This window comes from Lycium ferocissimum, chromosome 1 (assembly GCF_029784015.1).
Source record: "Lycium ferocissimum isolate CSIRO_LF1 chromosome 1, AGI_CSIRO_Lferr_CH_V1, whole genome shotgun sequence".
Taxonomy (NCBI): Eukaryota; Viridiplantae; Streptophyta; class Magnoliopsida; order Solanales; family Solanaceae; genus Lycium; species Lycium ferocissimum.
The window spans coordinates 4,858,857-4,930,945 of record NC_081342.1 but is presented as its reverse complement, the minus strand read 5'-3'; the positions used below and the strand labels follow the sequence as shown (position 1 = coordinate 4,930,945).

The window sequence follows — 72,089 nt, the reverse complement described above, 5'->3', positions numbered from 1 at the left end:
AACTGAACGGAAAGAGTTGCTACAATTTCTTATCCAAGGAAATGCATATTTCTCATCAACATCATTCCCATCATGTGTTCGCTGTAATTCAATTTCCATTTTATCAACATAATCTTCCTTATCTAACTCACTAATATGTGTTTCCTTTTCAGATAACATGGACATCTTTCAGTAAATCTATACCAACAAAATTGAATAATCTTAAAAAAAAAAAAAAAAAAAAAAAAAAAAAAAAAAAATTAACATGAACCAGAAATCTTTTAGATTATGCTGCTCACAAATGCAGGTACCAGATATTAGTCAGACCTTACATTTGTGAGGAGCATAATCTAAAAGATTTCTGGTTCATGTTAACTTTTTTTTTGAAGATTATTCAATCTTGCTGGCATCGATTTATTGAAAGGTGTCCATGTTATCTGAAGAGGAAACGCGTATTGGTAAGTCAAATATGGAAGATTATGCTAATAAAATGGAAATTGAATTACAGCCAACATATGATGGGAATGATGTTGATGAGAAATATGCATTTCCTTGGATGGAAATTGTAGCGACTCTTTCCATTCAGTTGAACGGTCGGTACGTGGGAAAGAGTGGCTCAACCCTCAGGGATGATTTGAAAAAGAAAGGGTAGGATACACCCATTGTGGCACTATAAGGGTCATTCAGGGAAAGCCATAGTCGAATTTGGAAATGATTGAAATGGTTTTACTAATACAGTTAAGTTTCAGAAGAGCTTTGAATCACAACATCAAGGGAAGAAGGACTATTTAGTTTCACAAGATAAGGGAGATAAGTTATATGGTTGGGTTGCAAAGGCTGATGATTTCAACTCAGAAGGTATAATTGGTGACTATCTGCGAAGAAATGGAGATCTGAAATCCATCTCTGAGATTGAGGCAGAAGAGAAGTGCAAACATGATTCGCTTGTCTCTAATCTGGCTAACACAATCTAGGCCAAACACAGGAGCCTCAAGGAGATAGATGACAAATGCAACGAAACTTCCATGTGCCTAAGCAATGTGATGATGCAAAGACATTCAATGATCCACTAATATGATGAAGGTACATATTTTTTCCTACAGATATTAGAATTTCTATGTCTCCTGCTATTACAATTATAACAAACACTTTGCTATATACTACAGACCTATAAAGGATGGGTTAACGGCGGTGGCGGCGGTTGTCATTGTATGGCGGAGATGGGTGGTAGCGCCTGCGGAGATGGTGAAGATAGTTTGGGCGGTATCATGACAGTGGTAGTGAAGATGTGAAGGGGTTGTGAAAATGTCAATACTACATGATGATATAACCCCAAAGAGCTCAAGGCCTCAAATACCACAAGTCATGTTCATAAAGAGAGGAGCGTCGGAAAAGGTTGAAGAGAAGATCTCAAGAACGATCTCCTTCGCTTTTAAAGTGGATTGGAGGATACTCAGGTCGCAGCATCAGTTTCCTGCTCTCTTTGACTCTCCGCTTTGATATGGGGGCACTTGATATAGCTTTGTCCATGCCCATTCTATAATGACAATTAAAACGAGTAATAGTTACTTGGATATACTTTCAAAGCAATAGTTTATCCAAATACACGAGATTCTCAATTCACTAATCAAGAAAACTCCGAAGAGTAACTTGTCATGACATGTTAATGCAACCACAACTAGGGAATCAGTGAAAAACTAAAAAAGAAAAGTAGAATGCTGGAGTTGGAGATACTTATGATAATATAATGTAAATCCAACCTCGTATTATAAAACTTTTGCAAGAGCTTGAAGTAGGAAGCAAGGAAGATTGGAGATAATTATGACAATATAATGTAAATCCAACCTCGTATTATAAAACTTTTGCAAAAGCTTGAAGTAGGAAGCAAGGAAGATTATGAGAATTAGGACTTGTAATTTAGTATTCTGGTAAAGAAAAGCACGCCAGTGTACATGCTCATTAACATAAACATCAACATCTATTGACTAACAATGCTAAAAAAGAAGTATTAAAGAACATGTTGTAAAGAGCAAAACTTTATTGATTCCAATGGTATTTACGGAAAAAGAAGGGACTAGCTAGCGGAAGTTGTTCAAACACTAAAAGGTACCTAAAAGATAGATCCAACAAACTATGATGTAGCGTTTCTGCTCATTTATTCTAGATCAATGAACCAGCCCTCAAGAACCAAAAACATGAACAAAAGAACTAATACTACTACATTAAACAAGTTATCTGTGATTGCATATTTATCAACTTTTTCTAGATCAATGAACCAGCTCCAAGAACCAAAAACATGAACAAAAGAACTAATACTACTAGATTAAACAAGTTCTCTATGATTACATAGTTATCTACTTTTCTTTAGCCTCGGTTGGAAGGAACATTAAGAGGATCTTTCCAACTCCCAAGTTCTACCAAGGGAAAGAGTAGAGACAACTTTGACAAATAGAATGTTTTTTATGTCAACTTCTGATACTACCAAATATGCCAGGTTTTCAAAAGAGTGATAAGAATTTACAACTGCTATAGTCTTGAGATGGAACTTGGAAGTATCTTATGTAACTTCTCATAACAATATTTTGTACACGTATATAGCAACTACAAGATATGGCATTAGATGGTAGTCTCTGCATATAATCTTCATGCATTGACATTTGGAATTCAGATATCAAGAATGCAACTTATTCTGTAAATTAAACAGCAAAAATGCACCCATGAATTTAAGCATGGAAATTGCAAGGCATAAGGCCTTCGGTTAATTAGCAGGAACATATCAGAGAACAAACTTTCATCTGGATAGTCAAGGTATTCCAAGAGAGAATCCCAATGTCCTCTTCTCCAGCTTATCTCCTTTATCTGATATCATATATATATATATACAAGAAAAGTGTAACTATGTCATACTCTACTTCTTTATCAATAAAAAATCTTTTATCTAGCAAAAAGTAATTATTTAAATACAAGAAATGGAAAAGAGCTAGCACCTCTAAAAAGATATAATAAACTATATTACTGCTTATCCCATCAGCCCAACATGTAACCGCAGGCTGATGACACATCAATTACAAAGGGTAAGTTCCAATTTATTAATGAGGAGAAGTGGAGAACTCCCAAAGGTTCAACATAGTACTTATAGCAAAAGTTTTACCAACTGAAAACTTAAAGCAGTTAGGAGTGAAACTGTAACAATGCTCTATGATTTAATACAACAATGATAAAAATTGAGAAGTAGGATTTTGTGAACCTCGTACAAAAACATTTTCTAGAATCAAAGGAAAATCCTAAGGAACCAAGTGCAAGAATGGTCCCTGAACAGATTTTCTGATAGACTGGACGGAGTCGTCACCGGCAAAGTCAATAACCAAAACACAATAGAGAGAGAAGAGGAAAAGCTATTTCAATATTCTATTCACAATCTCCCAATTACAAGCCCTAATTCCCCTGTTTATATAAGATGTAGCTAATTACAAAATAGTCCCTTGCCCATGTTGCAGGTCACGTGCTACTTCATTTTGGCTCATAACAGTTTTCTAATTTTTTCATGTTTGGTGGGTTATATTTTGGGAAATATTTTCTCTAGAAAAACAAGTTCTTTAAAAAATTAGAAAAATAACTTCGTTAATGGAAGCAGTGAAAACAAGTTTCATAAGTGACATTTCAAATTCTGTCTCTACTCCATCTACCCATCGCCCTCAAACCCCACCATCTCACCCTCATAATGTTTTGATAGATTACATATAGATGCTTTTGAAATAATTTTTTTTTTTTTTTTTTGCTTACTAAGCAAACACTAGAAAATAAGTAAGAAATTCACGTGTTTCCAAGAAAATACTTTCAGAAAAACATTCTCCATCATACCAAACACACCCTAACAGAAAGAGCAAATCATCCTTGGCCATTCCAAAAGGTTGGTAGTCAAAATCAAAATACAAAAAGATGAAGGAGAAGGGAAAAAAAAAATCAAACTAAATACCTTGGACTATGCAACCAATTCAGGATCCCAATGAAAGAAGATTGGATCTTAAATAGGCAGCTAAAAGGTTGACAATGAGAAGAAGCCCTAAAACAAAAAGATGAGAAGAAAAGAAAATTCAAACTACATACCTTGGAATATGCAACCAATGCAGGATCCCAATGAAAGAAGATTGAATCTTATATAGGTAGCCAAAAGGTTGACATTGAGAAGATGCCCTAAAACGAAAGTTTCTTTCCCATATTGCCCAATAGAACCTAAAACCCAAGCCCAACCTAATTAGAATTCAAAGAAAAAGGTTGACATTGAGAAGAAACCCTAAAGCAAAAGTTATCTTTCTCATATTGCCCAATAAAACCTAAAGCCTAAGCCCAACCTAACTTGAGGTTTTGTTATGAAAGTGGAGTCAATTAGGGTTTGTTTAGGTCATTCGAATTGAGATTGATTTAGGTGGAATTGGGGATTTAGTCAATTAGCCATGAATAAAGAAGTGCACGCGTATCGCACGTGCTACAGTGGGGCCAGCTCATTAATCCATGTGAATAAGTGATCAACGGCCACAATTAGAAGCAAATCAACGGTTGAGATCTATGCTGAGTTTGTTATGCTGAGTTGTTAAATAACAAAAATTGATAGCTAAGGAGGCAGTTATTGATCTGGTATTCTTCTTCCTCAATCTTTCTCTCTTCTTCGTCTTTCCCAATTTCTCTTCTCTCTGTAACCTAAATTCTCCATTACGGGAATCCATTGAAGCTCAAGAATCATCTTGGAGTTCTATTCTCACATTACCAATCATTTGTAACTGCAACCTGATTGGATATTAATAAATTTCTCAATTTTGCCTCAATTGTCAATTTCACCTTACAATTACATTTCACATTCTCGAGTCCATTACAGGTTTATTACAAGCATCTGTCATACGTCAGATCCTATTTGAATTGACTTATTTTAGGTATTTGTAAGCCAAAATAGTTTTTAAGCACTAATATAAGTGTTTGGATTGGCTTATTTTAAGTGCTTATTGGCTTTTAAGCTCTTTTTCTTTTTGTGATGCTTGAAAAAGATAAAAGGTGATTTTAAGCACTTACTTTTAGGCGAAAAAAATACAGAAATAAGTCAAAATCTGGATATTCCCAACTTACGGCTTTTAGCTTTTATCTTATAAGCTACTTTTAAAAAGTCAATACAAACACCCTCTTAAGAATGAATCAAGGCGAACCTCAAAAGTTAGTTCACGAGGAGGGTATTATCCAAATCCATATAAAGACTCCAAGGACTACTTATTCCACAAATATGGGAGTACTCAACAACTAATCCTAATTCATGACTTTTGACTTATTTTTGTCATGTTGACTTAAAAACCCTTTATTTTTTTAATTTTTTTTAATCTTTCCCAACACAAAGCTATTTTGACTTAAAAGACCTAAAATAAGCCAATACAAACAGCCTTTTATTATTAGGGGATTTGAGAATAATTTGCTAATGACATAAGAGTTGAGGTTGCCACGTGTTGTTGAAAGCGACATATGTACACTTATACATTTTTTATATCCAACTGATAGAAAGTGAGCGATGAAATATGGTTGCTCTTCAATAAGTACACATATGTCTACAATTGTACACATGTAGATTCATCGTACCACAACAAGAAAAATTAGAAAGAATGTTATACAGGATGCCTTAGATTTCTTGCATTTAATTATAGAATACTTACCTACCTTATTAGCTATGGATTAATTACCTACCATAATACATTGCTAATGAGAAGCCTTTTCTACTAAAAACACCTCCTTGCTTGGACCATTAAATAAAAAAGAGTTTAAAAAACATAAGCAAAACTTTGGCATCATAACTAAATGGATGCATAATATACTTGGAATCACCATAGCTTTTAGTCTACTAATATCAATATATATATTCCACAAATAAGTGGTATAGAAGATTATTTCCTCAATTTCACTATCCCTCTATATTTCCCTTCCTCATATTAAAAGAAAAAGAGACTAAGGTGTGTTTGATACGGAGAAAAACATTTTCTAGAAAAATTAATGTTTTCTAATTTTTCCATGTCTGGTTGGTCAAAATATTTTGAAAAATATTTTCTCTGAAAAAAATAAGTTCCTTAAAAAATGAGAAAAATAACTTCTTTAATAGAAATAGTGAAAACAAGTTTCATATAGATTACATTTCAAGTTCGTTGTCTTTTCTCCACCTACCCATTGCCCCTAAGTCCCACTCCCCACTCATCTCACCCTTATAGTGTTTTGCTAGATTACATATAGACGCTTTTGAGATAATAATTTTTCTACTTACTTAGCAAACACTAGAAAATAAGTAAGAAAATAACTTATTTTTCATGAATATATTTTTTAGAAACACATTTTCCTTCATACCAAACACCCTAAAAGAAAGAATAAAATATGTTGGCCAATCCAAAAGGTTGGTAATCAAAGTACACAAAGATGAAGGGGATGAAAAAGATGAATAAACCAAACTTCATACCTTGGAATATGCAACCAATTCAGGGATCCCAAAGAAAGAAGATTGAATCTGATATAGGCCTAATACTGGGCTATGATACCAAACACACCCTAAAAGAAAGAGCAAAACAACCTTGGTCAATCCAAAAATTTGGTAATTAAAATCAAAGTACAAAAAGATAAAGGTGATGAAAAAGGATGAATAAATCAAACTACATACCTTGAAATATGCAACCAATTCAAAGATGCCAATGAAAGAAGATTGAATCTAATATAGGCAGCCAAAAGGTTGACATTGAGAAGGAGAAACCCTAAAACAAAATTTTATTTCCTATATTGCCTTTTATATCTATAGATAAAACCTAAAGCCCAAGCCCAACTCATCTATTAGGGGAGTTGGGGCCATTGGCACTTATGTGGTGCTAACGATTTGATAACTATCTTTAAAGCCCAAAATGTTTCAATTTATGCTCCTATTTATTATCTGGATATACCAATAAAGATGTACGGTCTAATGAGGCTACAATATAATATTTACTCATAGGAGGGGTAAGCTTTTCTATTCTGGTTCTGCCCCCTACTTTATGTTGGTCTTTAATTGTTGCCCCTCATAATAAATAATCCTTTTGCGGAGAATAAGTTTATATTTTCATATCATAATATTTCACAAGTTATGCTCTGCACTCTTAAAAAACTTCTGTTCCACTAGACATAAGTTCAATTTTAAAGGACAAAAATAAAGACCAGCCCATTTGAGAAGGGCAGGCTGTGCAATTGTTCGGGGGAGTTGAGAATAATCCATTAATGACCAATAAAAACCCGTTTGGCCATGAGAATTATTCACTTTTTACCGGAAGTTTTTTTCACAGTATTTGAAAATCAAAGATTTACGTTTTTGAGAATAAGTTTATATTTTCTAGAAACATGAATGTTTTTGTTAAGACTCAAACAGAAACAGAGGAAAATCCTAAGGAACCAAGTGCAAGAATGGTCTCTGAACATATTATCAGATAGACTGGCCGGATGTGTCACCGGCGAAGTCAATAACCAAAACGTATATAGAAAGAGAAGCGGAGAAATCTATTTCAATATTCAATTCACAATCTCCCAATTACAAGCCCTAATTCCCCTATTTATATAAGATGATGTAGTTAATTACAAAAGAGACCCTTGCCGATGTGCAAGTTACCTGCTAGTTAATTTTGGCTCATAACATATCACCCCTCCTAAAATCATCCTTGTCCTTAAGGATGAATAAAAAATGAACGGAAAAGGGCCAAAAATACCCTTAACGTATGAGAAATGGCTCACAAATACCCTCTATCCACCTATTGGTTCAAAAATACCCTCAACCTATTTTTTTGGCTCAAAAATACCCCTCAAACTAACCCTCAACTAACTCCCCAAATCTGATGATTTTTTTCCTATTTAAAAAAGCCACGTGTCTTATTATGATTGGTCACATATATTATTTAATTTTAAAAAATAAACTAACCCACTTTTAAACCATAAACCGCTGACCCGCCCAGTGACCTGTTTAATCACCGATGGGTCTGTTGGAGATGAAAGAGAAATTAGCGAAGCCTTGAAGGGAGGTTGACGGAGAGAGGATTGAATGCTCCCCGAATTTCGACCTTTGGCATTGGGAATCCGAAACTAAAATAACCTCAGAAAAAAGTTTTTGAACCAAACTACCCCAACAAAAAAAAAAAGTTACAAAACTGCCTTTAGCGCAAAAATTATCGCTAAAGCGATTAACGGATGGCACCGTTACTTATATAGCGCGAATTTATCGCGCTAAGCGGTCCCCATTTTTTTTTCGGCCCTTTTAGTTAACCCCTCTTTCATTACACTTTTTAACGTACTTTGACCATAGATTAATCATGCTTCGGGACCTCGAAACTTTAATATTTTATATAGAACCCTACTTATTTTTGTGCGATTAATAAGGTAAGCTCAATACATCAAGGATAAGAAAATCTTCGGATGGCCGTTTTAGTGGTTGAAAAGTGTTCGAATGCCATTTTTGTTTGAAGGCTTGGTGTCATTAGCTTTAAGTTCTTTACGAATACTTAAATTTAGATTTAAGTTTACTATTTTTTAGTCAAAATTGCAGCATTCATACAAATCTCAAAATAATTAAATTGCATCATTCATAACAATATGAAAATACTTAAACTTGTTCATTAATAAGAAACCCAAACTTTTTAAAATACAATCATCAAAGAAAGAAAAAAACTTAAAAAACATTCATCAATTAATGCCCTTGAGTTGATCTTCCGCCACCACCGCGAGATGTGCCACCACCACTAGATGTGCCACCACTGCTAGATCTACCACCACGAAAGTTTCCTCCACCACGAGAGGTACTTCCACCGCGAGATGTAGTTTGACCACCATGCTGTAAGGGACACTTGCGCTTATCATGACCAACATAATTGCAAAATGAGCATTTTTGAGTGTATCTCCCTGGTGGAACATTCATTTCATTATGAATACGGCAGTATGCTTTCTTTTTGAATTTACGGATAAATGCTTTATTTGCAACCATTGAAAATGGATCCGGTGGCCAATAACTCTCACTACCAAGTGGGTAGAACCTTCCAACATACGTTCTTGCATAATTTTCAACTGTATATTCCTCAGCCATGTACGCGGAGGCATTCTTTCCCATTGCGATAAAACACTTGAAGGCATGAGAACATGGCATGTGATATGATTGCCACTTGCCGCATGTGCATGTTCTTGGAATCTCACAAATTATGTGGACATTACCTCCTTTACCTTGGTGCACACTTGTGTGAGTTCAAATATGCGCTGCGGAGTTGTACTCGATCCATCGGTCATGTTTCTGAGCCCTATATTTGTGGTACTCGAACAGTTGTGACGGTTTTGGCATCCATCTTAGACCTGCTACTGCATGTGCTTTGGCCTTTTTTGATCTATTGACGAACCGCTCCACAACCTGCTTAAAAGTCATTCTCACCATTGCGGTGACGGGTAATCCCCGTGCATATTTTAACAAGTCATTGAATGACTCAAAGTTGTTTGTTGTCAGCACACCCCATCACCTACCTTCATCCTGGTGTAATGTCCATTTGTCTTTATCAATTGCATTCAACCAGTGGAAGGCTTCCTCATTCGCCCGCCTAATAATGTCCATCTGCAGGTTAAACTTCTTCTCCTGATGCTCTTCGCCTACCACATCCAATTGCAAAATGCTGGGATTCGATATGCCTTTTGGAAGTTTGCCTTCAAATGCCTTAAACAATAACGATGGTAGGCAAAGGGTGGTTGCCACCCATGCAAATTGAACATATTATGCAATATGCCAGCATTTCTGTCTGAGATCACACATACTCCCATGCGATCCTTAATAACGTGTTGCCTTAAGTAGTCCAAAAACATACCCCACGTACTAATGCTCTCATTAGCTGCAATTGCAAAAGCTAGAGGGAATATAGCTCCATTTGCATCCATTCCAACTGCAATTAGCAGCTTTATGTCATATGCCCCGTACACATGTGTTCCATCTATTGATATTATAGGACGACAATGAGAAAAACCATCAATGCATGGTTTGAATGCCCAAAACACAAACTCTAAAATATTACCGGGCACACCAGGCTTCGATTTGAGCTTCCATTCAACAACAGTACCATGATTGAAGTGTTGTAGAGCCACCATGTATCTCGGCAACTTCTTGAAAGAGCCCTCCCAATTGCCGTAGACTATCTCATGTGCACGCCTACGCCCAAGATACGCCTTCCTCCTACTAACAGTTTTGCTATATACTTTCAGGACGGCTGTAATACAATCTTTAATAGGGAACCTGAAAAAGTTGAAATATCAGCATATAGCAACGAGGAACATTATATTAACACCAAAAATAAAATAAACTTAGGCGAAGGGGATACCTTGGGTTTTTTCCAATGTCGCCAACTAATACATAAGCAATCATATTGGTATCTAGCTTGCAATGATCATCTGGGAGGTCACCCATATCACAAGTGTGCTTTTTGTAGAACTTTGAAATAGTCCACATCTTTTCAGCAGTTTTCTTACCACGGAGCATCCATTCGCAGCCTTGATATTTTCGCTTGCATACCAATAGCCAAAGTTTTTGCGTGGAATCGTCAACTTTAAACTCCCTCATCCCTTAGATGCGATAAATCTTAACAGCCCCTTGCAATGATTTTTTCAAGCTGAAAATCATGCATTTTTTAATATGAGCCTTTTGTTGTAAAAGATCCACTGGCTCTTTCCACAAACTTCGCCGAATATGATCATCATCCCTAGTAAAGACAAAGGCATCTGGGCGATCTTGAAGATGATCAAGATAGGGGATCTCATCGGAATGCCACTGAATCGGGGTCGACTCTTGCTGTTGAAATTGGCTTTGCGGCTGAACCGGAGTCGACTCTTGCTGTTCAAATGGTTGCTGTGAATTCAGTTCCTCCTGGTGTGCCGGACTGTTCATCATGTCTTGCAACAGTTCTACTTGATATTGAGGATTAGTTCCAACCTCAACCTCATCGTCACTTTGCTCATCGTCACTTTCCTCCGCATTAGGTATTTCCTCACTATCGTTGGATGATGTCACTATATAATTCGGATCATCCATGACAGGTCTTTGCCTATAATTTGGTGCAACCACCACATTCTCCCTACATAAGAAATTAGAGTATTTTAACTACTACACATCAAATAATACTATTGATGTTAAAAAAAAATAGATGTACCGATAGTAATCAACTACACCGAAACTTGAGGAAGGACCATCGTTTTGAGTAGTTAGATAGACTGAGGATGTTCCAACCTGATTCATCCATCCCGATTGAGGAGACCATCCGATATGATCCATATCAGGTGTATAACCCCTAAATTAGGAGGAATACAAAATGTAAAAACTGGATGAAACTTAGAATTTGTGTTAAAAATTGGATGAAACTTAGAATTTTTTCCCTTATTCGAACTCTGTATTAATAAGATTTGAAGTTTGAATATTGAACCAACGCATGCATGCAATTAGTGTGTCTTGCAGTGTTACGTCAAATCAAATTAAGTACGGAGTGTTGCATAACGCATGAATTAACCGCGCTATGTCAGCTCGTGGCAGAATAGCGCAGTAAAATACTGCGTTATTCTGACATAACGCATTAAATGACTGCGTTATACAAGTATAACGCATGAGATTCTTGCGTTATACTATCATAATGCGAAGATTTTCTTCGCGCTTATACCGCTGCAATATATTGTCACCTCAACTGTCATACAGAAAAATGTCATAATTCGAATCAAACTTTAAGTGTTATATAACGTAATTTGACGAATAGTTACCAACCACACAAAATTGAGTTACTATGTCATTTTTTGACCAATTTAGAGATATTAGTCGTGTTATATCGTTCACTCCAGAAAACATATTCGACGCAATGGGTAGGACATGGGAATTGGGTGAAGATTTTGAATACTCAAACAACCCTAACAACAGATTCAATCGAGAATACAATAATAAAATGAGAGAGGAGTGGGATTGGCGTGTTAGGGAGGCTGCAGCACTGGAGCAAAAGTTAGCGTCAGTAGGGCTTAAACGCCCAAAAAAACGTGTTATGTCAATGCCTCGTGGAACTCCACAAGAGTATAATTTTGCTCTTAACCGTTTTCGCGAAGAGAACAATCGGTTGCAAATACGTTACCTTAGGATAGAATATAGTGTACATGGTAGCACAAGATTTAGATCCAAGTGGGATTCAGACTGTGAGATGTCCGATGAAGATTAATATTTTTTTATATGAAGTAAGTAGGTAAGGTCATAAAGACCACCCCCCCCCCTCCCCAAGTAGGAGTACATGGGGGTTTGCAACTATATAAGTAGCACTTTCTTTTGTTATTAGACTATAACGTATTCAATGTCGAGTAGTAGAAACTCAGCTTGGTCTTTACTCCTTCCAAAAGAACCAAATAGCCGTTGATGATGATAGTTCAAATCATAGCGCTTTTCGAGCGATACCGGATTTCAAACTAGATGAGCTAAATGCCCACCTTCTTAGAGCGTAATGATGATTTCTGCAGTGTGAAATATTCAAATCAGTGAGAATATTATTGCGGTTTACGCCGATAATGGTCACATCGGCTTGCCGAATCAGAACGTCTTGTTCGTGACTTAGAAAATCTCAATGCTCCAATCTCAACAAGGTACTCCATAACCATGCCTTAAGTAGGTCCAGAAACTTGCGAGCTTGCCGTGCAAAGGATTAGAAAAGAAAACAACAGAATGTTGGCAAGACGATGTAGATTTTACATGCTAAAGTTGGCCGAAGAACAAGCATCATCAATCGGTAGAGAACTAGCTAACAGCTTCTGAAAAAAGATGTGTCTTAAGAAACCGTTAATATTTTTCTGAGGACGATATTGAGGACTTGTATTCTGATGATGATTAAGAATGTTGTGATTTTAGTTTTAAGTTTAATTTATGATGATGTTGTTATTTTGAAGAATATTAGTATGTTTAGTTTTTCATCAACTCAAGGGCATGAAATGATGAATGTATTTTAAGTTTTTTTTTTTTTTTGATGATTGTATTTTTACTACTTTTGATTTATTATTAATGAACAAGTTTAAGTATTCGTAAAGAACTTAAAGCTAATGACACCAAGCCTTCAAACAAAAATGGCGTTCGAGCACTTTTCAACCACTAAAACGGTCATCCGAAGATTTCTTATCCTTGATGTATTGAGCCTACCTTATTAATCGCACAAAAATAAGTAGGGTTCTATATAAAATATTGAAGTTTCGGGATCCCGAAGCATGATTAATCTATGGTCAAAGTACGTTAAAAAGTGTAATGAAAGAAGGGTTAACCAAAAGGCCCAAAAAAAAAAACCGGAGACCGCTTTAGCACGATGAAATTCTTGTGCTATAGCGAGTTAACGATGTTGAGTGCCCCGTTAAGCCGCTTAAGCGCTTGTAATTTCTTGCGTTAAAGCGCTTTTGTAACTTTTTTTTTTTTTTTTGGGTAGTTTGGTTCAAAAACTTTTTTCTGAGGCTATTTTGGTTCCAGATTCCCAAATTGGTGGGCTTGTCTTTCTTTTACATTTCTAAATGACACTCTCCCATGCTTCAACAGCAATTCTCAACACTATATTCATGTGCTTAATTATACATCACTTGAGTCTTTTATTGCCAAACAATAGTGTTGCTGTACTTGATTGTTCCATCGCAGATGTAATTACTTTTGCACTTGTGTATTCTTTATGCCTTTCTTGTACTCGCCTCATGTGTTTATGTCCTCTGAAGTTTATACTATAATCATTACTTCTTGCAAAATCAAATCGGGAGAGGTCACTACAATATTGTATATGATTTAAGAGGCGTTGAATTCTACAATTAAGCATGTTTGTTTTCCTGTTTGATGCAAGTGATGTAGCAGGAAAGATTTTCTTTCACTGCTTGAGTTTCAACAGCCTACTTTTAGAAACTCTCAAGCGGCTACTGAGTTGTTGTAGAAAAGCCATCCACGGACTTTAAAAGAAACGGGTCAGATAAATGGGTCAGCGGTTTAGTTTATTTTTTAAAATTAAATAATATATGTGACTAATCATAATAAGACACGTGGCTTTTTTAAATAAGAAAAAATCATCAAATTTGGGGGGTTAGGTGAGGGTTAGTTTGAGGGGTATTTTTGAGCCAAAAAAAATAGGCTGAAGGTATTTTCGAACTAATAGATGCATAGAGAGTATTTGTGAGCCATTTCTCACACGTTAGGGGTATTTTTGGCCCTTTTCCAAAAAATGAATAACTGGGGACACAATCCACCTGGATCAAATGGAAAAGGCGAATGAACAATAATTATAACAATTTCCTTGGCTTTATTGATTGGAATACACGTGCTGACACTTGAACCTTCAATTTTGTTGTAATCTTGCTGGACACCCACTTCATCAAAGAGGAAGATGAAGATATGTAAACTCTCTGAATGGTGAGATTCAAGAACCCTCCATTTCTCATGAATATAAAACTTTGACTTCGGTCTCAAGAGATCTGAAAATTGATGAACATAGAAGATGAAAAAACTATTAGTCACTGGATCAAAACTGGCCTCCGTGAAAGGTGCAAAAATCCCAGGAGCTTGAAGGTAATCAACATATGCAAGAGGAAACATTATGAATGTTTTCCAATATGTCTTCGACATGGAATATGGCTCTGAAATATCTTCACTATCAAGAAGAATGGGTTTTCTAATTTCAATGATCGAAAAAGAATTATTATTTCCCACAGGATCATTCTTAACTCGGTTTCTAAGAAACCCATCGAACCCTGCTTTTACCATTAACGATCTCTCTGAAACATTCTTTTCTAACTCGCAAGAATTGTATTTTTCAAATTTAACATCATCTTTTTCCTGTGAAATCGAGAGCCTTATTTGGGAATTGTTCACATTTATATATATAAGTTTAGTCTTTGTACTCACCTGTTTTGTAATTTAAAATATTACATGTTCTATTCACTTATACACGTAACAAATTTCTTGTTTGTTAGTATTTTCTTTACCACTAATAGAGAGAATTTATTGTAGAGGGATTACTAGTTTAATAAAGGGGGGGATTAATTTATTGGAATAAATTCTGACACACATTTACGAGTATCAAATTAATTGCATCTTCCAGTACTTGGAGTGATCTTGAAGCCAAAAATGAGAGTATTTGGAAGTTTATCAACATGAATTTTGCTTTGCAAAAAATTAACATTGTGTGATTGAAAACTATTATATTCTAAATACTCCTGATAACAGTTTTCCAACTTCATAATTTCTATTTCAAATTAAACTTTAAATAATGGAAAATAATAAAACAAATAGATTTACTTATAATAATTCATTATTTGCCAAAAAAAAAAAATTGGTATGATTTTAAATTTTTACTATATAAGATGGTCACCCATCTTTTTAATAGGAAAGGACAACATTGTCTTCCTCTTTTTAAATCTAGCGTTCACTTTATCTAGAATATTTATCACTGAGTTTTTAATTATTCGAGGTGTGAAAAAACAATTAAAAACTTTTTAGGCTGAATAAGATTTCCTCTAAACGTGTCAAGTGTAGAAATAAAATCAAGACCTACTTACCATACTCATAAACCGATTTTTCCATACTGGTTTTGTTGTTATTGTACTCTAAATGTAAAAGTTCGTTAAGGGATAGTTAAAAAGTTTGTTACTTTTACTCTATATGTAAAGATTTAATTATTAGACAGATGACTTGTTATTTTGATTTCAACTTTTCTTTCCAAAGTTATCAAAATCCGACGCAGTGTACAAGCCTTTATACATCTTGTGGGTCAGGATTATATATACTATTTTCTTATGATTTTAAATGTACATGTCTCAAGCATTACTAAGTTAATTTCTTTTAGGAACACTAACTTATCAATAATGATACGATACGTGTATATATCACACATGCATTACACATGGCACACGCAAAAGGTGTGCACGTCCACAAACCATTGTATATAACTTTATAAGTAATTCGTAATCATCTAATTTATGGTATTTCTGATTCCAGAATAAAACTAGTGCAAATCATGTCTTGAGAGACATGAACCTTTTTTTTTTTTTTTTTTTTTTTTTTTTGTGATTGACAAACTATTACTCCTATTATACTTCAAATATTCCTCAAACTAGTTTTTTAACTTCAACATTTCTATTTCAAAGTGAAGTTTAAATAACGGACAAAATTGTTAAACACATGTATTACATAAAATGTTTTGATTTTTTTGTTAAACAGAGAACTTTATTCATTACTAGATAGCAACATTATACAAAATAGATGTCCCATTAGGATCATCGTTCCTACTTCCTAGTAGAGACAGTAGCAACAAACTTCGACGTGGTAGTGCCACTTTGATCACACACAGGTTACCCAAACTAGCTAAATTATTACAAACGTCTTCCGTTAAGTCTTTAATACAAAAGTATCAATTTTGTCATCCTCTATAGGTGCGTGCCTTAGTGAAGTAAGGAGGGCTTGCAAAATGGTGTTTGATATCCGCCATATCCATCTTGGATCCTTCCTTAGTCAAAAGATGTGCAACTCTGTTCCCTTCTCTAAAATTGTGTCGAACCACTGGGTTTCCCATCATTTGCATTAACAACCTGCAGTCATATAAAATAGAGTTGTGAATGGGGATATTTTTTTCAAGGAGCTGAAGAACCTCTATCGAGTCAGTTTCAAGTGGATCTGATAACAAGTTTTGATCCGGTACAACTGTAGGCCAAATATGAGAGCAAGGAGTTCTGCATGGGTGTGATCATTCAATACTTGTATGATGTGAGAGAATCCCATGATTCAGTCTCCATTATGATTAACTTATTTAACTTAAAATAATTAAGCAGAGGACTGGACCACTTCACATGCACTGTTTTGGGAGTCTTCGGATTAGTATGGCATTTTGCTAATAATTTAAACTCCTTAATGCGCATGCAGATATAACATCTTAGAGAGGTCGTTAGATATGTTATTTATATTATTGTTGTTTCTATTAATCCAGAGATTTCAAAGACTGAAAGGATAAATATCATCCCAGTTAAAGATGGAATCAATTAGAATGTGCTTATTCTTTTTAACCATATCCAGCCGATGAATGTCATCGTGGTGAGAGCTGTTAAAGTAAATACCAAATTGACTCCAATAGGCAATAGTGCAATTTATGAAAATGTGTTTGATATTTTCAGGATTACTTCTACAGGCCATGCAAGTAGGATCAATGTTTATGCTTATATATATGGTTGACGTAAGATTAACCATATTCATGCATGAAGTCATCGTTCCGTCACCCAACATGCTTCTATCTAAGTGATTTCATACCTTACTACTGCCCTCCGTCACCCTTCTAAACCTCCTTTACCCTATGCCTTTAGTCTACTTTGAATATTAATCCTTTCATTCTTCGAAGGTCAGTGAAGTACTTCGAGAGATTACATGGAAAGCCTTGATTTCGGGCACTTCTTCGATCTCCTTATTTAGCTTTCAAGTCCATGGGAGAGGAATTTCATAGAGTCATTTATGTTAACACCTGCTCTGTGGTTCTATCTCATTCTGAGGTTTTGGGAGCCTGCATTTGTGGGAGATGAGACCACATTCATTACCATCGCATTCTGGTCCAACTAGGAGGTCTTGCCATTGAATTCTGTTACATACATGACTACATTGAATAGGCTAGGAAAGGAAAGGAAAAGAATCTTTGGGTGGACAAAGAGAGAAGAAATATGGATAGCGTAGCGTAAGGACAGGACACGAAAGAGAAATGCTCAATGAAGCGCAAGAAGAGTCGAAGACGGCTTACCAGTAAGAGAGAACCACCTCATCTCGTGTATAAACTTTCATTCATCTTCTTCAATCTTCCTCGATCGGAATATCCATCATCCTGATCTCGACCTTGTTGAGCTCTCCCTGATCAAAAGTTCTCCGCCTCTTCGACCGTCTCCAACTCATTAAAAAAGATGATCGGTGACCTAGATGGTCAAGATCTTTCCTTACCTTAGCTGAGCCTTATGTCCCTTCAACATTCCTACTCATTTTGCCTTGTCTTGGGCACCACAGTAGACTGATTATCCTATATATAATATCTACTTTAAAGATTAAGAGGATAGAGGGTCTCCCTTCCATAGATTCGATTGGGATTGATTCTTAAGATCGAGCCCTTATCAGAGGTGTGTCTACTGACACCTGTCAAAGTCTTCAGACATGCACGACGTCTCCTTTCATTTGCTAAAACTATAAAAGAAAAGAATAGGCGCAACACTCTATTCTCTTCTACCCCTTTTTGTTTGCTTCTAGCCTTCCCCAAAGGCTAACTCCAAAACAGGGGAGTCAAATCTTGGAAACATAATGGATAGGAAGTCTATTATGGTAGCACTACCAAAGAATTTTTATTTTATTTTGTTTAGCATAGATAATTTTTCAGATCCATTGAAAATCAACATGATAAATTGTACCCTTTTAGGTTAAATAAAGTATTCCATCACAGGCGTCAAGGGTAAAGTCAAGACCTACTTACCTCATCCAAATAAATGAGTCTCCCTAATTAGTGATGTTATCATTGCTTCTCTCTACATTTAAAAGCTCAAAAGTTTGTTATTTTTGTTTTATGTAGAGATTTAATTGTTAGACAGATGACGTGTGATTTTGGTTTGAGCTTTTCTTTTTAAAGTTAGTAGTATATATTGTTTTCTTTGTCATTTTAAATACACACATTTCACGAATTACTATTTCTTTTAATACTTTCCATACATAAACGCACGACGTATGCACGATATGTACGTCCTGCAGATTTTCATGCAGAGCTTTGTACGTAATTTGTAATTTAGTTTTTGGTCTTTTTAATACCAAATTGTGTACGGTGTAAGCCCGTGAATTTACCTCGGTTCGATGAAGGGTCATACGGGGTGATTGGTGGGGATCAATCCGAGCAGACGGAGGAACAAACCGAGCCTGCTCAAAAGGGGTCCGAGAATATAAGTCCAAATCTGAGGTAGTTTATCTTTCACGGATTTGTCTCCAAGAATCACGCCCTCAACAAACGTGTCCGATATACTCGGAATCATTTGCCCACGTTGGAGCTTGTGTCATTCAATTAGTGTAGGACACTGGCACTATAAATACATATGTAACAGCCCCATCAGAGGGCATCTCCATCTTCTGAAAAAGCAATGAACACTTCTGAGAATATCAGAGCAAAGGCTCGATATCAATAAAGCTTTGTCACTTCTATTTTATTTTTAGTCCAAGCAAGGAGATAAATCCTTCTTCTACTCGGACCTGTTGCTTGCACTCGTTATACAGGCTATCCTTTTAATTTACCACGTTATTCTTTACTTTTCGATTATCCGTTTATCTTGCCAACAAGCCTAATCCCATATCCTTTAAACCGCATACAAATTCAATTGCTGCTCTCTTTTGAGGGGTAAACACAAATAAATCTAATTTTCAATAGTTTTTCAACTTAAAATTTCTATTTCAAGTTGACGTTTAAATAACGAACAAAATTGTCAAAATAGATTTACATCTAATAATAATTGTTTGCAAAACAAAGAGGGTATTTTGTCTAACAGTTAAATTTTAGATGAGATGAAGAAATGTCTCATTTGGTTAAACAGGAAAAAGAAAATTGTTGTTAGACCAAGAGAAATAATTCTGTAGTTTGTTTCTTTCCTCATTCTTCATATCAAGAAAAAGCGAAAAGAGTAAAAACGTTAATTCATTTTGTCCATTTCTACTGTGACAAGCAATTCTAATAATTTACATCCTAACAAGACAATATTAGAGGAAGAATAAATCAAACTATTTAATTAGTAGCTCAGTTGATTGGCTACCTAAACTTTAACCTTGTTGGTGAGGGTTCGAATTCCTACATTGTAATCCCCTTCCCATTTCCCCTACCCCTATGTAAAAAAAAAAAAAAAAACTCTTCGTCAGACCAAAATTTGTGCACATTTGTTAAATATTCATAAATTCTGATTTAAAACAGCATCCACTTATTTAATACCAAGAAAGTAAGAAAAAAGTTGCCAGTAACTTTATATGAGATAAAAAGATTAAGATTGATGATAACATTAAATATATCAATGATGCCTTATTTCTATGTTATAATGGATTTAATAGCCCAAATATTTCAGCAAAGGAATTCCGATTGAATATAGTTAAATCCCGGCCGGTGTTACCAAAAAAAAAAAAATTGGTAACATTAATTTAGCTTCTAAAACTTTTAGTAGACGTAAACTCGTACTATGAGAGTATAACGGAATCTAGAAGGTTAGCATGTTTTCGAGTAAGCTGCCGAGGGGCTTACTTCAAGTAACCATAACCCCTTGATTAGATGTGAATTTAGAAATGCCTCCTTAATGAAAGTTTTAGCACGTTGAAAGACCTTTCCCTCCATATAAGGATCAGGCCAAATGGATCTCTGTACAAGAAGTTATGTGCATTACGAATATGTTACACCCGCCGCACGCAAGCGATGGCTATGCGTCGCGCGTGCAGCGCCCGCCAGAGGCCCTCTAAATCTCAGAGGGCCTGCGCGACGCTTGCCTAGCGCGCTTCAGACGGCTCTGTGACATTCAAAGCCCCTGCGCGACGCGCGTGCAGCGCACAGGTCGGGTTTTTCCTGATTTCGTATTTTAACATATATTTAAGGTCGGGTTTATTTCTCCAGCTCCCCCAAACTCAAAAAACACCGCAGAAAGAGAGAGAACTCGCCCTAAGCCTCAAGAACACTTCAAGGTAAGTTTTAACAATGATTCTAAGTGGATTTCAATTCCCCAATACCTTTCTAACATGATTAAACCCTTCAAATCCTTATATAATCGATTGAGACATCATTTTGCTCGACAAAACCCTAGAATCTGAATTCAAGAAAATTGAACGTCAAAAAGGTAATATCTTCATCCTTTAATTGATCATAGTTTTATATTGATGATTATAGACTTTAAGTTCATCAGATATGAGTTAATGGGTTTGATAGAAAAGCATGAACGATTATAGGTTTGAGTTGTTAGTTGTTGATTGTTGATTAAGGGTGTTGTTTACCTATTGGGTGATGAAGAATGATGTTAATAGTACCTCTATCATATGGTAGAATCATCTAGAAGCAAGAGGATGGGTTGTGAGATGAAGAAACACCATTAATGAAAGCTGTGGAGTTTTATGCCCAGAAGATGTTTGATAAAATGTATAGATGACCAAAACATCTATCTACTTAGAACTGCCAATTGACAAAAAAAATCCCGAAATTAGTGAAAAGATTGCCGCAACATACGGTCGCTTTCTCTTTTCCATTTTGTTCCATTTAACAAAGTCAAATTAGAATTTATTTCATTACATATAATACGAAATTTGCTGATCAGTATGGCGATTGACTAATCATTGAATTTGATATATTAATTTTACTTATTTTGCTACATATATAGATGATCAAAATATCAATGCAGTTGTTGGTGTTTTAGTCTTATAGAACAACATTAAATCAAAATTTAATTTTAAGTAGTTTAATTAATTTAAAAATTAAAATTATGAAGTTACATAAAAAAAATCAAAAATCTGCAAGGAGAAAAACAAAACTGCCAATTGACAAAAGATGCTGAAATTTTTTGAGAATTAATTTAAAATTTAAAATTATGAAGTTACATAAAAAAGAAAAATTGCAAGGATAAAAACAAAACTGCCAGTTGACAAAAAGATGCTATAAGTAGTGAAAAGATTGCCGCAACATACGCTCTCTTTCTTTCTTCCATTGTCTTCAATTTAATTAAGTTAATTAGAATTTATTACTTTATTAATTTAAGCAATAACACATAATACGAAATTTGCTAATCACTACGGCGTTTAACTATCATAGAGTTTGATATGTTAATTTTACTTATTTATTACATAGATGATTAAAATATTAATGCAGTTGTTGGAATTTTAGTCTTATAGAAAAACATTAAATCAATTATTTTAAGTATTTTAATTAATTCAAAATTTAAAATCTGAAGTTAAAAAAATTGTAAATTTTAAATTAAAAAGGCTTCCAATTAACTACCCCAATTTAATTTTTGAATCTTGAATTGAGTGTGGTTAAATGAAGGCATTTGCCCATATTCCCCCATTTTGCTGCACATTAACTACCCCATTTCTCCCATATTTGAAGAAATTGATACAACCAATTTCTTCTTCATCAGAGGTTTTCTTCTTGGGTTCTCTCAGGTTGTCACTATTAGCACTACATACACATGCACATAATAATAAAACTTTCTTTTGCTACATAGATATTATTTTTTATTTAACAGTGGCCTATTAATTTGTTTCTCATGGATGAATAATAGTAGCAAATATCAAAAGCTACAACAAGGAATAAACTAAAACAATCGGACTCAGTGCGGAGGGTCATGGCAAGGTGAGATTTCTTTAGTGGTATAGTTTACATTTTTTTTTTTTTTTGGTTGTGTGTTCCTATATTTAAAATGTTTTCTTTTTTATGATCCAACTTTTTTCATTTCTATAAAGGATAATTCATCTTGGGAAGAATATTTGTTGGCTTCTTACATCTATAAGAGGTCAAGCTAATAAAAACTCACATGAAGATTTTGAACAATATAATTAAAACATAAAAGTAAATTAATTTCAATACTAAGTGAAATTTATTTTTTATAATAAAGAGGAGTAATAAGCAAAGACATAAACAACAAGATAATAAAAAAGTTACATAATAATATAACAAATAATAGGCAAAGACATAAACAACAAGATAATAAAAAAGTTACACAATAATGTAACAAATTTAAGTATTTCATATTGCAATATCAATAGACAAGGAATGAAAAAGAAGAAAAAAAGAGTAAATTTTAGTGTAGATATAATAAATTTTATTGATTTATAATGACAAAAGTCATACTTTAGATAAGATCAAGAAACTGGAATTAAGATCAAGAAACTGGAATTAAGATCAAGAAATTGAAATATCAATAGATAAAGTCAAAAATAAAAACTTTAAACAATGAAACAATTCCAAGCAACACGATGAAAATATAATCAGATATCTCATGTAAGCAATTTAAGTAATTCTAAATTAGAAATCAAAGTTTTATATTAAAAAAAATAAAAGAGAATGAAATTTTAATTGCTCCATGCAAATGAAATACTAAAATATTATTAAAAGTATTGGCCAAATTACGAGAAAAAAGTTCCGTTAATATTTTGGACACATTCAAAATCACAATGATACGATATAACATTATTAGTATCATTGCTAATGTAATGTCAACTTTGACTTTTAAAGTTCTAAATTTGAACTTCTAAAAAAGATGTCATATCACGTTGATTAACTCATCAAATTCACTACAGGGAATTCCAGAATATACTTTGTCGTAGGTTCTGTTGCTTAATCCTTTTTCTTTTTTGCCCTTTTTTTCTGCTATACTCCAACTTAAAAGCAGGAAAAGGAACTTCTACGTGATCTTCAATCAGTTAGTTTTTAATTTTTTTGTTTTAATTTAATTGGATTTCATCTCTTGGATAAATGGTAATCCCCAATTTGTATAATTATGAATTTATGAAGTTCACAATTGAATGTTGTAACTTTTTGTTGATTAATTCTTCTCTCTTCAACTGGTTGCTGGTGAGCGTTTGTTATGCTAAAGAATCGGATCAACATGGGTTGAGTTCATATATGAGTTGGTCAGGTTAACTAAGATTTATGCTTGTCCAATCTGTCTTCTGTTTACGAATTTATAAAGTTCGCAATTGAATGTTGTAACTTTTTGTTGATTAAATGTTTGATTTGTTGATTAATTCTTCTCTAACATGCTTCAATTGGTTGCTGGTGACCATTAGTTGTGCTAAAGAATAGTTTTTCATGTAACTTTGATGTGCATATATGAAGAGATTATGTGGCAATTTTTGAAAGTGTTGAGTGATTTATTGAGATATTGGATTAATGATGAAATATGAAGTATTAGAAGGGATGCTGCCATTTAATTTATGAAAATTCATTTCTTAAACATAAAATAAGTTCTCAACTAATTTGGGTGGGAATTTTCTTTAATTTGAGAGCATCTAATGTGTACAGTATCTTGATTTGCAACTGTAACTATAGAGCGTGTAAAGTTGGACAGAGCGTAAATATCATATCTATGTTGTGCATTTTCCGGAGAGATATCCAGTTCTATGCATTTTATATCCTATGTATTATTTCGCTTTATTGAGAAATAGAAAAATGATGAGCTCAAGTAACATATGTAGGAAGTATAGTTGCAAAATTTTAATCAAAGCGTATCAATACTTTCTTGATTGAATACATAAAAGAGGTAAGACCATTCTGAAAAAACAGAAGCATTTTAGGTATTGACACTTCTTTGAATGAATATTGCAAGGATAATATTTGAATTTTCTTCTAAATTCAAATTTAAATAACATGTTATGTAAAGAAACTCATGATAAATCCTCCTTTGTACATGGAGTTTATGTATAAATATCAGAAATAGAAGACTATTTAACAAAAGATATCAGTTGCCAATAATGTTTTAATTTTATTGAAGCAATTTTAGAACTAATTATAGTTATGTGTACTTATTAATTTTACAATAAATGTTGACTTATAAATTAAAGTGAAAATGTATATAATGTTAACTTATAAATTAAAGTGAAAATGGATATTAATTGTTATAATTTATTGATAAGAGTGCACATTGAGATATGTGTTATGTATTTATTACGTTGGTGTACATATCAGTGCTGGTAAGCTATTATAGTTTTTGATTTCATAGACATTTCGTTTTGGGCTACATTGCATAAAAAACAAAATTACGATTACAATTTTATTAAATCATTTAGATATTGCTCAAATAAATAAGATAACAATTTTGCATAATTAATTTATTTTAATAGTGACCGCGCATCGCGCGGGTACGAATACTAGTGAGTATTATTACTAATATTGATTCCCTGTGACATATATTGCTATAGATTAAAGTCGAAAGGGATGACGAATGTCATAGTACGCTTAAAGGCCGGAATTGAGATATGCAAGGCCAACTTTCTACGTGTGGGATGTTTATGATTCTCCCCGCGCCACGTTCTTTTATGGCTATTACGAATTGCCTCAGAAATAGAGTTAAGCCTTAGTTTCATGAGAGTTTTAGAACTCCTATTTTTTATGCGATATAGAATCGTAACTCGTTTATGATTGCCATTCAGAATGTTGTGAACTCAGTACGTAATCAATATAGACTCGTGTTTGATATCCCATGAGTCTAAGTCATGAAAACTCAATATGCTTATGAACAGTTAATGCTTTAAACTCCATAATCAATTTATGAATACATGTCTCAGCATAGTAATGTTCAATATTCCAGTGATATACATTTCAGTATGATTCTCAGTGTCTTAATATAAATTGTTGAATATTGAACATGTGTATCTTTGCCCGAGGGCACAGTCTTATGTATATGTATACTTAATTGGCCGAGGCCACAGACTAACACACTTACTTGGCCGAGATCACATATTTATGCATTTATATTGGGCCCGAGGTCACAAGTTATTAATTCAGTTAAAATAGGTGATTTCATATTCGAAGCAGAAGTACTTATTACTATACTTCTAACATTCGGTTGACTATGATATGTTTTCAATTTTAGTTTAAGTATATTTCATGTTTATTGTTTTGGATGCCGCTTTCCAAACACCTACAACTATTTATTCTTTCGAGTTGGTTTTGCGTATACAATTCAAATGTATTGGCGTCTCTTTTATCAGGAACTGCTTCTACTTGCCATCAGTCTTGATTCTGAGGTGTGGATCTACTACTTCGCTATTCATTACCATGCTCCAGCTTGGTGAGCCCGGTTTCCCTTCGGGGCTTTATCTTATTCACGATCTTCAGTTTAGACGATCAAATATGCACCGGGGTCTTGTCCCGTAATCAATCGATACTTCATTATTCTTTAGAGGCTTTATAGACTAGAGCAACCATCGATCGGTCAGGTGTTGAGACTTTGTGTTAGCCATGTTGGCGACGTTCTTACAACGAGACTTTTTAGCATTATGGTTATTCGATTAGATATCTCGCGTACTCAACATGTTTCTGTTATATTTCCCCGGTGATGTATACCTCGTATGAATTCGACCGGCCCGGTTGGTTCGCTCGATCACGTAGCAGTGGCCTTGAGAAGTCTTAGTATTCATGAATGCGTAGTTCGGGCGTGACGGTGGGCTCTTGAAGTTGTTGAACATAGACAAGATAAACAGGCAAGAGAAAAAAAATGAATTAACAAAGAAAATATGTGGATGAAGTGAGAGTATTTGGAACTGCATTCATTCGAGGTATTTGTGTTAGTTTATTTGAGTTGAATTACATTAAAACATACAAAAGATGATACTATCTAAATAGAATATCTATCCCAAACTATTCTACCATCTATATAATATATATGCACATCAGTTCTATCATCACAGTTGAAATCGACTATCTGGAGCAAATAGCATCCAAAAAATGAAGAATGGATAAGTTCAAACTAACCTCGTGAAGAAGTTCAACCTCACAACCAATCTTTTATTTTTTACTAGATTTGTCAACCTTCTTCATTTCAAAGGAATAAAAACCTAAAATATATACAGGTATTAACTATTAAAGTAGGATACCTAGGTTATTAAGGGATCTAAGGGGTAAGAATGTGGGTAAAGAGTGTTGGGATCCAAATAACAGGGCGTCATGCGGAAGCTAATAATTACAAACCTTAAACACGATAAATCAAATGACAAAGAAAAACTATAAAAAAGACTTTAATAATATGATATGAGTTTGGTCAATTGACCTACATATTGAAATACTAATATAAATAAGCATAAAATTTATTGAGAGAATTATCTCCTCTAAACAAGACTCTTTAATGACTACATTGTGGATACTATTGTGTTTTCTAGTTGTGGGACATAAGTCTTCAATTTATAGATGTTCAAAACTTTTCCTTTTAATAGAAAAGGGGTTACTCGGAAATATGGAAGATTTATATTTTCCTTTTGGAAAAAGTAAAATCAATTATAGTAAACTCTTTGCCATACCCATTCGAAAAGGTAAAATCCGAATATGGTAAGAAAATCGGGGCAAAACCCTAACAAATCTCCCTTTTGCTGGATTTTCTTGACAAAAGTTGATTCGTCTTCTTCACATAATCTTCATCATTGCTGCTTGGTATGTTAAAAGTAGTCACGGGTTAAAAATTTGAGCCTTGTGCGTTAAAAGTGAGTACAGGTTAAAAGTGGAGGCCATGCGTTAAAATTGGCCCAAGAGTTTAAAGTAAGCAAGGGTTGAAAATTTGAGCTCAAACGTTAAAAATAAGCATGAGTTGAAAATTTTTTTTTTGGCCAAACTTGTCAGTTAAAATAAGCATGAGTTAAAAGTTGTTTTTGTTGTTTTAAAAATATCTGTGTGAGTTATTTCGTTTAAATATGATTGAAAAATTTCTCTACATGTAGTACTCCTTTTGGATATCTTTTTTTTTTTGGAATAGCAAAAATCTTAATTATCGTCAAATTGGAACAAGGTCTTGATATGAATGTGAACGCATTGATAAACGCATCTTGACCTCGTTGTCGTCAAATTAACCTTGATATGAATGCAGCAAAAGCATCTTGACCTGGTTATGCGATCGACTTTGATCTGGCTTGTTGGGATCGAAATATGACGTCGTCGCGAGAAGCTAATAATTACAAACCTTAAACACGATAAATCAAATGACAAAGAAATACTATAAAAAAGACTTTAATAATAGGATATGAGTTTGGTCAATTGACCTACATATTGAAAAACTAATATAAATAAGCATAAAATCTATTGAGAGAATTATCTCCCCCTAAACAAGACTCTTTAATGGCTACATTGTGGATGCTATTGTGTTTTCTAGTTGTAGGAATGAAGTCTTCAATTTGTAGATGTTCAAAACTTTTCCTCGAGGGTTACTCAAATATGAAATATTTATATTTTCCTTTTGGAAAAAGTAAAATCAATTATGGTAAACTCTTTGCCCTTCCTTCAAGAAAAGGTAAAATTCAAATATGATAAGAAAATCAGGGCAAAACCCTAACAAAGAGGGTGTTGTTGCTACATACAGAACTATTTAAACTTTAACAAACAAATAATTGCATAAGATGGAAGATACTAACATATTTTTTTATTGATAGAAAGGTTTTCTAATTTGGACCATTTTGGAGGATAGAGAGGAAAACCTTAATTCCCATCTCCCTATTATTATTAAGGAAAATAAATTATTTTAAAACAATAATAAACTCAGTGTAATTCTATAAGTGGAGTACAAGAGGTAGTGTGTACGCAAACTTACCCCTACCTTGATAAGCTAGAGAGATCCTCGACTAAAAAAAAAAAAGAAAAAAAAAGAGGCAATAGGAACAAGCGAAAACAACACCAAGATAATAAGATAACCGAGCCAAAGAAAGGAAAATAAATTATTTAGAGAAAAAATTCCAAAAATTATCATTGACAAAAAAGGAAAAAACCCTAGAAAACCTTGAACCTAACCAAAGAGGAAATGAAATAAGTATTAAAAAAGAGATATTTATTTAAGTTGTTACTACTATTTACTACTACTATATTATCGTAAGAAAAAGATATACAGATAGAGATACACAAAGACCCCAACCCATATTTCTGTAATTATATCTGACGTTATGTGAAGTATATAAATATAAAAGAATAAAAAAAAAGTATATATATAAAATTATATTTTTTTAATTTCCGCCTCTTCTTCCACCTCTCAAATCTCTCTCTCTCTCTAATTTTCTGTTTTTCTCTACACAGCTTCCATTGACAAAGCTTTCAGGTCTGCTTCTTTTTATCGATCTAATTATTTTCTTTTTATTAAATTGGTTAATTCTAATTTCCCAAATTTGTTTTTTTTTCTTATATAATTAATTCTAGCTCCCCCCTTTCTATTTTTTTTGTGTTTTAGGGTTTATTTTTTTTTTTCAATTTGTGTTTTTTTTTTACCGTTCTTGATATATGGGGTGTTGATTTTTGTACTTTGTGTTTATGGGTTTATGTCCAATTGGGTTTTTGGTAAATTAGTAATTTTTTTTTTTTTTGTGGTTTCTTTTTGATTTTGTGGAAGTTGGGTTTGAATTAGGGTTTATTGGGAGTTATTCTAATGTGGGTTTTTCAGGTATTGTAATTGTGAATTGTAATCTGTCCTTTTTTATTATCTAGTATTAGCATTGTGTTTTTATTTTATTTTTTTAACTATCTGTTACTTCATTTGCTTTGTTTATCTTGCTTTTTGCTGTCGTTGTTTGCCCTGCTTTGATTACACTTCTTTTGAGTCGAGGGGTTAGGTCTGCGTATATCCTATCCTCTGGGATTACAATGGGTATGTTGTGTTATTGTTATAATCTATCCTTATTTAAAATATGTACAAACATGTTGCATTGCTTTCTATAAAAGAAAACTTTGGATTATTATATTTTTATATGGATACCCTAGAATATACAATCCAAGGATATTGTTAGAACTTTTAGATGTTCAGGTTCATCCTTTTGCATTGCTTTTACGTTTTGAATTTAAGTTGGTAAACGTGTGAAAACAAAGGTTTTTGTTTCTATATTTAATGTGGTTTAATCTTTTTTGGATGAAAAAGGCGAAGCTTTTAGTAGTTTGGTGGGAGTTGTGGGGTGAGAATGGCTTCAAGTGCATCCGAGGAAGCAGGTAGCGCGAGGTCGTTGGAGGGAGCATCTAATGGCCAGCAGAGATGCCAATCTAGTGAAGCGTTGGCTGAATGGAGGTCTTCCGATCAGGTGGAGAATGGGATAACGTCAACATCGCCTCCTTACTGGGATAGTGATGATGATGAAGATTCTGGTATGCTGCTTGCCAATCTCTATGTTTTTTTCTCTTCATACTTTTGAAGTTTTCTTTTGAATCTTGAAAGATGTTGCTTGCCAGTTTCAATGTTTTTTCCCTACTTTTTTGGGGAAAAGGCATAAGTACCCCCAACTTATGACCGAAGTTCTAGGGACACACCTTTCCTTTCGACGTAGAAGTCGAAAAGAAATACTTTCAGTAACACTTATTCCAACAACATTTCGGGGGGGTCCTATTACCCCCCGAACTATTTTGAAGTGTATTAATATACCCTTTGGTGCTGAGGAGCACAGGGAGTGTGCTCATTCTCTTGGAGGCATGTGAGAGGCGAAAAATAAGCTAATTTTTGTATTAATATAGACACATGTCCATTTTCAATTGGACGTTTCTACAATTAATTAGTACACATAATTAACATTAAAACTTAAGCTGATATCTTTTAATTAATTGCTTTCCTTTTTAATTAATTAACACGTTTTCTATTTTTCTCCAAAAAGTTCAACGGATAGAGGGTACGAAATAGGCAAAAACAGAGAGAGCACGGGGAGTAGAGGCATCGGGGAGGGAAAACAATTTGGAGAGATTTATTCGCCGGAAAAACAACGTTCCATCGTGAAACCCATCACTGTCAGCCACCTCTGTTCCGTCAATTCCACCGCCGGTGCCGTTGTCGAACCACCAGTGACGCCACCTCTGTTCCACCATGCCTTGAATCGTCTCAATCTTCACCCTCTCCGGCAGATCCGTAAATCACCGTCCCTAGCATCCCTGTTCCACTCATCGAACCACACCTGTTTCACCCAAAACACCACAAGACCTCTAATCACCAAAGATCAGCCACCGCTCAACACCGGATAACTCCATAGCCGCTACCCATTTCACAAATTCACCTCCATTTTTGCTACTAGTCAAAGGAGAGCAAAAAGAACGAAGAAGAAACAAGAGAAAAATGGAAACAATGATAAAATGATGTGTCAGGCGCGTGTATACCGTATACACCGCATCCATTGTAACTGGGGTTCGGGTCCACATCAGCACATAAGGTGCAAAGAAATAAGAAAAAATACGTCTAGGGGGGTAAATAGGACACCCCCCCACCCCCTGGGAAAAGGAAAGGTGTGTCCGTGGAACTTCGGGTATAGCCCAGGGGGGTACTTATGCCTTTTCCCTACTGTTTTTAAAGATCATTTGAAGTTCTGTTGGCTTGTTGAAGTTGCATAGTTGGGGAATGAGTTTCAGGAGACTAATACTTAGTTGAGGGAAGTTGCACCATTCATGTGATAGATTGGGAGTTGCTTGCAGTTCTTTCAATGCAGAATTATCTGCATCCACCATTATTCTGTTCTGCAAAAAATTGTGTGGGATCATTGCATACTTCTTTTTGGATTGACATCCCTTTCTTCTTTGGTGTTAGAGCTCTGAATATTACTGAGTTTGAGTTTGAGTCTTGTTAATAGTGGTCTAGTTAGTTTAATGTCTAGTTCAGATTTACTAAACTACTTACTCTGAAGATGAACCCTTAGAATGTCAATTAAAATTGATTGCTTATGAACTATACCTGTCATTGGTGCATGGTCTTTCTCTTGTTCTGCGTGCTACTACATCGGGATCCAAGATTATGTAATCTAGAACTATCTCAGCACTGTCTCTGTTTCAAAAAGTATATTTGTCATTGGTGGTCCTTATGGGGATTTCTTGATGATGTGAATTAATTATTCGGTTCTAAGTTTGACAGGGTGTTCAGTAATCTGTTGTTTGACGGAAACTTGCCTTTTTTTTTTTTGGTGTAAGGAATCCTTTATTTATGGGAGTTTTTTTAAATCTTATTACAGGATTGAGGTGATGCTCCTTTTGTTTTTAGATCAACAGAAATTTTGTTGTTGAAGAAAGTAACTTGTTGATTGATGTCTATATTGTTTCAACATATGCTACAGGCAGGCTTTTATAATTTATACCCAGTCCTCATCTCAAATTGTGTTCTCTGGATTCATGTTGTATCAACAAGAATAGCTATTTGGGACTGACTTGACTATCTCATTCAAAACCTTGTCTAAGACTGCCTGCTATTTGCTGTGGTTGCCTTTGGATATAACCATCTCTTTGCCAATATTTCCTGGCTAATCGATAGTAGACGAAACCTACTTATATATTTCTTTACCTAAATCAGTTCCGTCATTCTCTATCCTTACCTCCTCTACATCCGTAAGCTCTTATTGTCACCAAAGGCGCTGATAATCAACTCCAACCTCCTCTTGATGTCCTTTTTCTAGTCTAGAAATGTAAAGTGAACAACTCTAGTTTTTCAATGTATAAATTCTAGGAGGTTTCATGACCTTTGGTACTGCTAGTGCTCTTAGACCTAAGCAATAATGTGAAGTAGATTCTACCAGAAGTAACTTCTTCTCCGCGGTGGAATCTGGTGTTTCACAATTGTGATCTCATGAGATCCAAATACACTATAATCGAAGAGTAGTTTTCTAATACAGCTCCTTTACTCCATTTTATATTTGCTTTTCTCATTTTGTGGTGGGGGCTGATGCTGTACTGTTGATTAAAAAGAAGCAGCCGTAACTATCTTTAACTGTTTTTTTAAAATTAATATTGTTTTTTTTTTTTTTTTTTTAAACTAACTTTCTGTTACTGTTAATCAACCTGATTCCGATAATGCATGTGTTTCTTAATTGCCATAAGTGGACTCTGAGTTGTGTGTGCCTCTAGGCTGTGAGACTACTATTGTTTATCCTTTTGTATCTTTTTACATGCTTATTGGAAGCCCCTTTGATTTATTTATTCAGTTATCCTCGTTTATTGTTCTTAGGACCCAAACCTTCCGAGCTTTATGGGAAATATACCTGGAAGATTGATAAGTTTTCACAAATTAACAAGAGAGAACTTCGGAGTAATGCATTTGAGGTTGGAGGCTACAAATGGTATGATATTTTTGGGAAGAATTATCTTGTGACACATACTTGTTTGGTGGTCCTTTTTTGTTTTGGCCGGAAAGAATTTATGCATTTTCATCTTTCTAACTACTTGCAGAACGAGATATGTCTTGTTGAATGAGCAAAATTATGTATGCCCAGTGTGCATCAATTTCAAAAACTACCTGCTGATGCTTTCCATTTGTCTATGGATTCCTACCTGGATAAAGTAAATTGTAGCAATTTCAAAAAAATAAAGTAAATTGTAGTAGGAAGAGTTGGAATTTTCTAGTTTCTACTGATAGAGTTTAGGAAGTTAGAAGTTTGTGGAGTAAGTTATTTATGCGCGTACTTTTCATTAGTTTGGATCATGTTTCTTTTTTGAAAAAGATAAGTTTGGATCATATTTCTTTTTTGAAAGTTTGGATCATGTTATGTTGGTTTAGAATTTAGAAGTGGAACCAGGATATAAGAAAGAGAAGAGGAAGGGTTATTCCCGGTGCTCTGTTTGGAAGTAAAATCAGATGAGCATATAGAAAATTGTGGAGTAAGTTATATGTGCATACTTTATTTTTGGTTCGGACCATGTTAGGTTTGGGCTAGATAAGGAGTCAGGAGAAGGATTTAACAAAAGAGAAGAGGAAAGGGTTTTGCGGTGCTTTTGTTAGTTAGTAAAAGCAGAGGGACGTGCTTTCGTGCAGTCATCGTTACAACCCTATTTGAAATTGGATGAACGTAAGGAATTAAATCCATTTTTACTTCCTGCTGCACATTTAATAGATGACCCGAGAAAAGTATAGGAGCCTCTTCCCTGCACCCTCACACTACCTTTTTTTAGGGAGAGATGGCATGACTGCTAACACTGTTAGTTTACTCTTAGAAAATAGGCTGACGACTGCTGGAGTTTGATCATTAGGTTCTCCATTTCATTGATATAGAGGTAATCGTAGACACTATTTATCTTGCTTCCTGTTAAGTTTTGTAGTTTGGGTTGTACCAAGTTTGATATTCTTACAGCCTTAATGGACGTTTACTGTAATCTTGTATGCTTGTTTATTCCACTTATTGAATGACAATTACCAGTTCAGGAATTATGAATTACTGACAAATGCTTGTGATCAAACTGTTCGCCGCAGGTATATTTTGATTTACCCACAAGGATGCGATGTCTGCAATCATCTCTCTTTGTTTCTATGTGTGGCTAATCATGACAAACTCCTTCCAGGTGTGATAATGTTGGTAGTTCACCCTAAACTATCTTCAAAGTGGTGTTGTAGCTGTGATGTTGATATTTTCTTTTCTCTTGATAAGAACAGGTTGGAGTCATTTTGCTCAATTCACGATTGCTGTGGTGAACAAAGATCCTAAGAAGTCCAAATATTCAGGTGGGTAAATTACATTTGGTCTTTTGCATTGGATCTTGAAATCTTTGCATGTTCTTGTTAACACAGTTGCAAATTTCTGCAGATACATTACATCGATTCTGGAAGAAAGAGCATGATTGGGGTTGGAAAAAGTTTATGGAGCTTTCAAAAGTCTTAGAAGGATTTATCGATGCTGATACCCTCATAATTAAAGCTCAAGTTCAAGTTATCAGGTCTTTTCTCACTTTAATCTGTCTATTTTCTAATCATATATATATATATATATAAAAGCAGGCCAAAGGCCCGCTGACGTGGCGCTCTCATGTGGCAGGGTTTCTATTTATCTATTTTCCTGTTTTTTTGCTGCTTTTCCTTATTTTCATTCCATTTATTATTAGTTCCCTATAATTGTAAAAGACTCAAGCGTTGCCTTCTTTCCGTTTCAAAATAAACGGTTCAATATTTACGGCACATTTAAGGACCCAACCGTAATATGAGGTTCTTCTTTCCTGGCATGGGAGGCTTTTCCCCAAAAACTTCTCTTTTACCCTCTTAATTCAACACAAACTCTATTGTTAAATTCAAAATATTACGGCTTTAATTGCATTTTAGGAAAGGAAAACGGAAAACCAGTAGTTTAAGGTTACGAACTTGTTTTATATAAATTTATGCATCTTACATTACCTATGGCAGGGTTAGCTATAGCCTAATAGCATGATTTTCCACCACCATTTGCTAGTCTAATTACGTGTTTGGTAAACACCAAAGTGCTCATAAGCCAAAATCAGTCAAAAGCCATAAGTTATAAGTTGGTCACCTCCAACTTGTGGCTTGTCAACTTATAAGCACTTTTGGTTTGTCCAAGCTGGTTAGTTATTTTAATAGAAAAGTGCGTATCAACACTTCTTTCACCAAACACTAACGACTTATTATCAGTTTCAACACTTCTATCCAAACACGTAACTATTTATTTATGAAATCAGTTTCAACACTTATAAGGAAAAGTTGGGAGATCAATGATTTGTGGCCCGTGTTTGTTGTATGTCCGCAACGGTCATGTTAAGCGTGGTTCTTAACATGGACATGATGATGTTTAAAAATGTTTTTACTTTGTATATAGCAGTGTTCAGGAAGGCACTCACCTTCCTCGCTAGCAACAGCCAAAGCGTGGCGTTTTTCAAAAGGCGAGGCAGAATGGCTAATGGCGAGCTGTGGCTAATGGCTAGCAACAGCCAAAGCATGGCGTTTTTCAAAAGGCGAGGCGAGGCAGAATGGCTAATGGCGAGCTGTGGTGACGCCTTTTGATTTTAAAAAAAAAATGTGCCAAACTTAAAACAAAACAGAATAAAGAGAGCAAAAGATTATTTTTACCTAGGGTTTCACTTTGACTTTCAGAAGCAGTTACCATCTTCCACTTTCAGGTAAGATTATATATGCATATTTAATATTTTAATTTTTTGTGTTAATTCTCGCCTCGCTTCTAAAAGGCGCTCGCCACGCCTCGCCTTGCCATGAGGCGTGAGGCGAGCCCTTGTCGCCACGGGCTTTCGCCATCCTAAACACTGGTATATAGATAGAGACCTAGGAGACGAGATAGTTTTTTTTTCATACGAAGACTATAATTTTGGAAGTTTTAGTCTATCTTTTAAGTTTTCAGATTAACTTTTTTATTCATTTTATCCGTTATGCTAAGTTCTGTGGATGTCGTGATGGATCTCATATAGTGATTCTGACTATGCTCTTTGTTTGTAGGGAGAGAGCTGATCGTCCCTTTCGTTGCCTTGACTGTCAATATAGGAGGGAGCTTGTTAGAGTATATTTGACCAATGTTGAACAGATCTGCCGCCGTTTTGTGGAAGAACGTCGAGGAAAACTTGGAAAGTTGATAGAGGATAAAGCTAGATGGTCGAGGTAAGGTGTAAATTTTCTAAATTGTTTACCTGGTTCCGGAGACTGTTAGCCTAGATAGTTGTCTAGCTTCTAATATCTATGTTTTGTCATGTCTTATTTAGCTATTTCAGTTGAGGTAATGAATGTGGATAATATTTTCTGTTGAATGACATATTTGTTCTCCTTAATCCTCATGTAGGCAATGCAATATGTGTTTGCTTTTGTATTTTTGATGTTTATAGCATTTTGTCCATAACTTTCTGACTTCTCACTTGACATTGAAATTCAGCTTCTGTGCTTTTTGGCTGGGAATGGACCAAGATTCTAGGTGCCGCATGTCTCAGGAGAAATCAGATTCGATTTTGAAAGTGGTGGTCAAACACTTCTTCATCGAAAAAGAGGTTACATCTACTCTTGTCATGGACTCTTTGTACAGTGGGCTTAAGGCTATTGAAGGCCAGATGACTAAAGGCAAGAAAGGAAAGGGGAAATATTTGGATGCAGAAGAACAACTGGTTCCTATTGTTCGTTTGGACAAAGAGATGTTTGTCTTGGTGGATGATGTCTTGCTTTTGCTTGAGAGGGCTGCCTTGGAACCGCTGCCTCCAAAGGATGAGAAAGGTCCCCAGAACCGCACAAAGGTAAGTTACAGAATTCCATGGTTGAAGACCTATTCAGAAATGATACAAAATTTATGGCACCTAATGCAATTGTGTCTTCCTTCATTGCTGGAACTATGGGTGCTCACGATTGATAATGTTGTTAGCGAGCTTCTATACATCTAGTCTAATACTGGACTAGGGTTTCTTGTTATTGCTGCTTAAGGATTTATTTCTTTGTTTTAGCAAAATCTAGATTAGCCCTTCTGTCAGAGGCTTTATAATAGACAAATATGCTTCAGCAATATCCGCTATTTGTGGACATGCATCTGTTATGATTCATTGATGTGTTTGGATACGTCTTAAGCTGCTTTTGTGGATAAGCTACTGAATGTTAGTAAGAATGAGATTGATCTTTTGGCTAGTCGTAGAAGGAATTATCAAGTAGTCATGCACCAAGGCTAATAACTGTGAGTGAACTTTGGTTGTTATGGATGATATTTGAACTGGATCCTATTTCAATGCCAATAATAACTGAAAGAATTGTATATGTGGCCAAGAGTTAGTTTAGTCAGATTCACTTCTCTTGCTGCTTTTTTTCTTCTTAGTGGATAATATCTATTCATTCCGATTCACTTATTCTGCTATTTTTTGGTTTAGGATGGTGCTTCCGGAGAGGAATTTAACAAAGATTCCATTGAGCGTGACGAGAGGCGCCTAACTGAACTAGGTCGTCGAACCATTGAGATATTTGTCCTTGCACATATTTTCAGGTAACCGTTTTAATCACTTATTTGCTATTAACTGTGATCAAATGCAAAACTAACTGGTTGCAACGCGCTCCCCCCCCCCCCCCACACACACACACACACCCCAAAAAAAAAAAAAAGGAAGAGAAGAGATCTCGTTGCTATTGCTGTTGGAATGACTATCCACGACTCATCGAGTTAATCTGTTGCGGACTTAAAGTTAGAAGAGGTCTAAATAGATTTTCGAACCTCAAATTCGGAAGCAACTGCATTGATGTGGGGGCCGGGGGGGGGTGATGTTGTAGCTTATCTTAAGATTGTGTAATGAGCGGCGAAGCTTGTCTAATTTGTGGTAGTTGTCATACTGCAGTTTTTGATTGTTAACAGCGACTTGATTATACTAATAAAACACAATTTACCTTCTGTAGTAAAATAGAGGTTTCATATCAGGAAGCTGTTGCTTTAAAGAGGCAAGAGGAGCTCATCCGTGAAGAGGAGGCTGCTTGGCTGGCTGAAACTGAGCAGAAAGCTAAAAAAGTGTCTGACAGGGAAAAGAAATCAAAGAAAAAACAGGTACATGTCCTTTTGCACATGTTTTTGGTAGTGATTACTCAGCTTAGATATCAGAATTTTTTTTTTTAAATATACTGGAACATCTGTTTAAGTGAAGTCTACCAGATCAGATAAAAAGCTCCTGTATCTTTTACATTGTCTTTGTTAGCTGGTACACGTTGCTGAGTCTTCACATGGGATGAAAATTACTTGCCAGCTAAGAGATGCTGGGCTGTAAAATTTATACCCCTCCTACACAGTGGAATGCTTTAGGTATTAAAGGTTTGAGTGTCTGTTATCAGCTATTTAACTTTAGGGGACGAGGAGCAAAGTTAGCCTTTTCTTGAAATTCTTTTCATGCGCAAACTGTGGTTATAGGATATGCCAGCTCGAGTGTTTATCTTTGGTTTGAAAACCATGGTTTCAATTATTGTCATCAACCATTTCACAAAAAAAAAAAAAAAAAAAAAAAAATAAAATAAAATAAAATAAAATATTGGCATCATTAATGTAGTTTCTATGCTGTATCAAATGATTGCATATTCTTCCCCCCTGCACCACCTAAATTTTGTTTTCTAATACTCCCTCTGTCCCAATTTATATGACACACTTCCCTATTTAGTCAGTCCCAAAAAGAATGACACATTTCCTTATTTGGCAACAATTTCACTTTAAACTTTACCTTTTATGCTTAACGAGATGATTTATTATCACACAAATATCTTTGCTTTTTTTTTTTTTTAGACCACAAAGTCTCCTTTATTTCTTGAACTCCGTGCCCAGTCAAACTACCTCACATAAATTGGGACGGAGGGAGTAGCTGCTTATGCAGAGAAACAATATTCTCCATGAAAATGTGTAGAAAGTATGCGTTATAGTAGCAGGAAAAAAAAAAAAAAGAAGAAAGAAAAGAAAATAGACGAAGTGAAAGAAGGTTAAGGAGAAACTAACAAGAATCTGTGCTGAGCTGATTCAAAGTTGTAGACTTTGTCAACTAGTTTGTGCGCAAGCTCTTAACTGTCTGTTGAGGGTTAGTGTAACATATTTATCCTTTTCGCCTCCTGAAGAAAGTGTTTTATTACATACACTTTATCATTCTGACCTTGTATTTCAGGGTAAACAGAAAAAGAACAATCGCAAAACAAAGGATAAGGGGAGGGATGAAAAAACTTGTGTTATTGAGCAAGAGAAGAGTGAACGAGATGGAAATGACTACGAGATTGAGGAGCCAGAGGCAGCACCTGAAAAACCAGATATGCTGGAAGATGTATCAGATGTTTCTGATTCAGTCGATTGTGTGCCAGAAGTAAACCATCCTGATTTTGAAGACAGAGGTGCAAGTCCTGTCAACTGGGAGACGGACACCTCTGAAGTGCATCCTTTGACAGAAACTCGCTGCAGTGGGTTAAATAGCCTTTCAGCTGCACAGAATGGTATTTCAGGGAGAAGTCTTTCTGTTATGGATGATAGTTCATCAACGTGTTCTACAGACTCAGCTCCTTCAGGGGCTATGAATGGGCCTTACAGAGGGACTTCTTCGAACCATAAAAACCAGAAATCACCTAGCAGGTAACCTTTAATATTTTTTGCATCTGTAAATATCTTTTGTGATGTCTGTGGTTGTTCTAATTGCTGGTGTGTCAACTTTTCAGAACGGTTAATCACAGATGCAAGTCAACTAGTAATGCGACTGACTTGGCTAGTGAAATACATAGGCAGCCATTAGATGCTCTTCCAGATGCAGGGAAGCTAACTAATACAGCTATAAGTTGTGGGGCAACTAGATCCGAGTCTCACGCTATAGCGCATTCACATGAGCAGGAAGTGGTGAAGAAGGTTTGTCATTTTCTCCCATTGTGCATTCATCTCCTACTCAGCTGGAATTGACTCCATTTCATCCTAGAAGAAAAAGCTTTACTGAGGATTGCGAGTTGTAGCACTCAAAGCATATTTATGGATCTTTTGCTTGTTCTTTTTTATTTGGGATTTTTACTTGGTCCCTCTCTTATCAGCATTTCCTTCATGTTTCTTTATATAGTGAACAAAAAGGAGATGAAAGAAATTAAATAATGTTGCAAGCTGAGTTTCCAGTTCTTTTTTCTATTTGTGCCAAAAAAAAAAAAAAGCATGTATTCCTGAAATAGTGATGAGCTGCCAAGGTCCTTTTTTAGTATGCTTGCTTGTTACTCGTTTGTTCTTTTTGTTAATTAATTTTCATATTTTCTTATTTTAGAGGCAATTTCTTTACTGTGGAATATGCCATGATTCTGCTGATGATTTTTTTCAGTGAATTCCAACTTTCATGCCATGTTTTCTTGTATGCAGGAAGTAATAGTTTCACAGCAAAGAAAGCTGACTGAGCCTGATTCAGAAAGACCTCCCTTGGAGAAGCCACATGTCATATCTCCTCCTAGAAGCCCTTTAAAAGGTGTGTCTGCCGTTCAGTCGAAGTCAGAGCTAAAGGTCTCGGCCACAAGTGATCCAAACTCTGTTAAAAGATTGTCTTCGGACAGTCCTAAGCTGACTCATAAGTCAATTACTTTGGCTAATTCAGCTGAAACTGCTGTGTTGTTGAAGGCTGATCCTCATAAAGGTATAGAGCGACAAGTGGTGGAGAAGCCCTCAGTGCATTCAGTATCTATTACACCTCAGAACTTCCAATCTCATCAAGTGAATGCCTCTGCTACGACAACTGAAAAGCCCAAATTACAAGTTCCTGCCCTGTCCAGACCTTTGAGTGCTCCTGTAGTACCTGGGCCTAGGCCTGCTGCCTCTGTTGTTTCCATGGTTCATACGTCGCCATTACTGGCCCGTTCAGTGAGTGCAGCAGGTCAATTGGGCTCTGACCCTTCACCAGCAACCCACAGTTATGTTCCTCCTCAGTCCTATCGAAATGCAATTGTAGGCAATCCTGTTTCTGGAAGTCCGGCTGGTTTTAGTCAACCCTATTCTCCAAGTTCAATGGTTAACAGTTCGCAGCCATACCCTCAATCACCTTCGCTGATTTCCGGGCCATTATTTTTACCACAGGGTTCAGAAAGAATAGAACCTAGTTGTATCAGACCAGGTTTTTCATATGGAATGATGAATCATGATAACCTGCCGAATGGACTTCAATGGGAGAGTACTTCCCAGAGGGACAGCAGGAGTATATCTCGTGATCATCCTTCAATGCTAAACGAGTTTCAAAACTTTGATGTGTACCAGCCTGTAAGTAGGACCCATGATCACATCCCATCCGAGTTTCCAGCCTGCACGTCTGGTCGTCAGTCCCAGAGTACGGCACTGGCTGATGAATTTCCACATCTTGATATCATTAATGACTTGCTGGATGATGAGAATGGAATTGGAAGGATTTCGATGGGTCCCACCACAAGCTTTCAAAGTTATAGCAATGGGTCACACCATCTGAATCGACATTTCTCTTTCCCTGGTGATATTGGGATGTCTGCTGATTTAAGTCCTTCAACAAGTTCCTGTAGGTTTGAGCGAACGCGAAGTTATCATGATGACATCCAGCATAATTTTTACGAAGGCCCTTTTGATAGTGCTAGGGATATGATTCGGCAGCCTAATCCACGATTTATAAGTGGGCAGATTGATGGGTTAGTACCAAATCAGTGGCAAATGATGGGTTCTGATCCATCATTTCTTGGAATGAGGACTGCAGAAAATGATCCCAATTACCCATATCACGTCCCTGATTACTCGAATGTGGCTTGTGGTGTAAATGGCTACGGAGTATATAGGCCTCCAAATGGTCTTTGATAATAGATGGCGCGGTCTTCCATTATAATAATGTCCTAGAGGAGAGCATTTGGTATTTGGATAGTGGAGTGAGGTTGTAACCCTCTGGCAAGGAAACATTTTGTAAAGAGTGATTCTGCCCTTCTTGGTTTCCATTTTTACTAGCTTTGAAAAATGTGGCTTTTCTATCACCCCAATTGGGGTTTTGATGTTTTTAAAAGTTTGGCCTTCTCTTTCATGAAGTCTCATTCTATGGTGTGTAGTGGTGGTACAGTTTCATGACTAGGCATATCAATAGTTTCTGAACAAAAGGAGTTCCGGATTGATAGTTTTCTTGGTCTTTTTATTTTTATTTTTTAAAATTTAAGCCATTCACCCAGGTTTTCAACCCCTATGATGATGGGGAGTTCGGCTTGGACCCCTACCGCGTCAATTCCACAAAGACAAAATTACAGTGAGAGGAGGGCATAAAACCATCCCTCTTTTACATCCATAAGAGAAGGAAAAGAAATAGAACAAGGAAGGCGGTGTCTAAGCTCACAGAAAAGGTGGAATGACCCATTAAGGATTCTTTGTACGAGAATCCTTATTTGTTCAAAAACCTTTAGCCAATCCCTTTCTTGTTTTTGTCGTGGTCTCATGTGTGTAGATATACCAGTTATGGTATTGCTATCAAAAGGTCTAATCCAACGCTCTACTAATCGCTTAGAGGGGTTACAGGCCTATTGAGGAACTGATATGATTCATCACTGAATTCTGGAAAGAAGTTTCAACTCTTTTTGTCCAAGATTTGAATCAAAGGGGTAGCCATTTAAGCATTAATCAAGATGTTAGCCAGGACGGGTAGGCAGGTACGACAAAGCACACAAGATGACACATGATTGTACTGGTCAGCTTTGTGTTGGAGATTGACAATTGACTGGCGCTGTTAATGAACAGGGTCAAGCTCACCTTCAATAGGCATCCAATATCTGAAAAAACAGACCCTTTTTGTTATGAATATATTAATTTATGTGGATGTCCACTGCACAAATGTAATCCCTCACTATTCCTCACCATCATGTTCCACCTCTTCCATGATCTTAAATCCTTAATGACATGTCTCCCACCTCCTCCATGATCTCATATTTTAGTTTAATGCCATGTTTATGGCTTAGCTTTTGTATGCCTCTACGTAACACTATAAATAGAGGCATGAAAACTCATATTGTAGTCATCTGGAAACATATGGAAGGAATAAGAAAAACTCTCCTCTCTTGTCTCTCTTTATCTCTTTATTATTCTTCCTTTCATCTTTTGATGTATTATACTAACTCTTTTAGGTTAATTTTGCAATACTTTTACTGTTTTCTTATTATATATGTCTATTATTTCTTCTATTTTGTTCACTTATAATTGTATTCATTAATACCTCTGCCCCTTTTTAATGCCATTTCTTCTCAATTCTTGAACATTCAAGTATACACAGCATTGACTAAACTATCAAGTAATTCTCGCAGAAATCAGAATCACGTTTACATCAATCAACTCACGTTTAATTGTCATGCACGTACATAATTAGTGCATTTCAAAATAACAGACATCATTTTTTCACGTTCACTACTCAATACTACTGCCCCCATCCGTTTTATTGTATATATCTATATTTAACTAGGCATGAGATTAAGCAAAAATCAGAAGTATTCTTAGAAAAACGTAAAGTTTAAAGTTAAAGAATTTTTAAATATTGAAAGGTATTATTATTCTTAAAACATATCAAGAAAGAGCCGTATAGAAGTACTATGCGTTATTGCGTTATGTACTTCTCTGGGTTATTAATAAACACATTTGATTACCATGCCAAACCCAAAAACTGAAATAGTAATATCAAACATATAAAATATTCGATCAAACGGATCAAATGTAAGTGGATTAATGTGAATCACCATAATATATTGTGATTACCATTTAGCTGATGTATAAAATCCTCATGCGTTGTGGTGGTTTATCTTAGCGTAGACAAATTGGGCATTTCATAATCATAAAGGAGACCTCTTTTTCAAAATTATTTTTTGGTAGTCTAAAATTCAAACGACCTAATCCTGTTCACATTAAGTTCCACGTAAACAGTACGGTAATCAAGTAAGCTCCTATATCTGGCAAAGCAGCAAATAATATTAATTTTATACTACATTTTCAACCTAACCTTCTTTAACAAACGCTGTTTTGTGCTCTAAGTATCGGTATCATTGGATTTTTAACAAATTTAAGGAGTAACTATCCAACTTTCCTAGTTCTTACTATTTCGTATTACATGGCATTTCTAAGTCAACACTTTATAACAAATTTTGCCGAAGTCAAAAATTGAATAACAAAAATACTACTACTAAAGAAAAGTAGTAGTAAGTCATTGAAACACGTCATGTTTTATAGAAATTCCTTACCTATAAATATACTCAGTGACATCTCATAATGCCCATACCCTCATTAAAGAATTATGGATTCCGTTAGAAGATTCATTTCATTATTTTTTATTGTCTCTATGGTTTTAACTACAAGTAACTTATCATTATTAGCAGAAGGTGCAAGACCTTTGAATATGGATGAATTGATAGAGAAAGAAGCCATCCTACTAATGACATCGTTGCCAAGAGGTCGAGTTCCACGATCTGGTTCTTCTCCTTGCACCAACATTCCCGGCCGTGGCCACCACGGCTCTTGCCATTGAACAGGTGAATATTGCCGGCAATGCCTACCAAAAGACGGATCCAAGATTTAAACTTTAAAGGTTTGAGGTTGAATGTCCTTGCACCAACATGCCTAGCCATCGCCACCGCAACACTTGCCATTCGAACATGTGGATATCGCAGAGCGCAATCAGTAGATTCAGGATTTAAACCTTATAAGTTTGATGTTGAGTTCCGTCACAACTCATTAGATTTATTGGGTTAATGAGTTATTGTATTTATTTAATGAATTTCTTAAACATGTACAAGGTCTGAGCAGGAATAGGATAAAATAATATTTTTCTGATATATATAAACTTTTGAATCTCATTTATACAAGGCAATTTTTTATTATAGTGAAAAAGGTAGGTAGTTCAGGTGTTGCTTTAGGTCGCATTCAAATTTTCTGAATTTTCTTATTGAAATTTCTCGTTCCGCCATTAGATTCAAGCCAAAATTACTGGGTTCGAATAAGCCCATAACTTATTCTTTACATCCGCTCCTAATTCCTGCCCGTAGTATCGAGAAAGGATGCCTCCTCACAGAATGTTGCATTACATGCCTAATTTTTTTTTTTTGGTTTGCAAGGGCGGTTCAAGGCCAAAGCCACTAATAATGCAATGGCTTTGGGCCCCCAAAATTTTTGGGGCCTCATTTTTATTAAGTTTCATGGCTAATTCATTTAAAATATTATTGTGACTTATAATACTTTTATGCAGTTTTTAAGTATGTAAATTGTTCGGAAAAAACTTAAAAATTTGTACGTATGTCTGATTCACGATAAAATAGGGAAGTTTGACTCTCGAAATATACTATGTCACATAAATTGAGATAGAGGGAGTACACAATTTTTATAAGAAAAAATAAAGAGAAGAAATTGTTTTAGTCATGTGATTGATTAGCTGTATTTAGTCAGTTGATTATTATTTAGAATAGATTGATTTGAAAAAAATGTTATTGAATTATTCCTCATGATTATAAAACAGTAATTAGTGACTTCACATTATATATATATATATATATATATATATATATATATATATATATATATATATATATATATATATATATATATCGATCTTTCCTTTTTTTCAATAAAAAATAAATAAATTAGGGCCTCTCTTTAAAGTTTGATTTAATTAGGCCCGCAATCTCAAGACGACCCTGATTGTTTAGCAGATATTTAATCAATATCGGTAAAGTTGTATTAAAACAAGGTTAATTGCAAGTCCAAAGACAACAATAACGTAGTAATTTCATTGCCAAAAAAAAAAAAAAAATCTGTCAAGACGAAAGATGATCGATATTATACACCATTATATTCGTTAGACTAAGCAAATGATCGAAAAAGTTGTAAGTTGACATTAATGTTATGTTTATAGGTGAAATCACCAACCTAATCTCTTTTTCATTTTCTTTTTTAAAATATGGGAATGTCCATTCCGATATATAATTACATGTGTAATTCCAATTATCAAAAAATTAAAGATACTTCTTTTCCTATTAAATTGTATTTCATTCTTTTAAAATTTGGCCTTACTCTTAGTTTTCTTTGTAATGGTCCCTTGTTTTTAACCAGCCATGGAAACAAAGCAAACTTCCATCAATGAAGTTTCACCATTTAAACGAATTCAAGGCAAAGGCACACATGTTAATGATACCAACACATATAATTCCTCCACTCCGTTGCTATGCTTCATGGAATTGCTGAAAATTAGCTAAATTTCCAGTTTACCATCAATTACGTTTATTCTTATGTTAATTATTCAGCAAGCTGTAATTTGGTAAATTCACAGGCGATTCAAAATTATAACTTGATGGGTTTAACCTAAGATTCTTGGCACTCAACTCATATGTATAGGATTTCGTTTCAATTGCGTGCAAATATCATTCATCCAATTGATCATTGGCTAAAAAAGGTGAAAACCATAAGGTTTGGTGGTTTGTATATATTATAATAATCAGGAAGATATTTTATGTAAGATTAACTAACATTTCTTTCTTGTGGGCTTAAAATATGTACTAACCAGTCTCCAAATCTATGGTACGCCGACTAAGCAAGCTCCTATATTTGCCAAAGCCAGCAGATAATATTATTTTTAATACCTTTTCAACCTAACACTCTTAAAAAACAAATTCTGTTTGGAGCCAAGAATCCATGTCTTTGGATATATCGGATAGGAAACTAAAGGATCAATTCAACCTTCTTACTTCTTGCTAGTTGCTACCGTTGCCATTTGCCAAGTCAACACTTTCAAACGCATTTTGCCCCTCAACACTTTCAAACGCATTTTGCCAAAGCAAAAACAAAAAAACCAGGCTAGACAATCGGAAGAAGAAAAACAAAATTACAATTTGGTTGAAAAAGAAGCAAATCTATAGATACCATAGTCGATCACCATCGATAACAAAGAAAGGATCTTTCTAAATCACTTTGTGTCAACAGGCTGCTACATACTCATATCGTTGATGGCCACTTACTAGACCAATCTATAATCTATGTGTATACACTTCGAGCTCACCTCCCAGAGGCAGATCCAGGATGATTTGAAGTTTATGGATTAATTTCTACAATGACCTGAAGTTAATATATAATAATAACCAGGTTCACAATACAATATTTATTAATGAATATATTAACGTGTACAGAGTACAAATAAAACTATTGGGTTCCTGTAAATTTGTAGCTAACACATCGGATCCGCCCAGTCATTTAAAAAAAAAAGAAAGAAAGAGAGAGATCTGCCCTGTTACCAACTAACTTCTCACCCATAAAATCTTAGAAATGAAAGTATGCGAAGGAAGTCAACTGATAATATATAGTCAAAGGAAAATGAAAAGGTAAAAAACTAGCTAATTATATTGACAATGATTAATTGAAAAGTTCAGAAATTATATCAAGAACCATATGCTATTTTACCTAACTCAAAAACTGTTTGTTGTTCTTTGAAAATTTTAGACCGTCGTGAAATGGATAAGGTGTACTGGCGAAACTCTCTTTTAGTGGAAGATGACTGTACGTGCATGCAACATAAAGTTACAATATGTTTCATATATAGTGCATGAGAAAAGAAAAAGAAACAAATATATTGCGTAATGCATTTCATGAAGCTTTAAAATTGGATACGAGGAAGAACTCGAAGCTGCGCTTTGAGTTGACAATACAAAATTGGTGGCTGGTCAAATATTTATATTTTTAGTGAAATGCCAAGGAGGAGGATATTTTAAACGAGAAAATTAGATCTCTTGGTCTCTTACAATTTGAATAGAAGAAAATGACTTTTTCAGATCTCTTATCTGTAAAAAAAATGAAGATCTCTTGTAAAGGGTCATAAAACTAAAAAAAGTTTGTAAAGGGCTAAAAAATCATTTCTCCCATCTCGGAGAGTGATTATATGCTAAAAATTCTTCAGTTTTACTTGTCAGAAATTTAAAATGATTCTTCCTCTATTTCATTTTATTGTGATACACTGTACTTTCCTAAAAGAATTAATGGCATATTTTTTATATTTTAGAAAAATTAAACTTTAAATTTCTCATTTGATCCGTACATACAAAAGATATGATTTTATAGCCACAGAAATATCACAAACTCATGTTTAAGATCACAAGTGTGGCACCTGTGATTGTGGGCGCCCCAACGAGGACGGATCACAAAGAAGGCCCTGACACTGACAAACTTCTGAAGTGAATTCCACAAGGTTTTAGTCCACTTCTGCTCAGTTGAAAGATAACTTGGTTTAATGTCCCTATAGACAAAGGTATTATTCTATTTTCTTATTTTTCGTAGAATCATTTAACTCTATCGTATGTCTTATTGCACAATTTAACCTTTTCTGTAGAACGCGTGTGTATATTAGCTAATTTAAGGAGCAATTTGAAATGAATTACTGATATCAATTAGTATTTGAAGCAAGTATGTTCATATTAATCTATTTTTCGGTGTTAATGGTGTGCAAATTGATTTTATTCTATTGTTTTAAGGCATCTCATTGCCAAGTTTATGGCTTTTGGAGCTGGTTGCCCAAATTGACTAAGAGGTATAAAAAGAGTTGATGGTAAACTGAAATTTTAATTAACAGTAAGCAACTAAATTTGACTAAAAGAAGGATAATATGTTATGGACTGAAGGAATGTTATAACCTCATAGTTATTCATATTTCATTTTCTTAATGGTACTGTTCATAAAATAAAAGTATTTCAGGAGATAGATAATATGGATTAATCAAGGTTCACAACTGCAGATGAGGAAAGAAAATGTAAAATAATAGGATAATATATATGCCTTTGCCCTTTAGTATCAATAAATTTCTAATATCGGTATTTACATGAAAGATCACTTGAATTTACCAATAGTTCTTTTAATGGTTTATCCTAGTAAAAAATAAAATTAAAAATAGTAACGGTAACAAAATTACAAATGAAAGAATAAAAAGACTCAAAACTGTATATTTGACAAGAAATCACGGAAGGAGATCAAACCCCCATCTCACAGCCGACGTAGGACAAATTTAGCATGCCCTACATGCGCCGCGGGCCTTCAACCGGAGCGGAAGCAACATAATATGGGGCCCATTAATAACATGTAAATCAAGAATTGAGATGAGTCTGATTCTGAAGCCATGATACCTTTTCTCATAAACTTTCTTGGACGTCAGTGACTAAATTAAATCAGAATTTTCACTAAGGGCATGAGCCATGGCCACCTCGGCCAGGAATATTGGTGCAAGAAGAAGAACCAGATGATGGAACTGAACCTCTTGGCAGTGATGTCATCAGAAGGGTAACTTCTTTATTCTTCGTCCATTCGGACATACCCATTGGCCTTGCTGCTGCTTTTGCTAATAATAAGGTATTTTCATTGATAATAATGGATACAATAACAAATAATGAAATGAATCTCCTCAAGAAATCCATAATTCCTTTTTTGTGAGTTAGAGAGGTTTTTGAAGGGAGGCTAAGTTAATTTGAGGTTGTTGGGATTATGAGAAATCATAATTAATGAGAAGCAACTAGGTGTATTTATAGGTGCAAAAATTCTGAGTTACTTTTATTTATTAAATTATTTGAGCAATCTAATTTTGACTTTTGCAAAATGTGTTTCTAAATGTTAACTTGGAAATGATAGCAAGACGTAAGAAGGTTGAATTGATATTCCTTTAGTTCCCTATCCAAAGACATGGTTTCTTGGGCACAAAAGAACATTTGTTTAAGAGAGTTAGGTTGAAAAATGAATTAAAAATATAATCATATCTACAAACTCTTTGACAAATATAGGAGATTGCTTGATTACGGTACCACATACGTAGCAAGTGAAAGGTATTAGTATTAGGTTGAATTGACCGCCAAAAACAATTTAGAAAAAGAAAAGAAAAGGGAAGGGGTTTTCATTATGATAGGCTATGTAATGCCCAATTTGTCCATAAGATAAACCACCACCACTTGTGCATGAAGATTTTATGCATCAGGTAATTAATCACAATATTTTTCTACCTTTTTTGTTTTGTTTATGATTATATTAATCCTCTTTCCTCAGATCCATTTGAATAATGTTTTACGATATTATATCTGTGGATGTGACTCAGTGATCAATAAAATATGTTGAGAGAATCATGGTAATTTAGGTTTAAATGGAAGCAAACTTGGTGATTTATTTTCATTTGTTCAAATTTTGGTGCACAAAGCTATATCGAATAACATAATGATATGATAATTTTTCTTAACGATATTTAAGTTAAAACTTTCCAAATATATAGTGTTGAGTAATATTGTAAACATATCATGAGGGTAGATTAGTCATTAACTAAATGTGGTTAGTTAGTTAGATATTTACCTATAAATATGAAACATGTGTATATGACCGTTAAGTTGAATAATAAGATTTTCTCTCTCTTCCTCTCTCTATGAACAGTAGTCTCTCTTCTTCTTCTTCATCTCTTGTACCTTGATCTTGTTTACATTCAAGTTTATATTGATGAATACTTAGATAATTTCATGGTTTCAGAGCAGGTAAACACGATCTAGAAATCATAAACATCAAAGCTCAAGCACAAAGCAAAATTGTTCTCGAATTTGTTTGAAAATTCAATTTTTTGGAAAAATCTTGTTTCTTCAATTCAGTTTAATTCAATAATGGTGATTGGAGGAAATTCAAGTTCAGCACACAATAGTTCCAATACTGGAGCAACAAATTCGAATCAAACACTGGATTACAATCATCCGCTGTTCTTACAATCCACCGATGTAAGTGGAGTTTCGATAATTTTGTTTCAATTGAAAGGTAATGAGAGTTACACTGTGGGTGGAACAAGTCTATGAAACTTGCACTGTTAGGAAGAAATAAATTAGGATTTGTGAATGGAAAATGTAAAATGGAGAATTATCCTGAAAGTTTGTGGGATCAATGGGAGCGTGTAAATGCAATTGTACTTTCTTGGCTTATGAATGCAGTAGATATAAATATCATTGGAGGAATCGTATATGCAACTGATACACAAGCTTTGTGGGATGATTTGAAAAAATAGATTATTCTAGATCATTTAACATTCATCAAGAGATTGCAACTTTTGTACAAGGAACTCAGTCAGTGTCCACATATTACTCGAAATTAAAGGAATTGTGGAATGAATTATAGTCCGTGGTGCCTATAACAGGCTGTAATTGTGAAAAGTCTAAGGAGTTTGTGATGTATATGCAAAGGCAGAAATTGTACCAGTTTCTAATGGGCCTTAATGAGTCCAATAATCAGGCTAGAAATCATATTATGTTGCTAAGCCCTCTACCTAGTGTCAATCAAGCATCCTCCATGATAATAAGTGATGAAAACCAAAGGTCATTGTCTAGTTCTTCAAACTCTACTGGATTGCTTGGTTTAATGGTTGGAAAAGGTCATGAAATGAATGAGCTTGAGGCAATAGCCATGTACTCTAGGGCTGGAAATCAAAAGTTCAAAAAGAAGTATTATAATCCTAACTACAATCCAAATGCATTTTGTGAATATTGCAAGTTCAAAGGACACTACAAGTAGATTGCTACAAATTAGTTGGGTATCCTCCTGACCATCCTAAGGAAAATCAATGAGATAACAGGCCAAGTCAAGCCGATAACACGTTTAGACAGAAGTTAGGAAGAGAAGGTGGTTCATCTGGTGTCTACAATGCTCACAATGCAATGACTGAAAATTGGAATGCAAATAGTACTAATTCTATAGCTGGGAGTCAGTTTCAAGGGCAAAACTCTCAGGGGCAACTGTAAGGTTCTCAGATGATACAACACATAAATCAGTCAAACATGAACTTCAATACAGGATTTCTTCCACCAACTGTTCAATAAATGCTAATTCAAAGATCAAAGGAGTGAAGGACAAAACCTTACCCCTTCACAATATGCTGAGATATGCAAGATGATGGAACAAAGTCATGCACATGCTGCTGTTCAACCTACTAATGTGTCTCACTCTGCTAATATGTCAGGTATTTCTAGTGCTTTGTTAGTGCATGTCTAAAAGTCCTCAAGCATGGATAATAGACTCAGGAGCTACAAACATGACATCTGACTTAGCTTTGCTAGATAAAAATACTGCTTCAAAACCTCTTACTGAAAAGAAAGTAATACTCCCTGATGGAGGAGTTACCTATGTTGAACAAATTGGTACTAACTCCATATCTAATAGAAGCAAGATACATGATGTGTTCTACTTACCAGCTTTTAAGTTTAACTTGTTGTCAGTAGCAAAATTGACTAGACAACTAAATTGCTCAGTGAAGTTTTATACTGGTTTTTGTGTTTTCCAGGATCTCTTCACTGGGAAGGTGAAAGAGATTGGTAGAGAACATGACAGTCTATACTATCTCTTGATGTCAAAAAACTTCTGTACTAAAGATAAAATAACTGGTTATGGATTGCAATGTACAGAAGGCATCGTGATATTATAGTCTATGGCACAAAAGAATGGGGCATGTGTCTGCTGCAACTTTGCAGAAGTTGTTTCCATCCAAAATGTTTAGTATTTCAAATTTACTAAATAAATGCACTATATGTCCTTGTGCAAGGCAAACTAGATTGCGATTTCCTAATAGCAGTACTAGTAGCTGGAAACCTTTTGACCTTGTATATATGGATGTGTGGGGACCTTATAAGACTACTAATATTGATGGTTATAAGTCCTTCTTGACTATTGTGGATGATTTTACTAGATTTAATTGTGTATTTTTGCTATGACTGAAGTCTGATGTGTTCCTGCATATTAAATTTTTTTTTACTCTTATCAGAAATCAGTATGACATAAATATAAAGGTAATAAGGACTGATAATGGCACTGAGTTTGTCAATTCTTTGTGCTGTGAAATGTTCACTAATTTAGGTATTGTGCATCAAAAGTCATGTCCCTATACTCCACAACAAAATGGAGTTGCAGAAAGAAAACATAGACATATACTTGAGATAACCAGGGCTATAAGGTTCCAAGCTCATATCCCAATTAGATTTTGGGGAACATGTGTTCAAGCTGCTGTTTATATATTCAATAGATTACCCTCTCATATATCAAAACTTGAACCAAAGAAGACCTTCCTTATTACAAATCAGAATACTGGGATGATTATGTTTTGCAAAGTTACTTAATCAGCCTGATAAGTTACAATCTAGAACAAGAAGTGTTGTGCACATGGGATACTCTGAAACTCAAAAAGGCCATATCTTATATGATATTGAGAAAAAATGTTTTTTTTTTGTGCACAAAGATGTTTTGTTTGTGGAAGAAGTGTTTCCCTTTAAATTGCTCCAAACTAGTTCAGCTAAGCTGTTTCTAGATCAAGTTCCTCTGGTTGAAACTAGTGTCTCAACCATTCCTATATCTGTGACTACTAATCATGATTTAAGCACAGGTCAGATATCAGAAGAAAGTATAAGTGTCACAGGTCTTATTGGTGAGAAGTAGAATATACAAGCAGATCAAGGAAATATACAAGCTTATGCTGATACATAACAATAACAACAACAACAACAATAGGTGGTGCCACTCCAAGACATTCAACAATAACAACTTGCAGATATTCCACAACAACAACAATCCGCACAACCAACCAGACAATCCACTAAGACCAAACATCCACCTTGTTGGATGAAGGAGTTTGAATCTCTAAATGTCCATAATGGCATTCCCTAATACATAGATTATGATCACTTATAACCAAGGTGCAAAGCATTCACTGCAGCTATGTCACATATTACTGAACCATCTACTTATGCAGAAGCTGTCAGAGATGCTAGATGGGTTGAAGCTATGCAGGCTGAGGTTAATGCATTGGAACAAAACAAGACCTGACAGATAGTAGAGTTACCAGAAGGAAAAGTTCCAATTGGTTGCAAATGGATCTTTAAAGTCAAGTACAAAGCAAATGGAGAGATAGAAAGATTTAAAGCAAGGCTGGTAGCAAAAAGATACAGCCAGCAAGAAAGCATAGACTACCAAGAGACATTCAGTCCAGTGGTAAAAATGTTCACTGTTAGAACTGTCCTTGCTACAGCAGCTGCAAGAAGGTGGCATATACACCAAATGGATGTGTATAATGCCTTCCTACAAGGAGACTTAAATGATGAAATATATATGGAGTTACCACAAGGATTTAAGAGTCCGGGGGACACAAAGCAAGTATGGCAACTCACTAAATCCTTGTATGGATTGAAAAAGGCTCCAAGGCAATGGAATGCAAAACTAGCTGAAGCTCTACTCAGGTTCAAATTTATACAAAGTCAATATGGTCACTCCTTGTACACCAAAAGAACAGACAAAGGATTTATAGCAATACTAGTGTATGTAGATGACATCCTAGCAACGGGAGAAAACTTGGAAGCTATTATTGAAACCAAGTCTGCCTTACAAGAAGCATTCAAAATGAAAGACCTAGGAGAGTTAAAGTACTTCCTTGGAATTGAGTTTGCAAGATCTGAAAAAGGAATTCTATTACATCAAAGAAAATATGCACTAGAGTTGGTCTCAGAATCTAGACTAAGTGCTGCTAAACCAACTTCAACACCTATGGACACAAATATGAAGTTCACCACTAGAGAATATGATCAACATGTTAAGGAGATTAACAGGATAAATGACAAAGGAAGTAATAAGGAGTCAGATCAATCAGAAGATGAAGTGCTACATGATCAAAGAACATACCAAAGACTAATTGGCAAACTATTATACTTAATAGTTACAACACCTGACATAGCATACAGTGTACAGACCTTGAGAAAATTTCTTCAAATAACCAAAAAGATCTCATATGGAAGTTGCACTAAGAATTGTCAAATACATCAAGAATCAACCTGGACAAGGAGTTCTATTATCAAGCAATAATATTGACACAGTCACAGCATTTTGTGATGCTGATTAGGCAGCATGTTCCTTCTCTAGAAAATCAGTGACAGGATTTCTAATAAAGTTTGGCGACTCACTTGTATCTTGGAAATCAAAGAAACAAACAACAGTATCAAGAAGCTCAGCAGAAGCTGAGTACAGAAGCATTGCTACAACAGTATCAGAATTGACATGGTTAGTTGCTCTGATCAAAGATCTTGGTTTTCAACTACAATTGCCAGTCTGCATCTACAGTGACAGTAAAGCTGCTATTCAAATTGCAGCCAAACCAGTCTTCCATGAGAGGACAAAGCATATTGAGATTGATTGCCACTTCATCAGGGAAAAAATCTAACAAGGACTGGTCAAGACTGAATATATTCACACCAGTGAACAGCCTGCTGATGTATTACAAAACGACTAAACAGGGTCCAACATGAGTACCTCATTTCCAAGCTAGGATTGCTCAATATTTTTATGGCACCTAGCTTGAGGAGGAGTGTTGAGTAATATTGTAAACATATCATGAGGGTAGATTAGTCATTAACTAAATGTGGTTAGTTAGTTAGATATTTACCTATAAATATGAAACATGTGTATATGACCGTTAAGTTGAATAATAAGATTTTCTCTCTCTTCCTCTCTCAATGAACAGTAGTCCCTCTTCTTCTTCATCTCTTGTACCTTGATTTTGTTTACATTCAAGTTTATATTGATGAATCCTTAAATAATTTCATATAGAGTGAATAACAACTAAAAGATGAATTTATGGCACAAGGAACCTACATCCTTATATAAAATTGGCGAGTGCGTATGTATATAAAAACGTAAAACGGTCTGGTCACTATACACACAGTTTTCATTTGAAGGTGCCATGATATTACACCTCTACTAAACTAGAGGAGATAGGCTAACATTAGTCCTTTAAAATTAAAGAAAATGATTCTGCAAATAACTTTTGTGTGCTAGTATTGTGATAGATAATTGACCTGCATTTATTGAGTTATTGTGCATGGTATCTATTAAAGAAAAGGATTTTGAGTTATTTTACGAATAGTCACTCAACTTTTAATTTGTCTGTTAAAGTCATTGAATTATTTTTTACTATAAAAATTACTCAACTTTGCTTAAATATCAGAAAAAAGTCATTAAATTATTTTTTATAACAAAAAAAAATTACCGAACTTCGCTTAAGTATCATAAAAAGTTGTTGAACACTTTTTTGTAACCAAAGGATCAATCAACTTTGACTAGTAGCCTGTTTGACCAAGCTCCTAAAATAAATTTATTTTAAAAAGTGCTTTTGGCGAAAAAGATTTTGTGTTTGGCCAATTAATTTTAAAAGAACTTTTGAGCAGCAATTAGTGTTTGACCAAGCTTATAAAAAGTGTTTCTAAGTGTATTTTTCTCAAAAGTATTTTTCAAAATAGTGCTTTTGGGCAAAAAATATTTTTTTTAGCTTCTGAAAAACTACTTCTGCTACTCCTCAAAATCACTTTTTTTCTCCCAAAAGCTTGACCAAACACCTCACTTTTTAAAAATAAGTACTTTTGGGGAAAAAATAAGCTTGGCTACAAAAAAAAGTGTTTAACAACTGCGTGATTTTTTTTAGTTACAAACAATTAATAGAATCCAATGACAGAATATTTATTCGGATATCTCCCAAGGGTGAGTTATACTTCCTCATTTTCAAGGATAAAATAAGATTTCAAAAAGTTATTTAGTGACTTTGTGATATTAAGTCAAATTTAAGAGATTTTTGTCAATATGAAAAATAGCTTAGTAGTAATTGAAAAGTTTGAGGGTATGAAATTAAACCCGAATTCATTAATGATCTTTATTTTGGGCTTAAGCAGTTCATTAGCCAATATTGCGGCCACTGAAAATCAAGAACATGCAGAACCTAAAGTTACGTACTCTTGGAATAGCAAGCATAACTGCCCAGTAGTAACCTTTTCAAGTGATTACTTTAATTGTAAGCTTCTTATGTTTGGCAAGGTTCTCTAAAAGGAAACCAAAAATGAAACGAATCCGTGCTGATTTCATAGCTAAAAATCCTACTATTAAAGAGACTGTGCAAATTGGGAGTTGGGATGATCAACATGTATTTCTTGATTTCACTAATGAAGAGGATTTTGACACTGTTTTGTCCAAGGAAAGTATCATTGTTGCTGGTGCACTCATGCAAGTTTCACGATGGACCTATGAATGGCACGATCAGTTTGTGAGTGCCTTTTAATTTATGGTCTTTGATTACACAGTCATGATATCAGGAAGTAGCTTTTGTAATTGATTGATTAGTCTGTTTAAGTGGGCGTTTGGACATTAGAATTGTGAACTTTGGAAAAAAGCAGTACTTCCTCTATTTCAATTTGTTTGTCTGTTTTGACTTGGCACATAATTTAAGAAAGTAAAGAAAGCTTTTGAATCTCGTGGTCTTAAATTAATAATATGTGAAATTTACCAAAATTCCCTTCAATCTTGTGATCTAAAACACGCCACGTGGAAAAATGGAAAAGAATTGCCCCAAAAGAAAGATGCATTTTTTTTTAAACGGACTAAAAGTGAAAGTAAGACAAACAAATTGAAACAGAGGGAGTATTTGTTTTTAAGTTGAAAATGGTATTTCAAAATTGGAGTTGTGTTTGGACATGAATAAAAATTGGAGTTGTTTTTGTATTTTTGTGAATGATTTGAAGTGAAAATTGTGAAAACTGGTTTTTGGAGTCTTTTGAATTCCAGAAAATTGTAACAATTGTATGTCCAAACAGTTTCCCGAAACCGATATTCCGAAAAAATGTGAAAGCTATCCATGGCCAAACGGGTCCTACGTGACTAAGCAAAAATAATTCCTATATCCTTACTTTGCCTTTGTTACTTGTTACACATTGATGATTTTTCATATGGAATTTCAATTACTTTGTCACACTGAGAATTGCTCGGGCATTTCGTAATCATAAAGGAGACCTCTTTTTCAAAATTATTTTTTGGTTGTCTAAAATTCAAACCAGACCTAATCCTGTTCACTTTAATTTCCACGTAAGCAGTACGATAATCAAGCAAGTTCCTATATCTGCCAGCAAATAATATTATTTTTTATGCTACATTTTCAACATAACCTTCTTTAACAAACGCTGTTTTGTGCTCAAGTATCCGTATCATTGGATTTTTAACAAATTTAAGAAGTAACTATCCAACCTTCCTAGTTCTTATTTCTTCCTACGTGGCATTGCCAAGTCAACACTTTATAACAAATTTTGCCGAAGTCAAATATTGAATAACAAAAATAATACTGCTAAAGAGAAGTAGTAGTAGTCAGTCATTAGTCATTGAAACACGTCATGTTTTATAGAAATTCCTTACCTATAAATACACTCAGTGACATCTCATAATCCCCAAAACCTCATAAAAGAATTATGGATTCCGTTAGAAGATTCATTTCAATATTTTTTATTGACTCTATGGTTTTAACTACAAGTACCTTATTGCTATTAGCGGAAGGTGCAAGACCTTTGAATATGAATGAATTGGTAGAGAGAGAAGCCATCCTATTAATGACATCGCTGCCTAGAGGTCGAGTTCCACGATCTCGTTCTTCTCCTTGCACCAACATTCCCGGCCGTCATCGCCACCACAGCTCTTGCCATTGAACAGGTGAATGTCGCCGGCAATGCCAACCAAAAAACGGATCCAAGATTTAAATTTTAAAGGTTTGAGGTCGAATGTACTTGCACCAACATGCCTAGCCATCCCCACCATACCGCAGCACTTGCCATTCGAACATGTGGATGTCGCAAAGCGCGATCAGTAGATTCAGGATTTAAACCTTATAAGGTTGATGTTGAGTTCCGTCACAACTCATTAGATTTATTGGGTTAATGAGTTATTTTATTAATTTAATGAATTTCTTAAACATGTACAAGGCCCGAGCAGGAATAGGATAAAATAATATTTTTTTGATATATATATATATATATATATAGTGACAAAGGTACGTAGTTCAGGAATTGCTTTAGGTCGCATTCAAATTTTCTGAATTTTCTCGTTCCACCATTAGATTCAAGCCAAAATTACTGGGTTCGAATAAGCCCATAACCTATTCTTTACATCCGCTCCTAATGCCTACCCGTAGTATCGAGAAAAGGGTTCCTCCTCACAGAAGGTTGCATTACATCTCCGTGTTTTTTTTATTTTTTATTTTTTAGCTTTTCTTGTTTTGCTGTGAAAGGATCGTTTGGCAGATATTTAATCAATATCTGTAAAATTGTATTAAAAAAGGTTAATTGCAAGTCCAACGACAACAAGAACGTAGTAATTTCATTGCAAAAAAAAAAAAAAAAAAAAATCTATCAAGACGAAAGATGATCGATATTATATACCATTATATTCGTTGGACTAAGAAAATGATCGAAAAAGTTATAAGTTGACGTTAATGCTATGTTTATAGGTGAAATCACCTACCTACTCTCTTTTTAATTTTCTTTTATGGGAATGTCCATTCCGATATGTAATTACATGTGTAATTCCAATATGTAATTCCATTCCGATATGTAATTAAAATATTAAAAAGATACTTCTTTTCCATCAAGATTGTATTTCATTCTTTTCAAATTTAGCCTTACTCTTAGTTTTCTTTGTAATGATCCCTTGTTTTTAACCAGCCATGGAAACAAAACAAACTTCCATCAATGAAGTTTCACAATTTAAACGAATTCAAGGCAAAGGCACACATGTTAATTATACCAACACATATAATTCCTCCACTCCGTTGCTATGCTTCAAGGAATTGTTTAAAATTAGCTAAATTTCCAGTTTACCATCAAATACGTTTACTCTTAGGTTAAATATTCAGCAAGCTGTAATTTGGTAAATTCACAGGCGATTCAGAATTATAACTTGATGGGTTAAGTTTAACCTAAGATTCTTGGCACTCAACTCATATGTATAGGATTTCGTTTCAATTGCGTGGTTATATCATTTATCCAATTGATCATTGGCTAAAAAAGGTGAAAACCACAAGGTTTGGTGGTTTTTATATATTATAATTATCAGGAATATATTTTTTATGTAAGATTAACTAACATTTCTTTCTTGTGGGCTTAAAATATGTACTAACCAGTCTTCAAATCCACGGTACGCCGATTAAGCAAGCTCATATATTTGGCAAAGCCAGTAGATAATGTTATTTTTAATACCTTTTCAACCTAAGACTCTTAAAAAACAAATTCTGTTTTGTAGCTAAGAATCCATGTCTTTGGATATATAGGATAGGAAACCAAAGGAAAATCAATTCAACCTTCTTACTTCTTGCTAGTTGCTACCGTTGCCATTTGCCAAGTCAACACCTTCAAACACATTTTGCCAAAGTAAAAACAAAAAAACCAGGCTTGACAATCGGAAGAAGCAAAACAAAATTACAATTTTGAAAAAGAAGCAAATCTATAGATACCATAGCCGATCACCATCGGTAACAAAGAAAGGATCTTTCTAAATCACTTCGTGCCAACAGGCTGCTACATACTCATAGTCTCATATCGTTGATGGCCACTTACTAGACCAATCTATAATCTATGTGTATACACTTAGAGCTCACCAGTCACCTCCCAGAGGCGGATCCAGGATGATTTGAAGTTTATGGGTTCCTACAATGACCTGAAGGTAATATATAATAATAACCAGGTTCACAATACAATATTTATTAATGAATATATTAATACGTATACAGAGTACAAATAAAACTATTGGGTTCGTGTAAATCTGTAGCTAACATACCGGATCCGCCCTGTCACCGAAAAAAAAAAAGATCTGCCCTGTTACCAACTTCTCACCCATAACATCTTAGAAATGAAAGTATGCCAAGGAAGTCAACTGATAATATATAGTCAAAGGAAAATGAAAAGGTAAAGAACTAGCTAATTATATTGACAATGATTAATTGAAAAGTTTAGAAATTATATCAAGAACCATATGCTATTTTACCTAACTCAAAAACTGTTTGTTGTTCTTTGAAAATTTTAGACCGTCGTGAAATGGATAAGGTGTGCTGGCGAAACTCTCTTTCATATATATAGTGCATGAGAAAAGAAAAAGAAACAAACATATATATTGCGTGATGCATTTGATGAAGCTTTTAAAATTGGATACGAGGAAGAACTCAAAGCTGCGCTTTGAGTTGACAATACAAAATTGGTGGCTGGTCAAATCTTTATATTTTTTAGTGAAATGCCAAGGAGGAGGATATCTCATACAATGGTTGTATGCTAAAAATTCTTCAGGTTTACTTGTCAGAAATTTAAAATGATTCTTCCTCTATTTCATTTTATTGTGATACACTATACTTTCCTTTTAAGTATTTTCCTAAAAGAATTAATGGCATATTTTTATATTTTAGAATAATTAAACTTTAAATTTCTCATTTGATTCGTACATACAAACGATATGATTTTATAGCCACAGAAATATCATAGACTCATGTGTAAGATCACAAGTGTGGCACCTGTGATTGTGGGCGCGCCACAAAGAAGGACTGACACTGACAAACTTCTGAAGATGGGGTACACATGACAGCTTAGGTGAATTCCACATCAAAATACGAGAAGAAAGTGAAGAGCTTTATAAAGCATAACACAAGTTCACATGATACATGTTCTTTTGGGCTCGATGATGCATAGTCCAAGGGACAAAATCCCCAAGGTCCGTTGGGTCAAAGCAGATGTAAAATACGTGCATTGGACTTGTGTCGTGGCAACCATATATAGTATTAGAACCTTATGCTCCCTCACTATGGTGAGATATACCTCAGCGAGGATACTAAGTCCCCAAATGGATGCCCATGATGAAGGGCGGACGAACGAGGGCGGGTCAAAGAGAAGGACTAACAGTCTTCTGTGCTAGCAAGCTTCTGAAGAATATGAATGCACATGACACCTTACACAAACCCCACACATCAGTATAGGAGAAGACAATGAAGGGTTTTATAAGGCATAACACGAGTGATCACATGATACACGCATTTTTGGGCTTGATATAGTATAGCCCAAGAGACAAATCCATACGATCAACTAGACCAAAAAGAACAATACGCCTCATGAGCAGGGGCGGAGCCAAGTGGTGGCCAGGGTGTTCACCTGAACCCCCTTCGGCAAAAAATTAACATGTATACACAAGGTTAAAATTATTTTTTATGTATAAATAGTCGATGTTGAACCCCCATGTCTTCCTCGTTTCTTAATCTTTTATATTTTTGAATCCCCTTAGTGAAAATTCTGGCTCCGCCACTGCTCATGAATCTGAGTCATAACAACATATTTCAAATGTTTTTTTCTTTCTTTTTCTTAAATTTTGTGCCCACTCGATACCTTTACATAAAAAGGGACTGAGGGAATATTTCTTAAGAGTACTGTTCGAGTCAAAATTCGTATTTTACTCAAATAGTTGAATTTGTGCTAAGGTTAACTACAGTTGATAGTAATTTTATACAAATAAAATAATTATAACAAGCAATTTATTAGTTATTGATAAAGAATAAGTAAACTTAGAGAAAAGAGTAAACTTATTCCAATTTTGGTGAACAATAGTAGCAGAATTCTTAATCCTTTCGAATGAATGAAAGCCTGATGATCAAAGAATAAAGATCAAGAATAAGTAAGAAATAATAACCATTAGAAGTATATTTTTTCAGTCAGGATCGGATCCCATCCTCTACAAATGAAAATTCTTATTTATAGGTATATGATCCTATCTGGTGCTCTTCCCGTTGTGTGTTCGTAACAACAATCATTAATTGCGATGATTGTCATTTAATTTCCTTGATTCTGGCCGTTAGTAACCTTTTTGTCATTACTGCATTAATTTCATTTAATGTGTAATAAAGAAGATTTCGTATGTAGTTTCCGTTGATGTTCTATCCGTTGAACCAATCTGCTGCCTTTCCGTAAATGCTATGTTCGGCATTACCATCTAATACTCATACGTCATTGAATAAACTGACACATGTCGATTACATGTTGGTCCACGTGTCAGGTATATTTTTTACCCATACAGATAGTCCCTCAATTTTTTGGGTTCATCACAAAGATGTTCCCAAGAAATTGTCTTGCTGATTTTCATCAATCCTCTCTTATTTACACATTTGAATCTTCTTTCCGTGAAATAAGAAGCGATGTAACTGGCGGCAGATCGTGGCCCACTAATGTGATGAACACGTGGCATAATCACAGAAGTTGAAAGGACTTGCATTAAATGATGAAGTCAGACGTGGGCCACGTGGCTGTAACCGTGCCCTTCGTTTTCTCGCCGTTTCCCAAGGTAATGATGGCGGTTTTACATTCTCTACAAAAGCTCAAATTTTACCTTTTTCTACTATTTCATCTCAAATTTTCCGCTCCAAAGTTCTTCAATTTTAAATTCCTCTGCTTCCTTTCCTTCTTCGTTTCCTCTAATTCATAATTATGTCTTCTCCTTCATCTTCTCAGAACGTTTTGCCAGAAAAGACAGTTATTGTTGATGCCTTTCCTTCTCATGTAGGTGCTGAAAAACCTAAAAATAGAATGCCTCCCAAGAAATTGATGGGCGATGCTATTGCTAATGCATCTACTGGGTCTTCTTCTTTATCTGTTAGTGCTGGTGTTGTTGAAGTTGGAAAGATAAATCTTCCTTCTGTGGACGGTGTACTCCCCAACAATCCTTCTCATACTACTGACTTGAAGATAAACGAATATGAATCTGATAGGGAAAGAATGTCGATGATGTCAGGGATTAAATCCCAAATCATCGAAGATCTTGTCCCTTCCATAATTGAACGGTGTCATTGGAAGGATCACCATGTGGAGATTATCGTTCCTGAACTGGAGAGGCCCGCTACCTCTCATTTGCCGGGATTTTCTGCAGTGTATCTTTTCCCCTTTACTATTGGATTTAATTTACCGTTAACTTCGCTGATTGATCAATTATGTCGCCGCCTCCAAGTATGTGTTGCGCAACTTACACCCGGAGTCTAGCGTTTGATTCAATTATATCAACACGTTGCTCGTCTTGCCAATGTACAGCTTACCTTTGATCATATTTTATATTTGAACTCCCTTCGTTTTATAAGGGGTTCTATGATAATGTTTAGGGCCAGAGGCCAAAATAAACTGTTCGAGGATCCTGAAGATAGCCACGATCGTTTATGGTTTAATGATTTTGGGTTTATTCCTACTCACCAGTTAGTAAGTAGTGATGCCGGGTCTTTTTCGGAGAAGTGGAATGCGAGATCTTTTAATCCCGAGTTAAATATTCCGGAGAATATTCATGCATTTACAGAAATAATGATCTGATTCTCGGCAAGTGCTAGAACTTGGGAATCAATGGCGGTGCAACGGGGCATTCGCACTTTGGATGATTTCGGAAAAAATAAAGGTATTTATTTTTATTAATCTTCTTGTCCTGATTACAATTGTCTTCATTGTTTCTATTTTGTCAGGCCGTTCCAGTAAAAGGAGATCATCATCAAAAGTTTTGATTCTTCCAAATGATGACGAGTCGACTCTAGATAATATTCGTTCTATTTTCAGAAAAAGGTCGAGTGCGGAGGCGGAGGGTTCAAAGGATGTTGGTAAACCTGTTCCCAAGAAGAGAAGATTGAAGAAGCAATCTTCTTTTGGTCCTTCCGTGGTTGGAAAGACTGAAGGTAGGCTTAGCACTGAAAGTGCAGATTCCGAAGATGAAAGGCCTTTAATTTTGAGGAAAAGAAGAAGAACTAACCTTTCTCTTATTGATGTGGTAAATGTCTCAGAGGCATCTCCGGTGAAGAATTTTGAAGATTTACCTTGCATCCCCGAATTTTTCTCGGGAAGAAAATTTATCGACTACTCTCCCTGAAGTGATGATCATTGATGATGTTTACGAAGTACCTTTCCAAGACTCATTCATTGCTGCTAATATAACCAAGGCCAATGTTGTCGGAGTGGAGGCTGCTGTTGTCCCCAAAGTTGATACCTCTCGGAATGAGGTTATCGGTTCTCCTAAAGTTGACACCCTCCCGTTTGATACTACAAATTCATCAGGTCATCTTTCTAATTATGCAGAAGGAAAAATACCCGTTTAAGAGGATTCACATGAAGTAGATACTGGTGATAAAGCTCTCCGAGCTGATGATCCCGCAGTCAAGTGGATGCAGTCTTTTGTTCCTCTTACTATTAATCATACCCGATCTTTTAGTTTATCTGATGAGGCAAATTTATTGGCTAATCGTCATGTGATGAGTACTTTTTCCAATAACTTCATAGGTCCAACAGAACACACCGTTCTAAAGGACATGCCCTCGTACCAGATGAACATGATTGCTTTAGGGCTTATGATCCAAGTATGTTTCTTTTCATTTTCTTTAATAAATTCCTCCTCCATTAATTTTTCCTAACTCGTTATAATTTTTGATAGTCTGTTTGCAGGCTCAGACTTATTTGGCGGGAAGTCTGGAGCGTTCTGAGGGTGAATCAAAACACATTGATAAACTCAATGAAGATAATATCGCTCTAACTCAGGAGTTGTCAGCTTTGAAAGCAAAACAATCTTGCTTTGAAGCGAAATTGACTGGAGCCAAGACGGAAGCCGATGGGTGTAAAGCAGAGTTGAAGCGTCTTCAAGATCAGGTATCTGACTTCCCGAAATTGAAAGAGGAGATCTCCGAGAAGGATACGACCATTGGCAATCTAAGGGTGAAACTCATACAAACGGAAGCCAAATTTGAAAAAGCAAATGAGGAAATCCAGAATCTCCGAGATAGATTGTCTTCTTGAAATACCAAATTCGCCGAGCTTAATGCAAAATTTTAGTCATTACAAGTTAAGAGCATTCAAGATTCTGGAGATCTAACTAGAGCTTTCATTGACATAAATCAAAGTAACAGGGACATAGTTGCGATTGAGGAGAAGTACACCGAGAAAGATCTCGAGATGAAAGCTTCGTTGGAGAAGAAAAATAGATTTATTGCTAAAATCTTGAGAAAAACAGAAGACTTGCAAGAGCACGGGAAGCAACTTATGCACTGGAAAGACAAGTATAAGCAGAAAGTTAAACAGTTGGAAGAAATCCATGCCGTGGAAAAGCAAAAGGCTATTAACACAAAATTCGTCTTTAAGACTCGCTTCAATTTTCTAAAAAGACTTGACCTTTCCTCATTTGATCATGATGATGCTCTTGCTACTGCTGAGCAAAAATTAAAGGATGCTCATGATCTTCTTGGTGACATGTTCGGAGATGATAATGCTGAAGAAAATAATGGAGAGGAAGTAGAGGAGGAAAGTGATTCCGGGGATGCAAATGATGATTTGCTTTTTGAAAAGAAGGTTCCATCTGATGATGATCATACTTAGATCATTTTAGAAGCTCTTGTATTTCTCTCCCCTTCGGTGTTTGATTGTTTCTCTGCTCCATTTGGATTTGGTGATTATTTTGTAATAGTTTTATTTTGTGTAGACTTTACAATGAATGAAGCTTTTGCTTATCCATATCTCATGTTTTTCATTTTTATGATAAATCTCTTGTAAGATTTCTTTGGTTAGAACCTTTCCCGGGTGATCAATCCGTTCCAAAATTCCAACCTCGGAATACTTGTAAGAAGATTTGTAATTTTGCCACAAAAATATATTCGGGAAGATGGTTTGGACATCTGACTCATTACGAATAAATTCCTTCACTCGTAATGCCGAAGAATAGGGCTTTGTTTTTAATGAGAGACTTACTCTACTTCTTGAAAAAGGGAATCAAATAATCCATTAACTACTTAATCACAAAGTAATTTGAAATACAGAAGGTAAAAATACCTTAAGTCGTTGATGATTTAGGCGAGCAGAGCTTAGTCATGCCCGGCATCTCCAAATATTCGGAGACAAAAATTCCCTTTACGGATAGTATATCATTGACGTGATTAGCCCTTAATTTATGTTTTTTGAGTCGGAATTCAAAAACATGATGCTAAATGATTTGGGAATACCAAAAGATCGGAATCTGAAAGGGTATCTTGCAATTAAATTGCGGTACTCCTTCATAATGAATAACTTTTGTAAAGCTTGCACTCAATGTTTTTGCTGTTATTTCGCATTTATGTTTATTACATAAAATGTTGTCATCCGTGTATATAGTCCCTTCTTTTTCTTCGGCGAAACGGTTCAGGTCCCATGTACTCATCGGGATTCTGGCGGGGAAATAGGATATGGCTAAGATTGATAAGACAGTTTAGTTTTCCGATGATCCTCTTCGATTCGCGTAACATCTCATAATTAGCCATAAAGGCTGCTTTTTATTGGAACCGTCAGTCCCACCTCTTCGCATTTTTCCTTTGAATTTATATAAGGAAGTGAATCATTAACCAAATATTTCACAGTCTTCTTTCCTTTCATAAGTTGTTTAAAGCAAAAATTATTCTCTGCAATCTTTTCATATCTTTTCTGGGAACATGTCTTCTTCTTCTGATAAAAATCCTTCGAAAATTCCATCAAATCCTTTTGAATTAGAGACTTTAGCTAACGCCTTCCTTCCCACTCGTTACGACTACTCCAATGATTTTGATATTTTCCATCATTCTTCTCCTATAGAGGATATTGACTCCTCTATTGCTCCTGAAGATATTACTTCAGTTGCTCAGGAATGTGGTTTGGGTCCTGATGTTATTTTGGCTGTTGACAACGGGACAAAACTTTATAACCATGTTGATGGTTTTACTTTGATGCACATTTTTCCTTTTCTGATTGGGTTTATGTTACCCATTCCTCTTATTATATCGAGGAATTTTGCCATCGATACAATGTGTGCGTTGGCCAAATTGCCCCTGATTCCTGGTGATAAATTTATTGCCTTCAGTTTGTAGCCATTAAGGCTAATCTTCCTTTTACCTTGGATCATCTGATCCATCTATACATTCTTTTTGTTTTCTGGGGTGGCTTGATCCATTTCTTTCCCCGTGGAGAACGCAACCTAATCGATTCTACTGATTCCGGCAGCGTGGATCGATTGAAGCGATTTGTCAGAATTAGAACAGAACTACTCCATCTCCCCTCCGACGATGTTTTTCCGGAGATATGGAACCCAACTCCGAATCCTATCAATCCGAATGAAATCACAGATATTCTTGATTGGATTATGGGTTTGCTGGGAGCCTCTCGGGATGTTGCACGTTTTTGGAGGAGTTTAAGGCTTCTTCACTCAGTTTTTTCTTTAGAAAGGCCCGGACCTTCAAACAGTAAACGAAAGAGAGATGTAATAATAATAAAATATCATGAGGATGAGGAGGTTCAAGCTGATATTCGTCATTCCGTTGATCCTCCTCTACCTAACCCCGAGATATCGGCGAGAGAGTTATCTCCGAAGAGTGTCAAACATTTTCGACAAGAAAGCTCTTCGGGATCCCTCCTATTGCCAAGGATGCCCCACGGTAACGCAGAACTGTCCTTGGGTCACTTATCCGAGATGCTTCTTCAAGATTACTCTCTTGCAACGGCTTCTTCATCCCAGATCGCTAAAACGAGAAAAGAAAACGAACATCTTAAGTCTGACCTTCGGGATTCTGACTCTGTTGAAGCTGCTTTGATGTTGTGCCTAGAGGATGCAGTTTGTGCACTACAACATCGGGATAATGCAATGCAAGCATTGAGCACATCCTATGCGGACCTTCAAGATTGTTTTAAAAGCGTTGAAGTTTCTCGTGAACGTTGCTATTCTCGGTGTAAGCTGCTGCGCCTTCAACATGATGTGGATATCCTTAAATCTCGGAAAGAGGCTTTTAAAGAAGCTTTTACTCCAAATTTTAATTTGACCGCGTCTCTTCGAGCCTTACTCATGAGCTTCATGTTGCATCGGCATCTCTTAAAGAGTTAGAGGATTTCGGAGAGGGTTCCCGAGATTAGGATCACTCTCTCCTCCAAGAACGTTAAGAATCTTTGAAAAAGTGTGTGCTGATTTGGTTCGTGGTGCCATCTGATAATTCCAATCTTGGTCATCATTGCTGATTCTTAGACTCTTGCCTTCAATGATCATCATTGCTGATTCTTAGATTCTTGCCTTCAATGATCACCATTGTTGATTCTTAGATTCTTGCCTTCAATGATCACCATTGCTGATTCTTAGATTCCTGCTGTCTTTTAAGTAGTAGAGTTGAAACATGTATACTTTTAGTACTTCCGAGTATCCTTCTATTATGCTTTCTTTATTTTGAAAAAAACTTTTTTTTCCCAAGTTTTTTTTTATTATTAAGGTTAATATAATCGGGATCATGTTTGTGGCATGTTCTCCGATGTGTGATTTTGAAAACCTTCTGAGACAAAATAACTGTAGCTTTGAATGATTTGCAATTTTATTGGGATGATTTGCAGTCCCCAGTGAGTTCAAACATTTATCGGGATAACTCGCAATCCCTATTCATAGCCCCCCCATTGTTTGGGTGTGAAGTATGAATACTTAAGCAATGTATCATGTATGCCATTCCCGTATATCTTTCTTACTGTCTTTTCCCGGTAAAACCCAATAAGGATTAATCCCGATTAAAGGGTACATCTCGTAGAAAATGTTTCTGTGTTAGGAATGATATAGCTTCAAATCGCTTAGATTGTACTTGTTGGCGATGATCTTCCCGTTTGCTCCTATCATGTTTGAATGTGAAAATAGAAGATAATAACAAATTAATAATACTTGTGTAAACAGAGATAAGCTAGAGATCAAACTACAAAGCCAATTGTAGAATTCCCACAGACGGCACCAAACTGTTCAAGTCAAAATTCGTATTTTACTCAAATAGTTGAATTTGTGCTAAGGTTAACTACAGTTGGTAGTAATTTGATATAGATAAAAGAATTAAAACAAGCAATTTATTAGTTATTGATAAAGAATAAGTAAACAAAGAGAAAAGAGTAAACTTATTCCAATTTTGATGAACAACAGTAGCAGAATTCTTAATCCTCCAGAATGAATGAAATCTTGATGATCAAAGAATAAAGATCAAGAATAAGTAAGAAATAATAATCAGTAGAAGTATATTTTTTCAGTCAGGATCGGATCCCATCCTCTACAAATGAAAATCTTATTTATAGGTATATGACCCTATCTGGTGCTCTTTCCGTTGTTTGTTTGTAACAACAATCATTAATTGCTAAATTGATGATTGTCATTTAATTTCCTTGATTCTGGCCATTAGTAACCTTTTTGTCGTTACTGTATTAATTCCATTTAATGCGTAATAAAGAAGATTTCGTATGTAGTTTTCCGTAAATGCTATGCTCGGCATTACCATCTAATACTCATACGTCATTGAATAAACTGACACATGTCGATTACATGTTGATCCACGTGTCAGGTACATTTTTACCCATACAAGTACATGTTACAGTTTTTAACGAAAAAAAATTTCAATTTAAAATAACGAAATAGACGATGACAATTTGATTTTACCTTGCGGAGAAAGAACGATATCTAACTTACTGGTACAATTTACCAATTTCACAAGGTTTTAGTCCACTTCTGCTCAATTGAAAGATAACTTTGTTTAAGGTCCCTATAGACAAAGGTATTATTCTATTTTCTTATTTTCCGTAGAATAATTTAACTCTATCGAATGTTTTATTGCACAATTTAACCTTTTCTGTAGAACGCGTGTATATATTAGCTAATTTAAGGAGCAATTTGAAATGAATTACTGATATTAACTAGTATTTGAAGCAAGTAATATTAATCTATTTTCCGGTGTTAATGGTGTACAAATTGAATTTATTCTATTGTTTTAAGGCATCTCATTAAATATTTTGCCAAGTTTATGACTTTTGCAGCTGGTTGCCCAAATTGACTACAGAGGTATAAAAAGAGTTGACGGTAAACTGAAATTTTGATTAACACTAAGCAACTAAATTTGACTAAATATAAAGAATGGTAATAAGTTATGGACTGAAGGAATATTATCACGTGATAGTTATTCATCTTTCATTTTCTTAATGGTACTGTTGATAAAATAAAAGTATTTCAGTAGATAGAAATCATGGATTAATCAAGGTTCACAACTTCACATGAGGAAAGAAAATGTAAAATAGGAGTAATATATTACATATATGCCTTGGCTCTTTAGTATCAATAAATTTCTAGTATCGGTATTTACATGAAAGATCACTTTCATTTACAATAGTTCTTTTAATGGTTTATCCTAGTAAAAAATAAAATCAAAAACAGTAACGGTAATAAAATTACAAATGAAAGAATAAAAAGACTCAAAACTATATATTTGACAAGAAATGGAGGCCTAATTCAACCTCAAAAGATAATTTAGGAGGTAATCACGATTGTTCGGCCAAGACCACAGAAGGAGATCAAACCCCCATCTCGCAGCCGCCGTGGGACAAATTTAGCATGCCCTGCATGCGCCACATGGCCTTCAACTGGAGCGGGAGCAACATAATATGGGGCCAATTAGTAACATGTAAACCAAGAATTGAGATGAGTCTGATTCTCGCATGATACTTTTTCTCCTAAACTTTCTTGGATGGTAAATTAAATCAGAATTTTCACTAAGGGCATGAGCCGCCGCCACCTTGGCCAGGAATATTGGTGCAAGAAGAAGAACCAGATGATGGAACTGAACCTCTTGGCAATGATGTCATCAAAAGGGTAACTTCTTTATTCTTCGTCCATTCGGACATACCCATTGGCCTTGCTGCTGCTTTTGCTAATAATAAGGTATTTGCATTGATAATAATGGATACAATAACAAATAATGAAATGAATCTCCTCAAGAAATCCATAATTCCTTTTTTTGTGAGTTAGAGAGGTTTTTGAAGGGAGGCTAAGTTAATTTGAGGTTGTTGGGATTATGAGAATCATAATTAATGAGAAGCAACTAGGTGTATTTATAGGCGCAAAAATTCTGAGTTACTTTTATTCATTAAATTATTTGAGTAATCTATTTTTGACTTTTGCAAAATGTGTTTCTAAGTGTTGACTTGTCAATGGTAGCAAGAAGTAAGAAGGTTGAGTTGATATTTCTTTAGTTCCCTCTCCAAAGACATGGTTTCTTGGGCCCAAAATAACATTTGTTTAAGAGAGTTAGGTTGAAAAATGAATTAAAGATAATACTATCTACAAACTTTTTGACAAATATAGGAGATTGCTTGATTATCGTACCACATACGTAGAAAGTGAAAGGTATTAGTATTAGGTTGAATTCCAGACCACCAAAAACAATTTAAAATAGAAAAGAAAAGGGAAGGAGTTTTCATTATGATAGGCTATGTAATGCCCAATTTGTCAATGGTAAGATAAACCACCACCACTTGTGCATGAGGATTTTATACATCAGCTACTTAATCACAATATTTTTCTACCTTTTTTGTTTTGTTTATGATTTCCATAT

General features: G+C 35.0%; 1 protein-coding gene and 1 long non-coding RNA gene across 3 annotated transcripts; one reads left to right on the top strand and one right to left on the bottom strand.

Moving 5' to 3' along the window:
- Positions 1-1,336: 1,336 nt before the first annotated feature.
- On the bottom strand, positions 1,337-4,846 carry LOC132068885 (uncharacterized). The gene is made up of 3 exons (XR_009417562.1): positions 3,956-4,846; positions 2,769-2,832; positions 1,337-1,516 (listed from the first exon to the last, which is right to left on the bottom strand). It is a non-coding gene; the product is annotated as an uncharacterized LOC132068885 (long non-coding RNA).
- A 23,839-nt stretch (positions 4,847-28,685) lies between these two features.
- LOC132068749 (TNF receptor-associated factor homolog 1b-like) lies at positions 28,686-41,901 on the top strand. 2 transcript variants are annotated; one of them, XM_059462554.1, is made up of 13 exons: positions 28,686-28,809; positions 29,620-29,840; positions 32,662-32,773; positions 33,901-33,989; positions 34,081-34,149; positions 34,232-34,361; positions 35,881-36,039; positions 36,308-36,659; positions 37,278-37,390; positions 37,795-37,939; positions 39,033-39,487; positions 39,571-39,754; positions 40,244-41,901. In XM_059462554.1, exons 2-13 carry the CDS (start codon positions 29,660-29,662, stop codon positions 41,684-41,686), a joined length of 3,432 nt encoding a protein of 1,143 aa, XP_059318537.1. In that variant the 5' UTR covers positions 28,686-28,809; positions 29,620-29,659; the 3' UTR covers positions 41,687-41,901. The 2 variants fall into 2 exon arrangements, with proteins under 2 accessions (XP_059318537.1, XP_059318461.1); XM_059462478.1 differs by having other exon boundaries at positions 33,901-33,999; positions 34,076-34,149.
- Positions 41,902-72,089: the final 30,188 nt, after the last annotated feature.

Coding starts and splice junctions, on each gene's coding strand:
- LOC132068749 (XM_059462478.1), top strand. CDS start 29,660: ATGGCTTCAAGTGCATCCGAGGAAGCAGGTAGCGCGAGGTCGTTGGAG. Junction 39,488..39,570: donor AACCAGAAATCACCTAGCAG/GTAACCTTTAAT, acceptor TCAACTTTTCAG/AACGGTTAATCACAGATGCA. Junction 39,755..40,243: donor AGCAGGAAGTGGTGAAGAAG/GTTTGTCATTTT, acceptor TCTTGTATGCAG/GAAGTAATAGTTTCACAGCA.